The sequence below is a fragment of the Poromitra crassiceps genome (genome assembly GCF_964638095.1).
Source record: "Poromitra crassiceps genome assembly, chromosome: 17".
Taxonomy (NCBI): domain Eukaryota; kingdom Metazoa; phylum Chordata; class Actinopteri; order Beryciformes; family Melamphaidae; genus Poromitra; species Poromitra crassiceps.
Window position 1 is genome coordinate 4640723 of NC_139635.1, and position 72089 is coordinate 4712811.

The 72089-nt window shown below is 44.9% G+C and overlaps 1 protein-coding gene across 1 annotated transcript; it reads right to left on the reverse strand.

The window, feature by feature from the left end:
• Positions 1 to 34245: 34245 nt before the first annotated feature.
• Positions 34246 to 54913, reverse strand: LOC310792014 (uncharacterized protein; the record flags this gene model as incomplete). The annotated part of the gene is made up of 5 exons (XM_083653696.1): positions 34246 to 35335; positions 38023 to 38398; positions 38480 to 38539; positions 43746 to 44273; positions 54724 to 54913. 5 exons carry the CDS (start codon positions 54911 to 54913, stop codon positions 34246 to 34248), a joined length of 2244 nt encoding a protein of 747 aa, XP_083509822.1.
• Positions 54914 to 72089: the final 17176 nt, after the last annotated feature.

A 72089-nucleotide genomic window follows, 5' to 3' on the forward strand; every position in this document is an offset into this window, starting at 1 on the left:
GCGTAGTACCGTTAAGTTAACGATAACTCGCAACCTAGCGTGCTGGTCCACAGACGCTGATCTGATTGGCCGCTGGGAGCCTGGGGCGGGCTCTCCCTCAGCGGCCAATGGGAACTGTTAGTTCTGAATATATTATAGAAACAGGCCATTCTTGGGAAGCGACTAGATGAGGAAGTGAGAACTCCGTCACAACAAACGGGGTTGCTATATTTTCGACAGATTAATCCAGAATCATGTTTTATGGACCAGAGACACACGTTTTTAAGAGGTTACAGCTGCACGAATTGGGACCTTTAATAGACAAATTGATCAAATGCGTAATAGGGCAAATCAGGTTATCTCCATATCTTTTCAAAAAGCTACAGTCGAGACCATAGTCGTCTCTAGCTTTAGAGTTATTCAAGTTGCCAATAATTTTGGCTGTTTCAGCTTCAGTGATTTCTTTAAAGGAAAAAATAGGATGTGTATCATTTATCGGACAATAGGAGTCTTGAGTAGAGGGGGGGAAAAGCTGGGCTGTGCTAAGTCTTCTATTTCCGCTATCAGTGTTTTTTCTTTCTCTACACGATTTTTCATCCTTCTGGAGCTGTACTGAATGCAGTGCCCCCTCAGTGAGCATTTAAACGCATCCCATATAACCAAAGGATCTGCTGTATTATTGTTTATTATAAAGAAGTCTTCTATGAATCTGTTTGTTATGTCTATAAACTCCTTATCCTTTAGTAATTGTTGGTTTAGTTTCCAATAGCCTGGGCCCCTTTGTGTGGTACAAATGCTCAAAAATATGAGGTGATGATCTGACCTAAATCTCTCCTTAATCCCAACTTTAATTATCATTGTGGTCAAAGAGAAGGATGTTAAAAAAAAGTCTATTCTGCTTGCCTGATTTCCTCGTCTCCATGTAAACCTTGTTTGTTTCGGATTTTGCAGTCTCCATATATCAGTTAAGTCTAATGAAGTCATGATATTAGAGATGGCACTATATGCTTTAAAATGATAATTCTTAGTTTGTGTGCCTTTTCGGTCTAAATCAACATCCAATACAGTATTGTAGTCTCCTGTCATTATTAGGTTTCAGTATACATGCTACAGCATGCGCTGGGATGCGTCATCAGTGATGTTGACTGGGGTCGTGGGGTGTTTCGGGTCTGACAACATCATACACCCTCGCCCAGTAGACCCAGCCGAGGCCGATTACCACCCCGACACGCATCCCAGAAGCAGCCGCTCACGGATCAGCCTTCCTACTCTGTCTGCAACGTTGCCCACGGAAGGGTTGATCACGCCCAATCCGCTGCAATAGAGTTTAGTGCTACACCGCAGTATTGTAAGACGTTCGGTGCATGGAGGTCTAAGGCCCTGTGGGGTGATTCCAGGCCGGGCACCTCCTTCGTCTCACCAGAACCTCCTGCTGAGAAAGGCAATCCTACCATGCCGTACCATGGGCAGGGAGGATGCCTCAAGGAGGCCTGTGCGCTGCACGTCATTCACCTGCGCCGAGCACCTCGCTCTAGCCTGAAGGACCCCAGGCCGTGCCGATGTTTACGCAGATTTTCAGGAGGCTAATCCGTAGCGATTGTGGATTTCTCCCGCACGAGAGAGCCAGGCTGGGGTGCTAAAACCCATCCCGTACCGGGTGCCGTCTCTCCGACCGTCAACTGTCTCTCCAGCTTGTCACCAAACTATACTTGGTTGCCACCTAGTCTATTCCTAAGTGTCACTGGCCAGGGGGAGCCAGGATTGTAGGTTTCAGTATACATGCTACAGCATGTGCTGGGATGCGTCATCAGTGATGTTGACTGGGGTCGTGGGGTGTTTCGGGTCTGACAACATCATACACCCTCGCCCAGTAGACCCAGCCGAGGCCGATTACGACCCCGACCCGCATCCCAGAAGCAGCCGCTCACGGATCAGCCTTCCTACTCTGTCTGCAACGTTGCCCACGGAAGGGTTGATCACGCCCAATCCGCTGCAATAGAGTTTAGTGCTACACCGCAGTATTGTAAGACCTTCGGTGCATGGAGGTCTAAGGCCCTGTGGGGTGATTCCAGGCCGGGCACCTCCTTCGTCTCACCAGAACCTCCTGCTGAGAAAGGCAATCCTACCATGCCGTACCATGGGCAGGGAGGATGCCTCAAGGAGGCCTGTGCGCTGCACGTCATTCACCTGCACCGAGCACCTCGCTCTAGCCTGAAGGACCCCAGGCCGCGCCGATGTTTACGCAGATTTTCAGGAGGCTAATCCGTAGCGATTGTGGATTTCTCCCTCACGAGAGAGCCAGGCTGGGGTGCTAAAACCCATCCCGTACCGGGTGCCGTCTCTCCGACCGTCAACTGTCTCTCCAGCTTGTCACCAAACTATACTTGGTTGTCACCTAGTCCATTCCTAAGTGTCACTGACCAGGGGGAGCCAGGATTGTAGGTTTCAGTATACATGCTACAGCATGCGCTGGGATGCGTCATCAGTGATGTTGACTGGGGTCGTGGGGTGTTTCGGGTCTGACAACATCATACACCCTCGCCCAGTAGACCCAGCCGAGGCAGATTACGACCCCGACCCGCATCCCAGAAGCAGCCGCTCACGGATCAGCCTTCCTACTCTGTCTGCAACGTTGCCCACGGAAGGGTTGATCATGCCCAATCCGCTGCAATAGAGTTTAGTGCTACACCGCAGTATTGTAAGACCTTCGGTGTATGGAGGTCTAAGGCCCTGTGGGGTGATTCCAGGCCGGGCACCTCCTTCGTCTCACCAGAACCTCCTGCTGAGAAAGGCAATCCTACCATGCCGTACCATGGGCAGGGAGGATGCCTCAAGGAGGCCTGTGCGCTGCACGTCATTCACCTGCGCCGAGCACCTCGCTCTAGCCTGAAGGACCCCAGGCCGCGCCGATGTTTACGCAGATTTTCAGGAGGCTAATCCGTAGCGATTGTGGATTTCTCCCTCACGAGAGAGCCAGGCTGGGGTGCTAAAACCCATCCCGTACCGGGTGCCGTCTCTCCGACCGTCAACTGTCTCTCCAGCTTGTCACCAAACTATACTTGGTTGTCACCTAGTCTATTCCTAAGTGTCACTGGCCAGGGGGAGCCAGGATTGTAGGTTTCAGTATACATGCTACAGCATGCGCTGGGATGCGTCATCAGTGATGTTGACTGGGGTCGTGGGGTGTTTCGGGTCTGACAACATCATACACCCTCGCCCAGTAGACCCAGCCGAGGCCAATTACGACCCCGACCCGCATCCCAGAAGCAGCCGCTCACGGATCAGCCTTCCTACTCTGTCTGCAATGTTGCCCACGGAAGGGTTGATCACGCCCAATCCGCTGCAATAGAGTTTAGTGCTACACCGCAGTATTGTAAGACCTTCGGTGCATGGAGGTCTAAGGCCCTGTGGAGTGTGATTCCAGGCCGGGCACTCCTTCGTCTCACCAGAACCTCCTGCTGAGAAAGGCAAAATTCTTATCGTGAAGACTTTTTCCTTGCAGTGTATTGACAATGTCTTCAAAGAAAAGTGGATCGTCTGAGTTAGGCGCATACAGATTTATCAGTACAAATTCCAGGCTGTCCACAAAAATATGTTGTATAATGATTCTACCTGCAGGATGTGTTATCGTTTCTTTGATCACAATATCCACCTTCTTTTTATACATTATCATCACACCTTTAGAGTTTGAACATCCATGTGAAAAATAAATATCACCCCCCATTCTTTTCTCCACATAGTCTCATCCAATTGAGTAGAGTGAGTCTCTTGAAGACAAAATATATCAAAGTTTTTATCTGCAAGCCACGTGAAAACGTCTCTCCTTTTCTTCTTATCAGCTAATCCATTGCAATTAAAGCTTGATATCAATAGTTCAGGCATATTTTAGTCTTCCATATATTTGATGTGTGATTCCTGAAAACAGAACAGAACAAAACAAAAATAAGGGCAAAAACTCTGAGAGGGAATAAAGGAAATTTGGCTGAGGGAAGAGAGAGACAAAAACACTAGGAAATAAAACAAAAACAAAACAAATAAAACAAAAAAACAAAACACAAATAAACAAAACGTGTATTTTCATGAAACAAAACTAAACTAAACTAAAACAAAAGAGTGATTTGGCGAGTCTGACAGCATATAGCGCAGACTCCTTTTTCTCCTTATTTTTTTGGTGTTTTACTTATATTCATAGCTTTCAAGGGGCGTTACGTAAGTACAAGGAACGCCCCTTCTGGCGGTCAAAACTCAAAACAACAATGGCGCTGAACAGTGACCAGACGCAGCTGCAGCAAAAAGCGGTCTTTTTTCCTCCAGTTTCCAGTCAGGAATATTTAAACGCAGCACAGCTCTGTTTCATTAGTGACATACTGACACGGTGAATCGATTCACTTTGCACTGTGACTCCAGTGTCTGCTTCATATTGTAAACGCGCAGCACAGCTCTGCCAGTAAAAAGCAGTTCCCTCGTAAGGGGACTGGTGTGGGTGTGTGTGTGTGTGAGTTTTCTTTCTCCGACGGCATTCTGTAAAAGCACAAGCCAGGCGTGTCTCCTCGTCGGTTAGTGCAACCGATAGCACAACAGGTATCCGGCATTTTCGCCTGGCTTGTGCTTTTACAGAATGCCGTCGGAGAAAGAAAACTCAGACAGGAGGAGGTTGTGGATTTGTGCGATTAGACGTGGTTCAGTCGCTGGGGAGGGCAAATGGCTACCATCAAACTACACACGTCTTTGCGGCCAACATTTCCTCAAAGGTAAGCTCAAGTAACGTTAACGGGGTATTTTAATCATTATTGTAACGTTACTTGAGCTTACCTTTGAGGAAATGTTGGCCGCAAAGACGTGTGTACAAACGGCTGAACAAACACTGCGTGAGAAACTAGTCGACTTGGCTGGCAGCGAATGAACAAGTTTGTTTTTTGACCGCCAGGTGGGCGTTCCCGGCAGCACGTAACGCCCCTTGAAAGCTATGAATAGACAAACAAAATTGCCATCCAGGTTAGTCCAAAAATGTACTTTTAAAAAGAAAATAGATACAGCCTGGCCTTATACCAATTCATTCGCCAAAAAAGGCCACAGTGGGCTCAGTGTCGTATTTTAAGCCAGGGAGTGACATCTGGATCCATATATAGTTTATCGTTCACATATAGCCTATCGGCAACCAAAATTGCTTTTTTCCCCTTTCTTCTTTCTTGGTGATAAAGTGGAAGGAGCACCTTGCGCCTTTCCATTATCACTCTTGAATACTGCTCGGAGATACCGAAAGGCTTACCTTTTAGCCTTGGACCAAGAGTTTTAATCCGTTGGCGTTGTTTGGAATAGATAAATTTGACAATAATTGGCCTCGAAGATTTTGTTGTGGAAGCAGCCGCTTCCGCAAACGCTCTTTTTTTCCCCAGCCGATGTGCACGGGTGAAGGAGATATCTTTTACTTCTTCCTCTGAGAGTTGGAGCTCCTTTTGGAAGAATGATTTAACCTGCTTTTCCACATCTTCACCCAGGACTTCAGGTATGCCTGTGATAATTAAATTATCACTCATCGATCTGTACTGCAGATCCGTCACGGCTTCATTCAGAGTTTCCTTTTCTTTTTTCAATTCATACATTTCTCTTTCCATGCTCCGGTATCCGTTTCTCAGCTCTTCATTTTCACATCTCATAGCAGAGATTGTTTCTTTCAATTCTTTTATCTCTGTTTGCAGCGCGTCCAACATGTCCAGTTTGTTGAGTTTATCGAGTAGGCGCATTTTCTCTTCAATCAGCACGATGAGACTTTTTTAGTGTCTGTGAGCTCGGGCCTTTGTAGCAGTGTAGCTGGACAGCCTCTTTCTTTTCCGATTGCCTCGGTCTTCCCCACTTGCGAGTGCAACTAAGTTGTTTTGCTCTAGGCCGGTCTGCTCCACAGGTGTACTGGAGCCCGGGGGGGAATCCATGTTGTCTGTTGGCATGTTTGTTGGCAGATGAATAAACGAGCCGATAAATGAGTCAGCGTTGTAATCAGCTGAGCTTGAGTCTCTCGAATCCAGTATGCTTACTATTGCACACTTGATACATCGATCTTATCGTTCCTTTTAGCCTACCATATAAGGATTTTAGGTTTATGCTCCAGCACTGCACATACCGCCGCAGCTACCCCCGCGCCATCTTGGATCTTGAAGTTCACTCTTGAATATAGTGATTCCCACATTAGTTTTCTAGATGTCCTAATAACTAAGAAAGGAGGTTCCCTACAGACAGATTAATACCGGAAGCCCACTGACAGGAACACTTTACTCCATGGTGACAGCTTCCATCCTGGTCACCTCATTAGAAGCCTTCCCATCAGCCAGTTCCACAGGGCTAGAAGGATCTGTAGCACAGATGAAGGTTATCAGACACAAGCAACTGATTTAACAAACCGTTTTCTGTCACAAGGGTACAAATCTGAATGGGTTCACACTGCAGCTAAGCGTTTTGAATCTGTCACACAGGAAGAGTGTCTGCACCCAGTTAAACGTTCTAAACAAAAAAACATTTCTCCTCTGTGTATTACTAGATATTCTCCTATGGGTGCTGAATTTAGAAAGATCCTCCACAAACATTGGCACATTGTTGACACTGATCCTAAATTAAGAGTGGTCTTTAACACGTTCAGTGCCAGCGACGCCATATGGCGTCATTAGAAATTTACCGTACAGTGCCAGCGACGCCAAATGGCGTCATAACTCCAAATTGTTTTTTTGACGGGGGGGTGTCGATCTAAGCTTCTTACGTCGCCTCTAACAATATTGTAGCTATTGGAGGTCGATAACCTATTTTACAAACCCATTAGGTGGCGACAGCACTCTCCTGATCAGAGAAAAAGGAGCCAAACACACAGAAATAGTCACTGGGCAAAATGAGGAAATCGCATCGCATCCGTCCGTATGCATCGACGTGCCTCCATAAACGAGCACAACGCCAGCTGTGCCCCCAGCAGCAGCATCCGCTGTCACAACTGAGCACTTCCATGTACGCTGCAAACAGCACATTCACATAATCAGCATTATTATTCCGAACTGGAAGCATGCCAGCCCGTGACAAACACACGCGGAACCAAAAAGCTGAATGTCGCGCACCATTCACTGTGTGTGCGCAGCAAACTCAGCAGAGACTGAGAGCCACCAGACACATAAGACACACCCAGGAGGCGTGTGCAGTTGAGGGGGGGGGGGGGGGGGGGGAGCACGGAGAGCAGCAGAGCAGCACACTTCACCCAGACAGACCCAGACATCAGAAAATTCGCTTCAGAGTCAGAGATGTGCTTGAAATGTTTAATTTCACAAAAGGCTCATTATCTCAGCTCGTAGAAAAAAAGGTATGTTTTTCGTTCAATCAGGCTATCTTCTCCGGCTCATAACTAAAGAACGGAAAATGGGATCAATAAACTTTTTTTTGCAGGTGATAGAAGAGAGTCTCATCGTTATTTGTGCGTGTTCAGTGTTTACATAGTAATTATTAAAAAAATTATATGACTGTTTTAAAATGCATTGCGGCCTATGTGGCACAGCAAGCAACCTTTTGCCCAAGGGCCGTGGCACTGAAAGTGTTAAAGAGCCCCCGAAGTTGGTTTTCAAACGTTCCCCTAACTTAAGGGACCAACTCATACGCTCTTACACTCCCTCTACCACCCCCTCTACCTTTTTATCAAACATCTCTGCTGGTAACTATAAGTGTTCAAATTGTACTCAATGTAGCTATACCTCTAAATGTCAATCTTTTACTCACCCTCACAGTGGGAAGCAGCTGCCCATAAAAGGAGTGATCACATGTTCCACAACTGTTGTTGTTTACCTGATAAAATGTCCTTGTGGACTTGCATATGTGGGCAAAACCAGTAGAGCCCTACGTACCCGCATAAGTGAACACAGAAGTAACATTAGGTGTGGGGATGAACGAAACCCAGTAGCAGCTCATTTCAAGAAAATGGGACACAGTATTGCCTCTCTACGCTACTGGGGTATAGAGAAGGTAGATAGGCCACCTCGAGGGGGCGATCAGAATCGATTATTACTGCAACGAGAATCCTTCTATATATATACACTAAATACCATGGCCCCTCATGGGCTGAATGAGGAGTTTGACGTTAAACCTTTTCTGTAATAGCGTTTTGTCTTTTAACTTTTAATTTTTCTCTTTTTATTATACTGTCTTTTTGTCTATGCCTTCCCTATGGTACCATATTTGTGTACTTGTTCACTTATTTGATCTGTGCATCTAGGCCTTGAGTGATGTCTATTTGGAGCCTGTAAATTATTGCTCTATTCCTAATGTGTCTTTTTTGGGATCCCAAAAACACCCATGTACTGCCTATAATTAGTCCATTGGCTCTTTTGCCTCTTAAAACTGTATTGTGCTGCATTATGTACATTATGTCACTAAAATGAATGAATTTCTATTTTTCTACTGTTTGTAGCCTGTCCCCTTAAGATGGGGGGGGGGGGGGGGTGTGTCCATTATCCCCGACACAGCTGGGACATTAGTGTTTGCTCCCTATTTTAACCTGCCTATGTCTGCACTCTTCATACCTGATGAAGACCCGAAGGGGTTGAAACGTTGTGTGAGCCTTAAATAAAATTGTGGTTGCTGGAGCGTCAACAGTGTGCGGACTTCCTCTTCTTTCTATGGCAATTATTATTATTATCATTATTATTATTTTATTTGACCTTTGTTTATACAGGGGTGGCCCTTGAGAGCGAGCTCTCATTTGCAAGAGCGTCCTGTTACAGCAAAACATTTTTAAAAAGTGACAAAATTACAGACAGACAAGATACAGACAAAGGATAGAAACAGTGTGTGAGATCACACTCACCTGTGTCTTGTAGTAGCCAACATTTTGCTCCAGGATCTGCTCTTTAAGCCAATGGTTGCTGCCACGGTCAAAATCTCGGGTTCTCTCTTCAAGCAGCCTTGTTTTTAACCTAAAAGAGAGACGGCGTGCACTGTTTCTCAAACTGTGGCTCAGGCAATTTATAGAAGCAGCTTAACTCATTGAGTGCCAGCCACTTTTGGAGAACGGATGCTCCCAGTGCCAGAGTTTCAGAGCGTTTTCAGTGATATCTCGAGGCCCACAGAATATTGTGTGATATTACTATGTAAACACCGAACACGCACAAAGAACGATGAGACTCTATTGTATCAGCAGCAAAAAAAGAGTTTATTGATATCATTTTCCATTCTTGAGTTATCAGCCGGAGAAGATAGGTCAAAAACAGCAAATACAGGCGTTTCCATCTAGAAAGCTGAGATATTGAGCCTTTTGTGAAATATAGCATTTCAAGCAAATCACTGACTCTGAAGCTAATATTTTCTGACCTGAAACATCTGAACAGTAATTTCCTTCAATATAACAGCACCCCCACCCCTCTCCACTGCAAACTCCTCCTCCGTGGGTGTGTCTCTGGTGGCTCTGCTGAGTCTGCTCGCTCTGAGTGCTGCTTGTGTCAGGCGAGTCTCTGCTGCCTGGATGGCGGCCGCTCGTCGGGGCAGTCTGGATCAGGCTCGCTCGTTTCTGGGGTTTGGGTTGTGAGCTGGGATGAAGCTGCTTCCGATTCTGGGCTTTCTGCTGCGCGTTTTAAAGTGTGCTGCACCCAGAGTCTTTTTTCGGAGCCCCCCACCGTTGTGCGCCGGCTCCCAGCGCGACAGCGAAAAGCATGACATGAGAATGGTTTCATCACGGCTTTTTCTGCTGTTTTTACTCAACTTTCTCTAATCTGGAGAGCACTGTCGCCACCTAATGGGTCGGTAAAATAGGTTATACACATTCAACATGCCCCAAAATTTTACAGGAGATATATTAGGCTTTGATCCACGTCCCACCGTCAAAAAACGCAATTGACGACAATCGTCGTCATTGGCACTCTACGTCACTAAAGCAATTGACGACGATTGTCGTCATTGGCACTCAATGAGTTAATCAGAGGTCATGTAGCTTTTTCTGTCTGAGTCACAAATGTAGGGTGACCAGATCCCAGCAAACCAAATGTGGGACAAAGAGTATGTTTGTGTGGGACAATGTGGGACATGTTACCAATGCTGAGTAGGGCTGCAACTAACAAATATTTTCATTATTGATAAATCTGTTTATTATTTTTAGACTAATCGATTAATTGTTTGGTCTATAAAATGTCACCAAATGGTGATAATTTTTCCGCAAAGCCCAAGATGACATCCTCAAATGTCTTCTTTTGTCCTGACCAACTGTCCACAACCTAAAGACAATCTGTCATAGAAGACTAAAAACATCGGATAGCCGGAACGACAGAAAACTTTTTTAAATGAGTCTCTGTGTGTGTGTGTGTGTGTGTGTGTGTGTGTGTGTGTGTGTGTGTGTGTGTGTGTGTGTGTGTGTGTGTGTGTGTGTGTGTGTGTGTGTGTGTGTGTGTGTGTCTCTCTCATTGGGTTGGCTTTTGAAAAGTAGAGAGCCAATCAAAATGTGGGGCATCATATGTCAATATGTGAGACATGGGAAAAGGCTGAAAATGCTGTGCAGTCCCACACAAAGTGGGACATCTGGTCACTCTACCCAAATGAGAAATATTCTCGTTGTTCAACCAGCACCCATGAAAAAGAAAAGAAGAGAGATTGAGATTCACTTTAAGTGTTTTGAGTTATTAGGTGCTTACCTGCTGATCTGGGCAGTTTGGGTTTCCAGCTGCTTTGTCAATTCAGCCACTTCCTGCTCCATCCTCCAATCGCTGCAAGCATCATTCATGATGAGCAGGTCATGATGGAGATGAGACGTGCTACAGGAATGAAGGCAAATTAAAGTATTACTATGGCTGTCCAAAAGACTGTATTCACACCTATCTCGTTTGGAGCAGTTGTTCCAAAACAGAGAGCGTTTTCCCCCTTGGTGCGGTTCGTTTGGGGGAGTGTGAACACAGCAATCGCACTCGGATGCGGGACAAAACAAGCGGACGGAGATCGCAAAGAAAGGGTGGTCTCGGTTCACTTATTCTTTTTTATATATATATTTTTTATTTAGCAATTTAAATCTTTTAGAACACAGAAAAACTAAAAAACGAACAAACTCGGATAGCCTACAGGAAAATAAAATAAAATAAAAAACATACATACACTAGTGCCACCAGTTACATACAGCTTGTAAATATATATAAATTGTGCTTGTAAATATATATATACATATATAAATGAGTGGGATCCCACATGAGGGAGAAAGACCGGCCGGGCAAATCACCCATCACCCCTAACCTCGTCAAGGTAGGCAAGAAACGGGTCCCAAATAGTTTGAAATCTCCCAGGTGAGTTGGTCCTCAAGAACCTGAGTCTCTCCATTCGTATAACAGAGATCATGTCCGCCAACCACAACTGAAAACAGGGTGGAGAGGGGGACTTCCATTTCTGCAGAATGAGTTTCTTTGCAACAATTGTCCCCTGTGTCAGAGATTGCTGCACAGCTGTAGGGAAGTTCAGAGAGGATTCCGAGCAGCCGAAGATGGCTGAAGGGTTATTTTGTAGGCCTTAGAGTAGGCTACCAATCAAATATTTTGGCCCAAAATCCGGTCAGTAAAGGGCAGGACCAGAAGGCATGAAACAGAGTGCCCTCCGACGGTCTCGGTCCGCTTTAAACGAACTCTGGAGCGGTTCGTTTGTGGTGAGAACGTGATCCGACCTCGATCCGACACAACTGCAGGAAACCGTGCGCATTTTTGGATAAACCAGCTGCCCTAGTCAGCTGCGGTGTGCGTAATTTTTGCATCATCACATCAGAAGTTTGAACTCGATCAATTTATCTGGTCTCCATTAAATAAATGAAAACAAGTCGTGGTAATCAGAGCCAGCCTTCTTGTGATAAGATTGTCTGCTTCAATCAGACTGATTGCATGTCTTCCTCGAAATGTCTGTAGGCTATTATTCAATTATTGATTAATATTTTATTCCTGACAGGACAGGTGTTCATATGCGTAATCATCTGAAGTCTCCGTGATAGTAATCGCAAGTTATCGAAGTTGCAAGGGTCTTTCTTTCTATCTCCAAATTCGCCTAAATAAATACATACATAGCCTACATACATAGCCTACACACATAACGTTCTCCCTCTCTCTCTCGCTCTCCCGATCCCTCCCTCTTTCTTTCTCTCTCTCTCCTCGCACAATGTAGCCTACAATGTAGGTCGAACAAAACTCATTCTTATAATCATAGAGGAAAATCTTTCTGAATTATGTTTTCCATCCCGAGAGGCTATTAGCCTACCGGAATGTCTCCTGGCCAATCCAGGAGGCTTGGTAATACTATTTGGACCGTTTGATTTGTGGCTGTGTGAGCACAAACGAACCAAGGCACAAATGCAACAATTATATAAATTAAGAGCCTGAATCGGAACAAAGCAAACGACCTAGAGGTGTGAATACAGTTTAATTTACCTCTGGTTTTAAATGCTAGCCCTCCATTACGCCCTTTGAAGACATTTGATAAATCAGACAAGCTTTCAGATCAAGTCCAGAATGATACCTGGTTGGGGAAGAAGCCACCGTTTGGCGGAACAATGATGATGGCTGGAACATGTGGATGTCAAGTCAAGTCAACTTTATTTATATAGCACATTTACAAACAGCAGCAGCTGAACCAAAGTGCTTTACAGGCAGGGAGCAAATAGGGAGCACAAATATAAAACAAGTAAAGTGCAGAAATACTGAATAAAATGCATCACAATACATGATAGAAATTAAAAGGAGAGAAGATAAAAGGAATAAAAACAATAAAAGCCAGGGACCTAAAGATATCTAAGTGGAGGGGAAGGCCAGGGAAAACAGGTGGGTTTTCAGGAGGGATTTAAAAACCTCCAGGCTCTGAGCGGACCTGACGTGGAGGGGGATGCTGTTCCAGAGCTTGGGGGCAGCTGCCGCAATGGCTCTGTCTCCCCTGGTTTTGAGCCTTGTTCTGGGCACCACTAGCAGTGACTGATCTGCTGACCTAAGAGATCTGGAGGGGGTGTGGCGGTGCAGGAGCTCAGAGAGGTAGGGAGGGGCCAATCCGTTGAGGGCTTTAAAAACAGTCAGCGATCATTTAAAATCAATGCGGAAGTGAACAAGCAGCCAATGGAGTGAGGATAGGACTGGGCTTCTCCAGCTGCATGCGCTTAGTTACCTGTAAAAAGATTGTTTCACAAAGTCATGACATTTAGTCCAAAGACAGGTAGCTAACAGCTCATAAAATAACAGCTTAGTGATGTGAGTGACCCACTTACCCAGCTGTGAAGTGACTTGACTCCTAGGCACAGGTTTATGATGAGGGCCATTTTGACAAAGTGTTTGCAAACTGGCAGTGTAAAAAAACATACCGTGAAAATCAACTTTTATCAATCAGTTGATTGGTAACAGACACATAGTACATAGAAAACAAACAATTGAAACATGCAAAAGCACAGTGAAACTATAAAAGGCACTTGTACCAAAATGTCCACATATGTGAGTCACAGCACTAAAACAGGATTAGTCAGCAGCATGATAATGGCATTCTGAGAAACATTCAAACAACAAATAAACTACATCAGATTTCTCAAGAGAGCCAAATTTAGGAAATTTGTTCAAAAATAATACTTTCCCACTCTTTTTCTTCACAGCAGACATCAAAGCGTTGAGAGTAGAGACTGTTCGCAGGTTCATTCAGGTCAGAGAGGCTCTGCACCGGCCGCTGTTCCATGTTTTAAAGCAGACGTGACAGAAGCTTGAAGAGTGTGTTGAAAATTAAAAGAGCTGGAATCATTCCTAGAGCGTCATTTCTAGAAATCCACCACAACACTCAAATGTTGACTAGAAAATGTTATTTTTGCACAAGATAATAATTAAGCAAAAAAACTATAAATATAAATATATATATATATATATATATATATATATATATATATATATATATATATATAATAATGATACAATATTATGATTATGAACAATTGATTAACAATATATTATGAATAATAATGATTATGAACAATAGATTATGAACAATAATAATGATTATGAACAATATATTATGAACAATAATAATAATGATTATGAACAATATGAACAATAAACAATATATTATGAACAATAATAATAATGATTATGAACAATTGATGAACAATAGATTATGAACAATGAACAATAGATTATGAACAACAATAATAATAATGTTGACCAAAAACTTGCCGGAAAGCCCAAAGGCCCCAGCATACTGTATAAGGCGTGGACAGCCGCTGAGCCGTCTCTTTAAGGGTCCTTTTATTTGCGGTTGGCCTGGGCAGTGTTAATCACACAGTTGTTCACCTGCAAACAAATAAACACAAATTATTAGATAGCAAAGCATGAACACAAATTTAGCAATCCAACCTTGGATCCTCTTAACACCATAATATATCATCAACTGCTGATGTTCAATACATTCCAGCCTTATTTTGTGATCAAGTGTGTCAGCTATAGGCTACCCCATTTCCCTAAACCTGCCTAATCTACTCATACTTGTTAGTGATGGGGATGGCCAAGAGTACTCGTTCATAACGTTACTATTGGAGTAATCACTAATTTAGTGATGTCCTACATTTCCCAGAAAACCTTGCGACGAACCCCAGAGAGCAGGTGTGAACTTGTAATTTCAATCAAAAAGGTATACTCTCGATGTAGTCTCACAGTAGCCAGCTGCAGATATACATCTACGTCTGGTGCTCAACTCAAAGTGGTTATGGTGGTTAAGACCAAAACAAAATGTGTGACAGCCATGAATTTGACCACCTCATTTGCGAGTTGTGGGGCGGTACATTTTGAATAATGCACCAATGCACGCAGACAGCTGGACTTCCGTTAACAGCCCAGCCAATCGGAGGCTTGCCACAACTTTTCTTATGGCAAAACACAGAAATGCTGATTTAGGATTCTGACCATCCGTCGCTGAAGTGATGACCTAAGATGTTGGGTCTGACCACGTCAGATTATTCTCGATGTGATGTCACATAGGCGTCCACCCGCTATGCCGACCACCCGCAGTGCCGACAGATCGCAATGCCAACGTTAGGTTTAGGCGTGGGGGGTGGGAGAGGTTAGGTTTAGGGTTAGGCTCTGCGGGAGGTTAGGTTTAGGCATGGGGGGTGGGAGAGGTTGGGTTTAGGCGTGGGGGCTGGGAGAGGTTAGCTCCAGCCAGTCCCCCGACACGCTGCACACCACCTCGCTCAGCTGGTTCTGCTTGTAGGCTATCGGCATTGCGGACTGTCGGCACTGCAGTCTGTCGGCACCTAGACGCCGCACCGTCACATAATCTGCATTTGGCCAGTTATCCATCATCCATAGGAATGAGCAAAGAAAGGACAAATAAATGATCTAGGTAGGAGGCTACTGACCATAGAGGTGTTCAGACTTTCCCCAAGGCTGTCTGGCTCTGCAGCGACATTCACAAACATCAGGTAAAACTTGTCCATGACTTTAAGGATCCATTAATATAAATGTCCATGTAATGCGAGGCAGGGACTCCAGAACAATACCAGAAATGATTCCTACACTGGACAAATAGGACACACCTCTTTACATTGGATTTTAGTGCCGGAGTGTCACTGTGTGTCACATGATGATGGAAGCTATTGAAATCAAAACAAATTTCCATAGAAATCTTCACATAAAATACAAGCAGCACTAAAATCCACACATATTAGAGCTACATTACGTCAACAGCTACAGAAAATACAATTGCCGTTATGTTACATTACGTGGAAGGAAGGTTATCCATGGAAGATTACTGTAACAATTATTTTCATTACACACAACCAAATTATTATTATTATTTATTTTCTGAAACTTTCAAGGATTTACTAATTCCATGACTTAATGGCCTGGAAAAAGATGTTGAAATTCTAAGACTCGAGCTCGTCTGAGAGAAGTGTGTTGCTTGGCAACAAGCACATATTCACGTGAACACGCACGTCCGCAGCCTAAAGACCGGGCGCAGCTATGACCATGTTAAGTTAGTCTTCGTGCACTCGGTGTAAATTCAAATCACAACGTCGGGCGTAGCTAAGACCGGCGTAAGAGTTAAGACCTACTGTTTTACGCCCAGCTGGTGCACTCGGCTCCTGGTGTATGGAATTGGCCAGCAGTATGTTACTTGCCGATGCTGAACTCACGTTTTGCTGTTGCCTCCCACGGAGCTCTGCAGGAGGTTGGGAGGCACAGATTGCGCTCCGTTTATATGAGTGGATTCCCCCATTTTCCCTGAATCTAACATGAATTAATCCAGTTGGGAGAAGGCAAAAAGACCCATCTCCCCTTTGAATAAATGCTTTCAAAGCAGACGGCTGTTCGGATTTCAAAGTAATTGGTACTTTTAATGAATTTCAAACAGCCTCGATAGGAGCCTATCTTCGTCTCATTGGCTGTGGTTGTTATTACTCGTCTGGGGAGAGAGAGGCCGCATGCCAACTCTGTGAGCGAGGCCTGAGTTAATGGCCAGTCACACAGGGATGGGTATTCTGCTCGTACCAGTGAGAATGAAACGGGAGACTGATTTCACCACTGAAATCAATGAGGGAAGATGAAAGAACCCTGTAATTGAAGGACTTTTAAGTCCTCATATTTACATAATCAAATCCGAGACATTTGAAATACTTCCAGAACCTGCAGACACACCCTGGGAGTGACAGTTTAGTAGTTTTCATCTAGGTGCTGACCAGTGACGGCTGGTGGTGATATTGGGTGGAGGGGCTAAAAAATGATAACCATCAATAGCTCATGCTGCAGCAACAGCAGCATCCGACATACCAAATTACAGCACCGAACGACACCAAATACAAGAATTGCCTGATGCAAAACTTTCTGTATCACTCTCTCACTCACACACACACACACACACACACACACACACACACACACACACACACACGCACACACACACACCCACACCATTTGACTATTTTGCTCTGTACACATTAGCACATGACATTTTAACAAAAACAAGATACAGTATGCAAGAATGTTGTGATGTAGGCTACATGTTAGAACAGATACATGCAAAACCAACACATTCCCACAGATTTCAGTCTCAGTCTTAAGCAGACCACAATTGCTCTCCCTCTCTCTCTCTGACACACTCTCTCTCTCTCTCTCTCTCTTCCTGCTGCTCTCCGCTCTCCGCGGTGCTGCGTGGTCTATCTCTCTCTCCCTCCCCCTCCCTTTCTGCCACTCTCCACGGTGCTGAAATCTATCTGTCTCTCTCTCCCTCCCCCTCCCTTTCTGCCACTCTCCGTGGCAACCACAGCAAAAAAAACGGTCATCATTATAGAAGAGAGACAGACAGGCAATATATAGACAGGGAGGCTTTTTGGTCCTACCTTATTTGAAGAGAAGCTCACATCGACGTCCTTTCTGGGAGGCGAACAGGTTAATCACCATGTTGTGGTGATTTTTGGATTAAGTCCCGCTCAATAGACAGCATCGCCAGTGCGTTCAGTCTGTCTTGTCCTATAGTACTTCTGAGAAATGATTTGATCCTCTTAAGTGTACTGAAACACCTCTCCGACTCTGCTGATGTCATGGGAGTTGTGATGGCTATCTGTGTCAATTTCAATGTTTCAGAAAAAGTACTCTGAAGATTATTCTCAGTCAACATCCTCAAAAGTGACATTGCAGAGTTTATCTCCGCAAACTCAGCACTGCTGTACATCACCAGCTGCTCGCCTTTCAGTTTCTCTTTGCAGATCAATGGGAAGTGTTCACTTGCAATGTCCAGCTGCTTCTGGGGGAAAATGACCTTAAACTGCGTGAACAGTTCAGGATCAATAAGATCAAAAGACACTAAGTGTCGGGCTTTCTGAAAGCAAGCTTTTGACTGCTCTATCATTATGTCACAGCACTGTGTGGCGACTGAAACATTATTAATATCAGACGGCCGCGTCCTGCGGGCCGTTGCTGCAGCTCCAGCTGTGTCTGCAGCTGGCTGTGTCTGCTGGGCCTCATCTGTAGTCAGCTTATCCTTCAGTTCCATTATGGAGCAGGAAAAATTATCCAAGGCCTGTTTGGTTTTTATTGGATCCGTGGTTCGTTTTTGGAGAATGTTGTACAGAATATCTACATGCATGAGGGCAGAGTGAAAAAAAGATAAAAAGAAAATAAACTTCACGTCCCCCAGCAACGCGGACAGGCTGTGGGCTTGTTGGATTGATACACTGTGTTATGTGACCAGCCAGTCTCCTCCTCTTCTTGCTCTCTCTCCCCTCCCTCTGGAGTTCCTGCTCTATCTTAATTGCCTGAGCAGCAACACCTGGAGTCAATCAACCCAAGGGTTATTTAAATGGAGGTTGGAGTGGAGAACAAGAGAGCTGACACACACACACAGCAACAGCACCTGGAGAGGGTTCTCCTCTCCAGTGGGTAATATTACTTTGTACTTTCTATTTTAGTTGTACTTTGTTTTGGTTGTACTTTGTTTTGTTATTTTGTTTATTTGTTTAGGCTGAAGTCCCCGGTAGTTATATTTTCGAATGATCCTGTTTAACCCTTTGTTCTTTTTGTCTCTTAAGGACATTAGCTGGCTTCGACGGCCCAAAGGGGTTGGCCCAGGCCTTTTCCTCAGTTTGGCCGGATCTTCAGCCTCCTTTCTTTATATTGTTTGCTACTTTGATCGTTTTCTTCCTTTTTTGGTTACAATAAACATTTGGATTATTGTACAACTGCCTGGTGTCCTAAAATATGTTCTGGTCTTCTGTGGAGCCATCTTTCATGTGTTGAAGACCGTAACACACTGTCCCAAGCCGCCTCGTTTCTGATTTTGTCAAAACACTGTTTCAAAGCATCTTGATGGTCAAACACGGTGTGGACGGTGCGGCTTTTGAAGTTCCACCTTGTTTGTCCTGCCGCTGGAATCCTCTTGCCACACACTTAATCTAGGACTGCAGTTCTCTTGGGAGACTTGGAGAAAAATGTGCCAAAAGCTGTGATGTTGGCAAAAAATATTCTGACGGGTGTGAGAGATGAGCAGGCTTGTTGCATAATCAGATTTAGCTGGTGCGCATAGCAGTGAATGAAGTGCGCGTGAGGGAACGTTTCTTTTAACCTGGCCTGCAAGCCTGCTGATGCGCCACTCATCACAGCTGCCCCATCGTACGTCTGTGCGATCAAGGTTCAGGTTCAAGGTTCAAAAAACTTTAATGTCCCCGAGGGGCAATTCGCTTTGCAGACAGTAGACACGACACATAGGCAACAAATTAATACATCATACATACGTCGTACATACAGTAACACAGCACAGAATAGATCTAAATCACCTGCACTGTCGTCATAAATCATGGAAAGAAAAGTCTCTCTACCTGCAAGAGACACGATGACATCTACGACTATCGGTTGTTTAAAAACCTAATGGCAGAGGGAACGAAGGACAGCCTGAATCTGTTGGTCTTAGTCTTTGGGTGACTAAACCGCCGACCAGATGGAAGCATCTGGAACTCAGCATGTAAGGGGTGCTGAGGGTCCGAAACCACAAATTGTGCCTTTGATGTGACCCTCCTTTCATATAGGCACTGAATGTCATTGAGGGTGGCTCCGGAAATCTTACAGCAAAGTTTGACAATTTTTCCCAGTCTGTTCTTGTTTTTAAGACTGAGATTACCAAACCAGCAGATCATGCTAAAGGAAATGACAGATTCAATAAAGGCAGAGTAAAACATTTTCATCAGTGTCCTGTCCACATTAAAACTTCTCAACTTCCTTAAAAAGAACAGTCGTTGATTTGCCTTTTTGCAGATGGCATCTGTGTTTGCATCGAAATTGAGTTTGTCATCAAAGACAGTGCCCAAATATTTATATTGCTGCACTGCTGCTACTGGCTCACCCATGATCACACAGGGAGCAGGAGCATGATTAGGAACAATTCTCCGAAAATCAATGAACATTTCCTTGGTCTTAGCCACATTTATTTCAAGGAAGGACTGGTTGCACCATTCAACAAAGTCATCCAGGACTGGGCCATGATCTTGTTCTGCACCATGCAGCAGGCTCACGATCACAGAGTCGTCAGCATACTTAAGGACAAATCTAAGTGCATGAATGCTCTGGCACAGGTTTGTATACAAAATAAATAAAAGTGCTGAAAGCACGCAGCCCTGAGGGGATCCGGTGGAGGATGAAAGTTTACCGGACAGGGTTCCATTAACCCGGACCCTCTGAGATCTGTTGGTTAGAAAATCAACTAGCCAACATACTAGACTAAAATCCATATTAAACTGAGATAAAAGCCTGTGAGCAAGAACATGTGGCTGGATACAGTTAAAAGCAGAAGAAAAATCAATAAAAAGCAAACGTGCATGATTCTTATCTCCCTCCATGTGCTTCAGAAGGAGATTTGACAGGGTAATAGTGGCATCCTCCACTCCCCTCTTAGCCCTATAGGCAAACTGTAATGGGTCCAACAGGTCGTGCACATTGTGCAAAATTTCGAATTTGACGAATTTGATCAGTTTGTTTTCCAAACGATGTGGCTCGAGCTTCTCCTTCAGAAGTGTTTCGAGTCCCGCTGCAGTTCTGTCCACTAACGGGGAGAAACACAGAAATCTCTCCACAACGGTGTTCGCTCCTGTGATGTACCAAGTACAATTACGCACTGGCTTATGGATGCCACATCGGTTGTTTCATCAGCTTGCACAGCCACAAATGGTGCTTCTGATATTTCATCAGCCAGTTTTTCATCATAAACAGCTAACATACAATCCCCCCCTCCGCCCCTCCTCCTCTCCCCCCCCCCCACTGCCCTCCTCTCCCCGCCACCTCCCCCCCCCCCCCCTCAGCACCCCCCCCCATCCCCCCCCAACCACCAACCCCCCCCCCCCCCCCCCCCCACAGACCCAGACCGCCCTCTCACCATCACCGAGGAGGAGGTGCGCCGGTCGTTCCTGCGTATCAACCCTCGCAAGGCGGCCGGCCCGGACGGCATCCCCGGGCGGGTCCTCAAGGCCTGCGCCCACCAGCTGGCAGGCGTATACACAGACATTTTCAACCAGTCTCTCTCCCTCCGACGAGTTCCCTCCTGCTTCAAAGCAGCGACAATCATCCCCATTCCCAAGCAGCAGAAAGTGACCAGCCTCAACGACTGGCGCCCAATAGCCCTCACACCAATAGCCAGCAAGTGCTTTGAAAAGCTGGTCATATCAAAGATCCGCCCCACACTCCCCCCGGACCACGACCCGCTACAATTCGCATACCGCCCCAACAGGAGCACAGCGGATGCAGTAGCACACGTGCTCCACACCGCCCTGTCCCACCTGGAGGGGAAGGACACCTACGTAAGAATGCTGTTCGTGGACTACAGCTCAGCATTCAACACCATAGTACCCTCCAGGCTGGTATGCAAGCTCAAGGACCTGGGACTTAACACAGCAATGTGCGACTGGATCCTGGATTTCCTGACAGACCGCCGCCAGGTGGTGAGGGTGGGCAACCTCACCTCCTCCCCACTGACCATCAGCATAGGAGCGCCCCAGGGGTGCGTCTCCAGCCCCTTCTGGTACAACCTCTACACCCACGACTGCGTGGCGACTCAAACTTCGAACACCATCGTGAAGTTTGCAGATGACACAGCAGTCGTGGGGCTGATCTCGGGGAGCGATGAGACGGCCTACAGAGAGGAGGTGGGGGGCCTGGAACAATGGTGCCAGGACAACCACCTCTCTCTGAACGTCTCCAAGACCAAGGAGATCATTGTAGACTACAGGAGGGGGGGGGGGCGCACACCCCCCAATCACCATCAACGGCACAGTGGTGGAAAGGGTGGACAGCTTCAAGTACCTGGGAGTCAATATCCACCAGGACCTGACTTGGGCCGGCCACATCGCCACTGTCGTCAAAAAGGCCCAACAGCGAATACACGGACTCAAGCGCCTGAAGAAATTTGGGCTAAGGAAAGAAATCCTCAGGCACTTCTACAGAGGCACCATTGAAAGCCTGCTGACTGGCGGCTTCACCACCTGGTACGGGAACTGTACCACCATGGACCGCAGGGCGCTACGGAGAGTGAGACGCGCGGCACAGCACGTAACAGAATGTGAGTTGCCAGATCTGCATGAACTGTATAAACAGCGGTGCCTCAGGAGGTCCCTGAAGATCATCAAAGACACAAACCATCCCCACAACAGCCTGTTCTCCCTGCTACCCTCAGGGAGAAGATACAGGGTTCCGAAAGCACGCACAAATCGCTTGAGGAACAGTTTCTTCCCGCAGGCCACGAGACTCCTTAACTCATTGAGTGCCATGGACGTCTTTCGACGTCCAATTAAATAGTGACGTAGAGTGCCACGGACGTCTTTCGACGTCCAATGCGTTTTTTGACGGCGGGACGTCGATCAAAGCCTTCCGCATTTCCTGTACAACTATTGTAGCCATTGGAGGTCTATAACCTATTTTACAGAACCCTTAGGTGGCGACAGTGCTCTCCAGATTACAGAAATGTCAGGAATACACACCCTGAAATAGCCGTGATCAAAGTGAACCCGCTCATGCCGCAGCCCAGAGCCACGTAGATTGCTCTGGCTGCAACTGACGGGGGCTGCGAACACAGTCAATCCGCGCACACAACTGAGCCCCTCTGCCCCTGCCCGCCTGCCAGCACAGCTTCTCCACATGATTAGCCGCTAGAAAAGCAGCAGCCGACACTCAAAAGCCAAACCTTTCACTGCAGTCCGCGTGTGGCTTCTCCATGTTGCGCTGCCTGGGAGGCGGCGCACCAAAAGCACTCCGATAGACGCTTGGTGCGTGAGGCTGTGTGTTACTAGTGTGGGGAGGAGTTTTCAGCTGAGGGGGGGGGGGGGGGGGTGGGGCACGCAGGGCAGGACACAACTACACCACATCACTACATCAGAAAATATTATCTAGAGTCAGTGAATGTGCTTGAAATGCTGCATTTCACAAAAGGCTGAATATCTCAGCTTATAATTTGAAATGCCTGAAAACGCTGAAAACAACCTATCTTCTCCGGCTCATAACTAAAGAACGGAAAATGGTATCAATAAACTTTTTTTTGCTGATGATACAATAGAGTCTCCTTGTTCTTTTTGCGTGTTCGGTGTTTACATACTAATATCACACAATATTCTGTGGGCCTCGAGAAATCACTGAAAACGCTCTGAAAACTCTGGCACTGGGAGCGTCCGTTCTCCAAAAGTGGCTGGCACTCAATGAGTTAACATACACAAATAGTGTAGTAGCCGCACTGTACCGTACTGTAGCTGCTACCATTACGTATGTCTAACGTTTAATTGTATGTTTAATAAGGAATATGCTATTTGCACCTGTATGTCAAATACGCCGAATTTAAAATGCCGAGTTTAATTGTATGTTTAATAAGGAATATGTTATTTGCACCTGTATGTCAAATACGCATCATTTAAAATGTTTAAGCACGTCTAAAGTATGCACCTGACACGTGCACCTATGTGCAGTGAATATGCCACTGTCTCTGACTTGTCTTATCACTATACTGCCTTATTGCTCGTTGTGTCTCTTGTTGTTGCACCCATATGCCCTGTTATATTTGTACTATTTGCACTATGTTGTAAACGGAGTCCACAGCACAAGAATTTCACACGTGATACTTGTACCATGGAGTGACAATAAAAATCTTGAATCTTGAATCTTGAATCAAGCAACTCATTTTGACTAGTCTTAGACGTGTACTTGGCAACCTGTGTGTTTGACAGGTGATCGGCTAACTGGCTGTCCAAAAAAGAAAATTGATCAACTAGATCCAGAAACACTCCCCGCTGGAGTGAAGCCTCAGACTCATCTGACCCCCGCAGAGCTAGCTCGTGTGCACCGCAAAATTTAATACAGTCCACAATCCTTGATATTGCATGTCTGTTCTTTTTTACCAGCTCGTTGTGTCTTTGTATAGAGATGCGGTGGCCCTCGTCAAGTTGAGAGGCAATGTTAACTTTTCCCAACATTGAAAGATTGACACTATTTCCAATGTGACTAGTGCAGCATTCATGTTTCTTTATTTTGGCGGATAAATGTTTCAAATCCACGACTCCTTGTTGGGTCCAAGCCGTGTCTCCTCCAAAGTGCAGGCACGGAAAACAGAAAAGTGAACTCTTATACACTTGCCGTTAGCCAGTCCTTCCGTTCAAACCACGTAACACAAAATCTATGATTTTGTCGTTTGTCCCTTTGTGTTATGTTAATGTCCTTTGGGCGATGTGGCGCCAGTCTCTTTACTTCTAATTTTTCCCCCTCGGACATCAAGGAAAAGGGATGAGCAAGTAAATACTCCACCTCGTTCATCATGATGTTCACCGCGGCAGCCATTGTACTCTCAATTCTACTGTGTGGGTGCATGTCATATTCGAGCTGTCATTGGTTGTCAAGTCAGTGGCAGGTCGGCCCTGGTGGGCTGAACCATGGGCTGTCCGAGTTTAGCCCAAATAGGCCGTAGACGGCCGCAGCTCAAGGGGGACGTGCCAGACACTTGTCAATCATTATAACGAAGGTGATTGAAGGCTGAGGGGAGTGTGTTTGGGCTCACCAAAACTAGCCCATTGCAATGATTTTCTTGTGACTATAGATGGCGCTGTTGCTGCTCTAATAGGTTCCACCAACATAAAACAACCAATTCTAAGTTTGTTTAATGTAATTTAAGTAGAGAATAAATAATAATAATAATGTTCTCATTTTATTGGAAATGATAGGGGGGGCTTAGCCCCCCTAGCCCACTGATACCAGCCGTCCCTGGTGCTGACATACCTTGTTGCAGGGCGGTGATGACGGTGCTCAGGTGGGTGAGGGAGGTGTTGATGGTGTTCATCTCTTTCAAACGGTCGCCCTGCTGTGACTGACTCTTCTCCATGCGCTCGGTACCGGCCAGGTCCACCAGGCACAGAGTGGCTTGCACGCAAAAGCAGAAAACAAGAGACAAAGGGCCCTATCTTCAGACAGACGCTATCCCCTAATAGCCCTTGTGCACCTGTTTGCGCGTGCCTTAAGGCAGGGAAGATAGCAGTCCACCTGGCGCCGTCCGCCAGGTGTTATGCTGAGTTTTGCAACCCAGCGCCAGCAGCATCCCCACCTCACGGGAGCATATTGTAATGATTTATACAGAAATTTAACTGTTTAAAAGTGCTATAATTGTATGGTAGACGTGACCTCCCTGATTTCTAAGTTAAAACAGCCCCGAAATATGTTGGGGATGCAATTCACGGCCGGGATGCGGAAGTGTGCACGGCACATGTCGCAGACGCAAATTAGAGCCGTGCCAAAATTGTCTGCGCCCCAAAATGCCTGCGCAAACGGGATTTGGGCGGTCTTAACTACCAGAAGTATTCACAGGCGTGGCCCCCAATGCTGGGCATTACGTCAATCAAAACCAATCAGATTCCTGTCTCGCAATGGCTGTTTGCGCGAGGCATGCACTATGCTGTAATTCTCTCCATGCATAATAGAGTGTACTCACTCCTGCGAGGACAGAGAGAGGTTATTGACAGATCGTCTGTGGTGCCAACGACCCTCCTGGTTATGAAGGTACCAACAAGTTTTCTCAATTAATTTCCCTCTTTGCGATGTGATAAAAGTTTGTCAGTGAGTTATAGTTGATTGCCTCACTGAATTATCTGCTAATACCCAATTTTAGCAGCATAATTTGATGTCAAGGCTGTCCGTAATGACATCTCCAAAAGGAATTCTATTTTGCACTGTGCTGCACGAAGATTACGGGTGCACTCCCAGCGCAGCGAGATATTTGCGCTTAAGAGGTCCTTTCAAAGCTCTTAGCGCAAAGTAATTGCGCGCTGCTGACGATAGGGTAATGCCATCTATCCCACATTTTAGCACTGAAACACCTGCAGCCATGCGCTTGTGTCCGCCCCCAATTTGCATTGCGCGCGGCGTTAAACGAGCGCAAACGCTAATTTAGCTTTTGGGGAGATAGGGCCCAAGGGGCTCTATCAATTGTCCAATCATCAATTGCAGAACCTAAAACATGACATAGGTTAAAATAGTCAGTGGAGGTTATTAACACGTTCACTGCCAATGACGTGTTAATACGTCAAAAAAAATCCAACGGTTGACTGCCAATGACGTGTTAACACATTCACTGCCAGCCGTTTTTCAATACTGTAGTTAGCTTCTGCCAAGGTTTTTTTTTGAGGATTCTGGCTCATCTTTCAAGAGCCGAGAATTATTTTCTGTTAGGATTTTGTGAACACACAATATCTCAAAAGAACTAATAGAATGTGTGCTTTCTCTGTCTAAAAGAGTTAGTTTGTAGAGTTAGTAGTTATGTAAGCATTAGCAGTTGAATACAGCATGGTTTCAGCGTCTGAAAATTTATTCTGAGATAAATGGCTTTTGGTGAAATTCGATAGAACAGTCACTTTAACCATTCATTTTTGGCATCAGTAAGACGTCAGACATCTAAACAATAGTTTTGAACAGTAATTTCCTCCATAACAGCAGGAAACACCCCTCTCCTTCAAACTCCTCCCTCCGTGTGTGTCTTCTTGGCTGCAGCGGGCGTGTCACAAGCTCGTTTCTGCTGCTGTAACCTCGCGTCACCAGGCTCACTGCTTTGCTGCTGCTCCTGTCTGCTGGCGGCCGCTGGGCAAGTCTGGATGGGCTTGCTCGTTTCTTGCGGTTTCGGTTGAGAGCTTTGATGAAGCTTTTGCGATTCTGGTCTTATTTATGCTGCGTGTTTCAAAGTGTGTTCCACCCGTAATCTATTATGCAAATTTGCAATCCCTCACCGCCAGCAATCAGCGCGAAAGCGAAAGCGTTTTCGCCAATCCATTCTACAGTATGAGAATGGTTTCATCGCGCGTTCCCCTGCAGTTTTGGCTCTGCTTTTTCTAGTTTGGAGGGCACTGTCGCCACTTAGTGGGTCGGTGGAATGGGTTGTACACGTTCGGTGGCTCCAATAATTTTATAGGAGACGTGGTGTTGATCCACGTCCCACCGTCAATTTTTTTTTTTTTTAAGACGAGATATCTCGTCATTGGCAGTCAACCGTTGGATTTTGTAAGACGAGATATCTCGTCATTGGCAGTGAACGTGTTAACACATTGACTGCCAGCCCTTTTTTCAATGCTGTAGGTAGGTTCTGCCAGGTTTTTTTTTGAGGATTCTGGCTCATTTTACAAGAGCCGAGGATTCTTTTCTGTTAAGACTTCGTGAACACCAATCATCTAAAAATAACTAATAGAATGTGTGCTTTCTCTGTCTAAAAGAGTTAGTTTGTAGAGTTAGTAGTTATGTAGATATTAGCCGTTGAGTACAGCATGGTTTCAGAGATGTTCAGAGAGTTTTGAGATAAATGGATTTTTAGAACCACCTCACGTGCCTGTGATTATGGGTGCCCTTGGGCAAGTCTGTATACTGTATTGTGTGTGTGTGTGTGTGTGTGTGTGTGTGTGTGTGTGTGTGTGTGTGTGTGTGTGTGTGTGTGTGTCTCCAAACTCCTCCCTCCGTCTGTGCTGCTGCTGCTGGCTCCTGCTGGCTCCGCGGCCGCTCTCGGGCAGTCTGGATTACTGTAAAACGGGCTCGTTCGTTTCTTGAGGTGTCGGCTGAGAGCTTTGAAGAAGCTTTTGCGATTCTGGTCTTATTTATGCTCAAAGGTACTCGAGTGTGTGTGTGTGCGTGCGCGTGTGTGTGTGTGTGTGTGTGTGTGTGTGTGAAATCGAAAGCGTTTTCGCCCAGCTATTTCCTTGAGAATGGCTTTCTCCCGCGGGACCGTGGGATTTGCATCTAACCCTTTTACATCTCTTATATAAATATTGGAGCCACCGAACGTGTACAACCCATTCCACCAACCCACTAAGTGGCGACAGTGCTCTCCCAGACTAGAAAAAGCAGAGCCAAAACTGCAGGGGAACGCGCGATGAAACCATTCTCATACTGTAGAATGGATTGGCGAAAACGCTTTCGTTTTCGCGCTGATTGCTGGCAGTGAGGGATTGCAAATTTGCATAATAGATTACGGGTGGAACACACTTTGAAACACGCAGCATAAATAAGACCAGAATCGCAAAAGCTTCATCAAAGCTCTCAACCGAAACTCCAAGAAACGAGCGAGCCCATCCAGACTTGCCCAGCGGCCGCCAGCAGACAGGCACAACAGCAGCAGCAACAGAAACGAGCTTGTGACACGCCCGCTGCAGCCAAGAAGAACACACACGGAGGGAGGAGTTTGAAGGAGAGGGGTGTTTCCTGCTGTTATGGAGGAAATTACTGTTCAAAACTATTGTTTAGATGTCTGACGTCTTACTGATGCCAAAAATGAATGGTTAAAGTGACTGTTCTATCGAATTTCACAAAAAGCTATTTATCTCAGCTTAAATTTTCAGACGCTGAAACCATGCTGTATTCAAGTGCTAATGCCTACATAACTACTAACTCTACAAACTAACTCTTTTAGACAGAGAAAGCACACATTCTATTAGTTCTTTTTAGATATTTTGTGTTCACAAAATCTTAGCAGAAAAGAATCCTCAGGTCTTGAAAGATGAGCCAGAATCCTCAAAAAATCCCTCTGGCAGAAGCTACCTACAGTAAAAAAAAAACAGCTGGCAGTGAATGTGTTAATGTATGCAAGGGAGGATGAGCGTCCCTCATTTTTTAGAAGAGATGGGGGATTTTATATAATTTTTTTAAAATAAAATATCAATCAAATGTGTTTTTTCTTAATACAATTCATGGTATTCATGATATTCTTTAAATGCTCAACAGTGACACCTGTAGGGCACTGATGGAAAGGAGAACAGCATGCAGACAGAGGGCTCTATCTTCCCCCTGGCCTTAGGTGCTAAACTGGCGTTAAACGCAAAAAAAAACACGCTTTGCGCCTGCCTACCCGTGACTCTGGAAGATAGCATCATGTTTTTATGCCTCGAAATGCTCTTTACACTGAAGAGGCGTGGCGCAGTGCCAGAATAGGCCAGAATGGGCGTTTTGGCCTTAAATACCAGCCTAAAGCCAACGGGCCTTAATTTTGCGGTTAGCGCTTTTCAAAACAAGGCCTTATTCAGTGCGCCGGGGACAGGCTAGTGAATGGAGAATAGAATATAGAATAAAATAGTTTAGAATACAATAGAATAGAAGAGATTGGGAGATTACAGCATGCAGTGGCAACCCTTCTCAGGCTTTGGGTGAAGCTCAAAATATGAGGTATGAACTTGAACTTGTTAATTTTAATCTGTGTGAGCTGAACTTTGAGCTAGCTCTAGTGAAGTGTGAGCTTGCACAACACTGTTTATATTATTGCATGTTTTTGTAGATTGTTGGGACTTCACTGGCCTGGAACAAATGGCTGGACTGGGGGGAATTAATCTGTGCCAAAAAAAAGAAGCTAGGCCTATGTGCTGTAGCCTATTGTATTTTTAATTTTATATTTTTCATTTGCAAGTTAAAGAGCTGGGCTCCTTTATTGACGCTTTAACTAAAGCCCTGAATTTTACAATGATGATTTGAAATAAATATGCTTAAAAATAGATTGTTTTTCTGGTTGTAATTTGGTTAATAAAATCGCTGGGCTGGGCGCAGTGTTTGTGGTGTGGAAAATGTGTTAAAAGCTTGTATTACGTTTTCATTAGCGTTAATACACTATGGAAGGTATGTGACCATAATTAATTTCAATGTCCGCTCTCAAGAGCAATTCAGTTGGTTCATGAAATCGCTGGGCTGCGTGCTGTGCAGTGTTTGTGGTGTGGGAGATTCGAGCTGTCAAAAGAAGACAAAAGACTTGCTCCTGACCAATCCCGGCGCTTGACTGCTGCGTAGGTGGGCACAGGGCGTGGTTTTGGCGTAACCTAGGTGGGTTTCGAAATAACGCGGTCCTGTGCGGTATGTTCATGCCTTGCTCCTTAAGTTGGTTGCAAGCTCTAATCTCATTTTCTTTACCATAGTTGGTGGCATAGTTGCCAGGAAAGGTGGGTACATAATGTTCACAGAGAACTGTATCACTGCTGGTGGCTGCATGCACTGGAACCTTTTTTGCAGAACTTGCTGTAATTCTGATTTTTCTTGCACTTTGCCGCACATCAGATGTACTTTGCTCTCTTGTCTCCAACTCTAGTTGAGCTGCTTGTGCATCATTAAGCTCAACATTATGTCTGATAGAATGCCTTGCATGTTTCACAACTTAAATTACAGTCATGACTCTGGTGTGGCTGAAACAACTTTTCATCAACTGTGCTGGTTTTCCTGCAAGGTTGTTCTGTTGGAGTGGCATTGTAACATTTCTCCAGCATGGTATTTTTCAAGAGAAAGAGTGGTTTGCTGGGAGCTTTGCCTACACTTTCTCTAAAGTCTTTGTGCGACAGATGATGCGGTGTGTTTGGTAGTGAGTGTGACTGAGTGCTTACAGCCCTACAGCTGTTGCGGTCATATTCATCCTCTGCCTTATGGTGTCTGAAGTTGATCTGGCTCAGTTGTTTAGGCTCAAGGTTCTTCAACGTGCCTACATTCCACCTGCGCTGTTCATCTGCACATGCAAGCCCCGTCTTTCCACTGACTGCTGCATTCTGCACCTACAATGCTAACATAACACTACATTTTGCATAATCTGCAATGTGTCACAACATGAACCTAAACAACATACACTTATAAATAAAATAATATTCAACAACTGACAGTGTCATTGAGAATATAGTTTATTCTTTTTAATGGGTCACAGTAAACAGGAGATAGACTTATTCCTACCTTCCATAAGATAGCTGCTGTGTGGCTACAGGACCTCTCTAACCCTGCAATGTATGAGCAGCCGACTGTCTGGACAACTCCACTTTCGTTCAGCATTACCCAAGCAGTATGTTTACCTTTGTGGACGGTCTGACTGGGCTGTACTTCTGCTTTCAAAAAAATAAATCTATATAATACTTTGCCTATTTTATTGCTGTGGAGGTAATTGTAATTGTTCTTCTTTATGCTGATGACATCATTATGATGGCAGAAACAGAAGTCGATCTACAAAAGATGTTGATATGTGCAGATAACTGGTGTAGGAAATGGAGAATGTCCATAAATGAAAAGAAAACTGAAATTATGCATTTTAAAAACTCAACCAAGCGTACAAGTGTTTTTCCATTTCGATTTTGGGGATAAGGTGTTGAATTATACAAAGAATTATAAATATCTTGGACTTGTCCTTGATAAACACGCATTTCCTAAAAGGCACTACCTTGTTGGCTGAATCAGCAAACAGAGCGCTTGGGGGTGTTATAGGTAAAACAAAGGCTCTGAAGGATATTGGTTTCTCTACCTACTCCAAACTATATCAAGCCTGTGTTTGCCCAGTGTTGGACTATGTAGCAGGGGTGTGGGGATTTAAACAGTACCCCAAAAGTGAGGCTGTTCACAACAGAGCCATACAATACTTTTTGGGCGTACATAAGTTTGTACCAATCCTGGCTGTCATGGGTGATATGGGGTGGGAGCCTAATGAGGTACGTTGGAGTATGTGTATGATGCGACTTTGGAATAGGTTACTGGGACTGAATACCAACAGAATCTCTAGAAAGGTCTTTGAGTGGGATATGATGGTAAACGGAGCATGGGCTAGGGACATGCATGATGTCCTTCTAAGAGCTGGGTTGGAAGATGTTTTCCACAGAAAACAACTCATAGTTATTAGTGTAGTGAAAGACATTATTTTTCAGAAAGTAAAGGATAAATGGGCATCAGATAATGTATATGTTACAAACCAAAACTTTGCACCTTCTGTGAAATAAAGCATGTGTACGGCACAGAGAATTATGTTTTGTATAATCTGTCTAAGAAAAAGCGGTCTCTATGTGCTCAAATCAGAGCTGGCATACTTGGCCTTCATATTGAGACAGGCCGATTTGTGGGCACTGCTGAGGATAGACTGTGCAGTCTGTGTGAACTTAAAGGAAGTTGAAAACGAAACGCACTTTGTATTCTATTGTCCCTTCTATAATACTATCAGGCAGAGTTTTTTTAATAAGGTAGACAAAGAAAATGAATTTGTGTGGTTGGAAGACTGAAAAATTCATACGGCTCTTCCAATATGAAACTTTTGCATTTGCCACTTTCTTAGAAAAGGCTTGGTTGATGAGGAGGAATTAAATGTATAGATAAAATAAGAAAAAGAAAATGTATATATTTTGTGTAACTGTGTCATATAATCCCATGTGGTATGGGCCACAATGTGGCATGACACGCAAATAAAATAATTATTCATTTATTCATTCATTCATAAGCCTCTGTACTTTTGTAGTTCCGTAGCTCTTCGCTATCAACACCTTCAGAAAAGATGAAATAATTAACATCTATGTAGCTAAGCTCTGGCCATAGCTTCATGTTATCTACCCACTCTGTAAGCTTCAACGGGTGAGGCATGGTCACAAGACAACCACACAACGTTACTATGTTTAGCCATTTCGGTTATACCTTCGTTCTTTGACAGTAACCTCGCTTCACCAGGCTCTTCTCGGCTTTGAGAGCGGCGCGCACCTCCTTGCTAGTGAAAAAAATGTAAACAGGAAGTCGACAACCGGCAACTGCTGAGAATCATGGGAAACGTGCGTCCAGGAATAAGGTGAATAGGGACAAGGTGAGAAGCCCGGACTCAGAGTAGAGCCGCTGGTCCTTGTCTCCTGGTCGCTTCCCCATGGAAGTTTAGCAGGCACGTCCAGCTGGGAGGAGGCCACGGGGCAGACCGAGCACCAGGTGGAGTGATTACATCTCCACACTGGCCTGAGAATGCCTTGGGATCTCCTAGTCAGAGCTGGTTAATGTGACCAGGGAAAGGGAAGTTTGGGGTCCCCTGCTGGAACTACTACCTCCATGACCCGACTGCGGAGAAGCGGTTGATCATGGATGATGGATGTACATGTACTGTAGGCCTACATGTCGTAGTGGTGGTGTTCAGGATGTTTCCATGCGGGGTGTACATGTGGAAATGGTAGTGATGGTAGCATGACATAATTTCCCCCCGGGGATCAATAAAGTTATTCCGATTCTGATTATGCTTGTAGGTGATGGTAATACAGGTACTATAAGTATTGTAGTACATATTTGCAGGTATTCGTGCAAGAACTCAGTGTACATGTACAGTGTTCAGTAGATTTCTTTCCCTCCCTCCTTCCTGTTTTAGAAGACAAATATACAGATTACCAAAATAGTTCCATCAGTACGATTATGTCCCAGATAATCATACCGCGATATAAATTCAGCTATGTATATTAAAATTAAAGATAGCCAGTAGCCACCCATACATATGTCATTGACCATCTGCAAATAGCACCATTGAATTCCTCACCCCTAAAAATGTAGGTGTGGCCAGTGGAATCTTGATTCTAGGTTATCTAGAAGGCGAGATATTGAGAAACTAGTGTTTGAAGGTCGCAATTTAAAAAATCTGACATCTGAGAAAATGGAATCATATATTTTCTGACATGTTATGCTCTAAGGGTTTCAAAAATATATAGTTTTCATAATCATATTCACAATCATTTCATAATTGAACGAAATTACACAAGGAACCGCACTAACTCTACCTCCTGAGCCATAGCCACCCCGACTAATCTCCTGATTTCATAGTGAGACAACCACACAAATTGGTGTTTCACAGTTTCTGTAATATGTAGACTCTAGACTTTAGGATGTGTTGTGGTACCTGGTACCAACCCAGCGCAAGCTGGTGAGGACCGCATGTATACAGTCAATGGGCTCGGCTCGCTTTGCCACTGGAAATGCATGGAACCCAAGAAGACATACGTGCCCAAATTTCAGTCCATTTGGTGCAAGACCTTCCAGTTTCTAACCGCTAGCCACATCAGTCAACCGTTGCAAGCTTTGACATTTGCCTCCTGTCTCACTCATATTTTTTGTGATGTAAATTTTAGATGTTGACTTTTGGTCACATCTTTTGTATATTTTGTATGTTCATTTTATTTTATTAGTATTTATTTTACTGTGAGATGAATGTAAGACTAATTAAAAGTAATTTAGCCTACTTTACCTCCTTGTATTTATTCTATTAATTTGGGGTTATGGGGCGGGGAGACCTTGAGGGGTATGCCATTCACCGATAGCTACCCCAGAAAATGTCCTTTTTCACAGCCCAATGTTGGCAGGTATGCATGAGACACATGAGGCAACACTCGAAAGCTGAAATTTCTGCTTTATAGGAGTTTTTAGATCATATTGATAGGATTAGTGCTTCAAAAGTAAATAGCTATTTTTTGCAGCAGGTGTGCATATAATTGTATTCTTTGCTCTCGCGGGCCACATAAAATGAGGTGCTGAGCCACATCGGGTCTTGAGTTTGACACGTGTCTTAGTGTACTTCAGTGGACGCCACGGGGTCAAACCCAGTGGCAGGTTCAGAGTCCAGAGACCCCAGGCTGTCTTCCTGTCTGTGGGACAGAGCGGACACACACATCGGTCCGTCCTCCTCTTCGCCAAACAGACTGGGCGGGGTCTCTTCGGCGGGCTCCGCCCCCACGGCGTGCACGCGCTTCAGGTGCTGCTGCAGGTTCCCGCGGCGGTTAAAGGCGGCGGGGCAGAGCTGGCAGGCGTGCGGCTTCTCCCCCGTGTGGATGATGGAGTGTCTCTCCAGGTTCGACTTGCACTTCTTGTCTTGTCCGCAGACCTGGCAGACGAAGCTCTCGGCCATCTTGGCTCCATTGGCGTGCACCACCTCTCTGTGTCTCTTCAGGTGGCTGAGGCGCCTGAAGCGGCGCTCGCAGAACTGGCACGCGTGAGGCCTAGCGCCCGTGTGGGTCAACGCGTGACTGTCCAGCAGAGACTTGAACTTAAATGCCTGGCCGCAATCCTTGCACACAAACACTTTCGGCGTGGCCTGGTCCTTCCTGTGGAAGACCGTCTGTGGCGCCTCCTCTCTTTTCAGCTTGAAGTGCACGAGTATCTGGTGCTGCTTGAGGCGCGCGGCGCGCTGGAAGCCGCGCGGACACATGCCGCAGCGGTGAGGCTGGTCTCCGGTGTGCGTGCGGGAATGGGCCGCCAGGAGAACGTCAGACTTCAGCCGTTTCCCGCACACGGTGCATACGAAGGGCTTGTCCTCCTGGGGCGTGTTTCCACCCTTTGCCCCGGGGACATGCACCAGGAGCCGGTGGCGTTTGAGCTGGTACGGACGGGCAAACTTGCGGCCGCAGAGGTCGCAGAGGTGCGGCCGTTCTCCGGTGTGCGTTTGGAAGTGAGTGGCAAGCTGAGACCTGCATCTAAACTCTCTCCCACACAGATCACACAGCAGAGAGCTGGGCTCAGGCAGCCCCTCAGCCCCCTCCATGTGGATGATCTGCCTGTGGCGCTCCAGGTCATTGGTCCTCATGTAGGCCTTGGGGCAGAGATCACAGGGGTGGGGCTTCACTCCTGTGTGGATGACTTCATGCGTTTTAAGTCTGGACCTGCAGGGAGATAGGATTTGTAAGAACTGGTTCAATTTCAGATCATGCATCGCTGGGGCGTCTGGGTAGTGTAGCGGTACCACCACAGAGACCCGGGTTCACCTCCCGGCAGTGGTACCTCCAGCTTGGTCAGACACTCCTACAGACACAATTGGCTGGGTGGGAAGCAAGTCTACAACTCTTCCCACATCAGCAGAGGGGGTGGAGCAACAACTGGGGCAGCAGGGGGAATTGCACAAGGAAAATGTGAGAAAAATCCTTGAAAAAAGGTTGTGTGTGTGTTTATATATATACACACACACAACCTTTACATGTACTGTATATATATATATATATATATATATATAGGGCTTGCTTGAAATTAACTTTTTTTTATCAATATGGCTCCTAGATTTTAAAGTTACCAGCCAATCCACTAGCCTTTTTTTCCTTGAAATAAACCAGTGCCACTAGCTTAATTTAAGCATAAGTATCCGTAAAAAAAGATAAATGTTCTGGCATAATACATCTATAAATTACAGTATTTCACTGATATTCTTAAATTGAATATATATATATATATATATATATATATATATATATATATATATATATATAGTGGGGCGGCATAGCTCAATATATGAGACTAATCGTTAATTTTCATTTTGTGATAAAAACACCAAATTTTGCAGATATGTTAAGATATATTCTGAACAAAACTGGATATTGGGGCATCGCAAATTTGCCCTGGTGGCCGTGGCAGACATTTCTCAAAATGGCCACCATCAATTTGTTAACATTTCCTATCCCATTGGACCACATGCAATACCAGACATAATATAGATCCTAGTAAGCCTGAGAACCTAATAAAAATACGAATTCAAAATGATATGGACTTTTACAAAGTAAACGCTTTTTATGGTTAAATAAAGGATATTGATTGACAACTCCGGGGTATAAAATGAGGCCTACACAATACCAGCCATTAGCTAATAGCTAGAGTTAGCCTGTCGCAAATAGACACTGGAGGTTTTATTTGGGGTAAAGCACGAGGAGAGTATTTATATGGATATCTCTGGGAAGTGCTTTGACGATGGGGATGTTCCCAAGCTCCTCTCCTCGTAGCTGTTGTATAAGGATATACAGAAGAGACAGGCAGCTGGATAATGTTAGTTAGAAAAACGACCCGACTGAGAGACAGCAAAACTGGGCTGCCCAGTTAGTGAATGCAAGTTGACACGTAGCCAAAGCTTCAGTTAGATTTCATCTGTTAAACCAACATTTGTTCCAAAATGAATTAAATTATAATGTAACCGAGCGTTTTGACTTCTTTATATATTGTTGTTATGAATGAAAGACACAGAGACCGCTTCGAGTTGGGAGCTGCTGCCATTCATTTACTTGGTCAGGGGCGAGAGAGATACACAGAGCAAGAGTGAACCACACTCACTTCCCTTTCTGGACATCAAAATAAGAGTACACATTAACAGAATATTATTATTATTATTATTATTATTTGGATAATAATTTCCCCCTGTATGATGGTTTGTTGCCCAGATCACCCCGGAGTCTGGCTGCTAGGAGCAATCTCCGATGATGAAATTCAGATTTCCGTACAGGCGTCATTTTGATAAACTGACCTCGTAGTGGGAATCTACATGGCGAGACAAAAATTATTAGAACTTAAAGTGCCATATTTACAGAGCTAGAGAGGATTGACTACACAACAAACTGTTGCACCATAAGTTATAAATCAGAAAGACTACATACACTATTGCCTAAGTGACGTCACCACGAGCTTCCACGAGTTATGTAGTTTTTATACGAAACTAACCCCTACGTTTCAGGTTGACGACAAACTACGACTTCCTTTACATGCAAAGTTATGTTTTAAATTGACAAAATGTACGTTGGCACCCCGTGGCACAATTCAAACGGGATCAAAAAAGTAACGTTATTCTCCGTTCACCGCCATTCAGATTTTTTTCAGCGCTGGTACAGGGAGAAAGCAGGAAGTGACTTTGGCTCTCTATTGTCTTGTCTGTGTGTTCTGTGTATTTATGGAAAATAAGGAAAGAGAAAGGGTATTTATGATCACACACAAAAACATTGCAACGTGGATCTATTACTTTATTTCATTGCCATTATTGTGAAGGTTCTAACCAGAAGTTTGTTTTATTCTGGCTCACTTGACACTGCTCAGAGTTGCGGTGCTGACATTTGCGGCTTCAGTCTGCACGTGAATTGTTATTACAAACGGTGTGCATAAATGTAGAATCAAAGGCCAGAACGCAACAACAGCTTGCAGTCATAAACACACAGGTGTCATGTCATGGTTGTGTCAGTCTAACCCTAACCCCTTCAAATAAAGTGTTAGTTAGACGGTAACCAAGGCAAATGATTGATTTTTGTTTCTACTTTTTGATTGTTGTTCTTTTTTCTTTTCTTTTTTATTGTTGATTTTCTCTTCTTTGTCTATTTTGTGGTTCTTCTTTCCTTCTTGTTTCTGTTGTATTGTCTGCTTTGTACGGATTATTGTTATTTGGCTTTCTGAGATAGAGGCCCTGAATAAGCCCTTTCAGGGTTTCTCGTCTCTCTAACTGCACTTTACTTTCTTGTTTGCATTTTTTATCCGTTTTATACTTATATGATGAGTTGGGGGGTTTATGTTTAAGAAAGAAACAGTTAATGAGAAAAGAAGCGTGGACCTGCAGCTGAAGGTCTTTCCACACACGTGGCACAGCCAGGCGCGGTCGTGGGTGCGCCGCCTCTCGAGCCGGTCCACGCCGTGCGGGTGGAGTCGGTCCAGGTGGTGCTGCAGGTTGTCGCGGCGGTTGAAGCGTAGGGAGCAGAGGGGACAGTTGTACGGTTTCTGCCCCGTGTGGGTGAAGGAGTGGCGGGCCAGGCTCGATCTGCACTTCATGACCTTCCCACAGACGTCACAGAAGGAGCTCTCGGTGGTCTCGGGCTGCGGTTCACAGGGAGCGCCCGGACACTCGGGCGGAGCGGGAGTTGGGGGCGCTCTGGCTGCGGCGCTATGGGCGACGTCAGGATGGACAGAATGAGACTGGAGAGAGTCGGGATCTGGAGGGAGAGAAGAGAGTCTGTATGTGGGTTTCCAGTTTTTACGCTTGGGGGAGGTGGAAAAATTGGTGTATTGCGTACTGCAGTACTCTATACTGCAGTACTCTATACTGCAGTACTCTGTACCTGCAGTATAGAGTACTGCAGGGATGACGCATTTTTGTAGTCTGAAGGCGGAAGTCCCGGACATGTTGGACCCAACTTTTGAAACGGTTTCTGAAAATCGCGTAAAAAACACATTTACTTTTCAAAAGTCATAAAACTTATTCACGTTTGTGAAGATTATCCTACTGAACACAAATTACCACCCCCATAAACGTTTGTTAACCACAGACCTTATTTTAAGTGAACTTCCCATTCTAAAACCCCATTCACTTTTCCCCTGAAGATCCAACATGCTACTTCCGGACTCATTCCTGCAGTGCTCTTTTAAGTAACCGGGATACTGGTATTCATCATGTATACAGGGATATGAATAAGCAGATTTCTCTGTGTTCCATGTAAACACGGTATTCCAAATAAAACCAGGATAACCTCATAACCGGGATACTCAAGTCAATGTAAATGCAGTCAATGATTTAAATGGTAAATAGACTTCATTTCTATAGCGCTTTTATCCAAAATGCCTTACAAATATGCCCACATTCACACACACATTCATACGCCAATGGTGGCAAGCTACCCCGGAGGGTGCTGGTGGCAAGTGTGCAACCATCAAGGAGCGATTCGAGGAGCCAGGGATCAAACTTCTTTTATTCCAAAGCATTTGGTGGATGACTCACTCTACCTCCTCAGCCACAGCCTTTCATCTATGTTTTCTTCTTCTGAGCCAAACTGCACTAGTTGTAGATGCTTAGTCTCACCCCTTGTCCCGATTGGTTTAAAATTTAAATGTCAAGGCTTACGTTTGCCCATGGATATCTTCTACTCCACCAATCAACATAGGTTTCAGTCTTTTGAACCACCAATCAACATGTATTTTTTTTTATGTGAAGAAATACAGAGGGAAACCAAAATGAAGCAGCAACACAAAGTATAACCAAGACAGGGAAAAATCTCATTCTAAATAAAAACGCACCCTGAAAAAAATATATTTTCTTGGCCGATTCCGATTTCCGATTTTTGAATAGTCTGACTTGCCGATACCGATTTTTGCCGATTACGATTTTCTTTCTAAGAACAAGAATTGACAGCTTACACAAACGTTTTTGTAACTTTGTTTGAAAATTAAGATTCATATAACAATTCTTATCATTTGCATGAAGTAGGACCATCTCACTCAAACACATCTCAAAATAAAATTGTTCCAGGTTACTGGACAGAGCTTTTTTGTGCAAATACAATGAATACAAAAATTAAATAAAATCCAATAGCCTATATCCCACAGCTAGCATGCATTTACTTTTCCCAAAAAAAACAGGTGCAACAGAACATCAAAATGATCCATGGACAAGGAGTTTATAGCCTGGCTCCAGACCAGTCCTCTTGAGTAGAGGGGAAATGAGTTTATGAGTTACAGTAACGATCTTCAGTCAGGCGGAGTTTACACACAATTTCGTATGCGTTTTTTTTTATCTGCCATCCGAAAAAGATCGTCACGCACAGAAAACCTTGCACACTTGTGAGTCCAATGTATTTTTATTATGTCCGTCGTTCTATTTGCAATACGAAACATAAGCTACTTTCACACATGAACTCCGGATCAGGTGAGGGTTGCTCCCCACTGAGCTTGCCCCGGATGATACGTGAAGTGTACCCTTTCACACATGAGGCATGTTGCATTCTCACGAGTAGCACCTCCGCAGAGTTTGTGAAGTAGAGAGGGGGCGGGGGTGGGGGAATTTGGGCATGACCACACAATGGGCAGTTGTGAAAACTAAAAATACATAATGGGCGATAACTGCCTAACGTTCACGGTAGGGGTGCACCGATCGATCGGCACGCAATCTGTATCGGCCGATTTGGACCTCAAATATGTGATCTGCTGTTTCCGATATTCCTTTAATGTTGCCGATCGCATAGCCGATCATGCTGCACGTGAGAAACATGAGGCAGCCCATTTTCATGTCTTCAATGTCTATCGTTTAACTTTCATATTGTGCTCTAACGTTTATATCATTGTGTTGCAAAGCACACGCTTTGATTTCGTCAGTGTACTCACCTCCATGCACACACCGCACCAGACTGTCAACACACCCCTTGCGTCTTTGAATCACACAAATCAGCTGGTGATTAGAGCAGACTCAGCAGAGAGAAGTTACCTCCAGTCCTCCCGCCTACCGAGGCATTTGCATGCTGTTAAGTCCGTGTGTATTAAAGTCCCAGATTGACACGGTGGTACTGTGGTAGTCGGGGTAGTGCACGCGCACACACACAGACAATTTCCACGCAAGCATTGATGTTCCCGCGGGCACTTTGAAGGAAGCGAAAGTGTGCGGCTGAGTATGTGGATGTGCGCTCCGTTCAGACGGACTTTCTTCCTTTCTCAGTTGAACATGTTCTAATCCCTTTCTTCCATCCATGTGTGCGTATATGACCAACCAGTAAGTCATTATTATGTTAATATTCCTGTATTGCATTCCCTTTTGGTTTTAGATCGATCTACCTGCAATCATTGCAATAACGTTTGTTTAGGCGTGCACTTGCGGTTTGATTGTCTGTTGCGCTAATTAATGCCACTACTCAGATGGAGTTTAGCTCGTGTGTAGCTTGTGATTCTGTTGTTTCTCCCGTCATGTAACCCTGTCACCATTATGTAGATCGCACTCATAGTGCTGCTAATTATAACACTGTAACTCGGCCTCGATGGGCGGGTCGTTTTGATGTTCGTTCGATGCGGATCCCAATGTATGACGGTTATTGTGCATAACCCCGGTTCTATGAGTGGGAGCTCTTTGGCTTTAGTCATGGTTCAAGACTGGTGTTTAAGAGTAACTGACTTACAGTTTAGCTAATTATCATTTATATATTATTAGTTGTTAATTATCACTATAATTGGCCTATATAACAGCAAGCTTGGTTACTGACCTGTTTGTATATTTTATTGCCTCCTTTTTCCAGACCACACACAATCCTACTATTCCTGTCATAATGCTGTAAAGAGCCTATACTGCTGTACTGTACTGAAGAGAACTGACAACTAAACGGTTGAACTCCCATCTGTCTCCTGCCTCGTGTTTTTACGGACACCCCAGGGCGTATATATATATATATCGGTGATCGGTAATCGGTAATCGGTGATCGGTCGATGATCGGTTGGGCAGATATTTCTCATAGGTGATCGGCAATCGGTGATCGGTGGCAAAAAACGTGATCGGTGCACCCCTAGTTCACGGCATATAATCGTTTGCGCATAACGTTAGTAATTAATTAAACAACCCTACAACTCATGCCCAGATGCATCGATTTCCTCGAGTCGCAAGCACTACAAACAAAACAGGTCTTTGCTATGTTCAGTCCTAAAATGCATCAAACCTACTAGAATTATACAGAATACAGGAAGCTAGACGTTTTTACCTTCAAAATAAAATAAATGTTGTATTACTTAGTAACAAAAAAACAGAATGGTCGACTCACTACTGGTTAAAATTGACTTTTCGAAGGGAGCAGATATTCTTCCAGTTTATCTCCGTTCTGTATCTTTCAAAACACACACAAAAAAAGATTACACGTGCATTTACTTTATTTAATTGCCATTATTGCGAAGGTTATACCCGGAAGTTTTCGTTTTATAATGCCTGACTTGACGCTACTTGGAATTTGCAGTTCTGCCTTGAATCTTCACAAACGCTGTGTACACGTTAAATCAAAGGTATGAACGCAACCAGATCCAGATACCCTACCTAGCGATGTCCAATACAGGGAAGCGGGACGACCCTTGCGTCCAAAAATACTTATTAAATGTGTGTGCTGTGCGAAGCTAGGCAGACATTAAATCAGATCAGAGCCATGAGCCTTTCAATCCAGCAACATGTTGGCTGACGCACACGGAGCAGGTTTGAGCTTTGGAAACACTGAAACGGCTATTTATATAATAATAATCTGTCACGCTGGCTTTCTGTCCCTGTCCTCATGCACTCACTGAGCAGCTACTTCACGGACCTCTGGAGGGGGGGACACAATCCGCTCCCGGCACTACGGCTGGGGGTACACTTCCCTACGGCTAGGAGGAGGAGGACCAAAATCTGTTCACACATAGACCGCCATACGGATGCCCTCTAGATAACTCCTGAATTCCAGACATGTGTGAAAGCAGCTAAATAGTCTCTCCTGTATCCACGTTACAACATGACTGACAGGCTGAGGCAGCAGCGCTGATGTGGAATGGAGAAGGCAGGTCGGGGAATGGTTATACTGGACACAATGCTCACGTTCACCTCGCCAAGCCAGCTGTGCGCTGTGGCCGGGTGCAGCAGCGCTGCTTCCCGGTTAGAGAGAGCAGAGAGAGGGGGGGCCAGTGAGGTGAAGCGAGCCGCTCAGACTGGACTCCAGCCGAGCGGGACTCGGCCGCACCTCTGTCTCCACGGCTTATTTTCGACTTGCATGTGTGACGAACTGCGAGCTTTGTCTACTTCACTGATGGGGAAAAAATTCCACAACGAGGAAGGTATACTGGTGTGTGTGGTGTGGTGGCTGGGTGCCTGTCTCGGTGCTTTGGGGTGCGCGCACGTCACGTGAAAATCGGCTCACAGAATCAGCTATTTAGAGTGACCGGCGCAGATCACTGATCGAGGCAGATCACATGAAAATCGGCCATTTCCGGTCACGTGCCGATCGATCGGTGCATCCCTATTAAAAATGTTTAAAAATAAATAGACCAGGTCAGGGTACTCAAGTATAACCCATTTTCAATGGTTTTAAATTGAAAAAACAAAATGGGGGAATCAGTTTTTTTGTTTTTGTTTTTCCGTTTGTTTTTCTTAATTTTTTCCTTTTTCCAGTTTTCGTTTTTTCGTTTTCAATTTCCGTTTTAAACTTTAAAACGGAAAAACGTTTTTAGCAAAAAAAAATTGTTTTTTTTGGTGCCAAATTCATGGCGGGCCACTTAAAAATGGGCAGCGGGCCGCAGTTGGCCCGCGGGCCGTAGTTTGGCCACCCCTGCTCTAGAGGGTGCATCACAGGGCACAAAGACCAGCCAATAGCAGAAGGTCAGTTCAGTACCCTACTTTTCACCACTAGGTGTCAGGCTTAACCACAGATTTAGGTGGGGTGAAGTGACTCTTTACACAGCGGGCAATGTCAGACTACAAGATGGAAATAAATGTAACGAGTTGTCTGATATCAGGCTAGCAAATGCATCCATTCTAAGACAAAGCAATGGCCGGGCCTGATCATCATCTACACTCACCTCCATCTGGTGGAGTCCAGGTTGGATCACTCCCCTCCTCCTCCTCCTCCTCCTCCCCCCCTTCCTCCTCTGGAGTGGGGGATGATCGGCCGAGCGGGAGGTATGGAGGACAGACGGAGAGCCTGTGGAGGGGGATGTGCGGCAGGCGGGCGGTGCGGAGCGGAGTGTGGGACACAGGCGGGGGCGGAGAGGCACCAGGGGGCGCGCTGGATTCGCCCGTCCCACTCTCCCGCTGTGTCTTGGGGCGGGAACCCGACCGTGCAGGGCGGGGGCGAGATCGGGTGCATTTGGTGGAGGAGCGGAGCGTGGACGGGGTGCGTCTGGTGGAGGAGCGTAGTGCGGTCGGGGTGAGTCTGTTGGAGGAGCGTAGTGCGGTCGGGGTGCGTCTGTTGGAGGAGCGGAGCACGGCCCGGGTGCGTTTGGCGGCGGGTTGGGACGTGCCGTCAGTCCTGTGGGTGGTGCAGTGCTGAAGCAGAGCACCTCCCTCCTGTCCGTCCGCTCTGACGGTGAAACACTGCAGCAACAAACCTGGAGGGACAGACAGAGAGAGAGACAGACAGAGAGAGAGAGTGACAGAGAGAGACAGATAGAGACAGACGGTTGCATTGGATGGAAAGGGGCGGAACTGTAGTCAACCAAAAAAAATCCTGGTCAACAGAAATTCTTGATTGGGGGGGGGGGTCTCTATAAGTTTAGACATTTATCATTTCAAAACAGTTTCACATATCCAAAATCCTATTGATAACTTTAGGTCGCGGTAGTCCATAGATGACCCAGAAAGTTTTTCATGTGGTTTGGCCAAACGGTCTAGGAGGAGATAGCAAAAGTAGGTTTTTGATCAAATTCAAAATGGCGGAAAATCTAGGCACACGCAAATGGGTGGGGCCTATATGGATAGATGCGTATTGATCCAAAGAATCCCTGAGAAGTGAAATTTTGAGTATCGGACTCACGGTTCAGAAGATATGGACCATAACGCAAAATGGTCTGTTATAGCGCCACCATCTGGCCGATATGGGTCATTTTTTGTTTCTGAGTAGTGAGTCACATTTCCAATCTATCTGCCCAGTCTGGCTACGCTGAGCATTACAGTTTCTGCTGTACATACAGTTTTAGCAGAGAATAATAAAAAAAAAAAAAAATCAGAACAGTTACAAGTCTCGCAGTGCCAGCCGCCCCCCAAGCCATCACTGATGATGTCAGATTTATGACTGACATCACTGATGTCATCAGTGGGATTTATGACATCACTGGGATTTATGACATCTCTGTTTCCCTCGGTCTGTTATGTCACCTGAAGCAGACTTTAGGGGTGCGGTCTTGGTGAGGCTGGTACATGGCACGCATGTTGCCATAATCAGCAGAGTTGGAGGAGTTAGCAGTGGTGTTTTTAGATCCTTTTTAGGGGTGCTTGAGGACTCCTAAATTTCATCTGAGCACCCCTACAAAATACTAGACATCCAGTCGATTCTGTAGGTACCAGCCATGTTATGCTAGCTTGCTGGGAAGCGGGTGTAACATAGCTCCAAAGTGGGCAAAGTTTTTGACAAGGGTAAATGGGCATCACTACTCAAATGGGTCCCTTGACCTCTCATATCAAGATATCTGAATGAAATTGGGCTAATTAGAATCACATGATTCTTAGCCTTACAGAGATGTCTTGACATGCCAGCTACATAGGGTATATGAGCTCCTAGGGCTACGTTCACACACAGCACCCAAGCCTTGCCTACGCCATGCCTTTACCCACGCTTTTAAATAGGCATCCTTTTAGTCAATGAGGCTGTGTACACAGGGCACCTCAACGTGAACCTTGCGTGTACCCACGCCTCGCCTGAGCTGCGCCGATTTTATCGTTTAGGCATGAGTTCTATTTTCAAGCCGACTAGGCGCGTGAAGGCAGACTTCTTCTGTCAAGCCATGAAGGAAAAACGCGATTGACGAGTGGTTGAAGAGTTGAAGAGTGATTGACGGGTGGCTATCACGTGGGGCTTTCTCCCCGTCAAACAAATCTTCACCCTGACCGAAGAAGCAAGATGGACAATGAAAAGTTAATCCACTTAGTACAACAGCATCCAGTTCTCTATGACAACAGTGACCCAAGAAGGAGACCTGGTTATACATATCCAGCATCAATAGCACATTAAATATATCCGATTTATTTTACCTACCCATGATAATTCGGGACCACACGTGACAAAAAAAAACACTCGGGAGAGAGGAGAGGCGCTTGTAACTCGGCTCAGGTTCAGCGTGGAATAGGCGTGCAGTGTGATCGCAAAAGCGTGTGACACACACACTCAGACCAGTGAAATAAGCCAATAAAGGGGGCATGGTGATGCAGTGGTAAGCACTGTCGCCTCACAGCTAGAAGGTCCTGGGTTCGATTCCCGGGACGCTGTGAGCGCTGAAGGAGTGCGTGCCCCTCCGCATGCCCTCGAATGCCCACCGCCTGGGTGAGGTCGTCAAAAAGGCCTTTCTGTGTGGAGTTAGCATGTTCTCCCCGTGCCCCCTGGGGGTTTCCTTCATATACCCCACACCAAAACATGCAATATCCTGGTCGCTGAAGTGGTGCCTCCTCTGGTCGTTAGGGGCGCCTGTTCGGAAGGAGGGGAACTCGTTGGAATAGCGTGATCCTCCCACGTGCTATGTCCTACCGGTGAAGCTTCCCCTGTCAGGTGAAAAGAAGCGGCTGGCTAACTGCCCATGTCTCGGAGGAAGCATGGAGCCAGTTTCGGCTCTCCCCAGATCGGCAGAGGGTGGAGCAGCAACCAGGATAAATAAATAAAAAATTTGCACTAATGGGCGATAAAAATGGGATAAAAAAAAACATATATATATATATATATATATATATATATATACATACATATATATATATATATATACATACATACATATATATATATATATATATATATATATATATATATATATATATATATATATACATACAGTACATATATAGCGTTAGCCTAGTATACTACATGGGCAAGTGCTGTACTGGATTATAATACAGCATGGAAGTTTATTTGGAGTCAACTGCAGCGGTCGCACCGACGGCAGCAGAAACAGTAAGTTCATCTACCCAAATCGCTCATTTATAGCGTTGTGAAATGTCAGGCAGGGAGTTCCCCAAGCCCCCGTGGCTGGTGATTTCTCCGCCTACTGGCCTCTGGCCTACCGGTTACTTTATAGATTAAAAAATAAAAAATAAATTACAGTGCACCTGAACGCAACATACAAGATACCCGCTGAATAAGTGTCCAAATGTTCATGTCATTCTGCCCAATACTCTCTGGCCAGTAATCTCATGTGTAAGAAATGACTGTTCTACATTGAAGTAAAAATGAAAATAATTAACTTGGTTAACTGGTTTTGGATTTATTTAGCTTCAAGAGTGCATTTTTGTTCATGTGACCCCCAACACAGACTTTGAGAATCCCGGGCCACTTACTGATACTTATGCTTAAATTAACCCACTGATATTCTGGTTTATTTCTAGAAAAACATTTTGGCTAGTGAAAATTCTTAATTGGCTGGTAACTTCTAGCAGCCATATTGGCAGGTGGTCAAAAAGGTTAATTTCAAGCAATGCAGGGAGAGCAAGTGGTGACATAGGAGTGAGTGAGAAAAGGATCAAATATTGGTGTTTAAGACTGAATAATGACATCACAACTGTTAATTTAAAATTAGTTATTCCTCTAAACCTGACTTCAAATGCCCCACGTTTTTTCACGATGGCGCCGTTCGGCCCCCAACCCTCAGCAAAATCTGGCCCTCTGGTAGCGAGGAAATTTTTTTGTGGTCCTCTATCATCAAAGTTCCTGGGTTACGGCATGACAATATTTGTTCGGCCCCCGACAACAATCTGGGTTTCTCATGTGGCCCCCCATGAAAAATAATTGCCCACGTTCTGCCTGAGGAAATCAAGTCAGCTGACGCAGTGACGTCTTTAACGGCCTTCTTAAAACATACTTTTATCAGAGAGCCTTTCCTGATTTTAAATTCCTTTGAACTCTTTTATTTTTACCGGACCAACCGCACCTACGCCCACCTGGACAAACCGGCTAGCACTGTGAGAGTCATGTTCTTTGACTTCTCCAGTGCCTTCAACACCATCAGGCCGGCTGTACTGGGTGAGAAGCTGACTGCGATGCAGGTGGATGCCTTCCTTGTATCCTGGATTGTTGACTACCTGTGGCAGACCACAGTATGTACGCTTGCAAAACTGTGTGTCGGACAGGGTGGTCAGCAACACTGGGGCACCACAGGGGACAGTCTTCTCTCCCTTCTTCTTCACCAACTACACCACGGACTTCACCTATACCAGACAGAGTCTTGCCACCTTCAGAAGTTCTCTGATGACTCTGCTCTAGTTGGATGTATCAACAATGGTGATGAGGACGAGTATCAGGCTGTGGTGGGTAACTGTCACATGGTGCAGCTCAACGTGACAAAGACAAAGGAACTGGTGGTGAACCTGAGGAGGGCCAAGTCACCGGTGACCCCCGTTTCCATCCATGGGGTCAGTGTGGACATCGTGGAGGACTACAAGTACCTTGGAGTGTACATAGACAATAAACTGGACTGGGCTAAGAACACAGAGGCCCTCTACAAGAAAGAGCAAAGCCGTCTCTACTTTCTGAGACTGCTGAGGTCCTTCAACATCTGCCGGACCATGCTGAGGATGTTCTATGAGTCAGTGGTGGCCAGTGCCTTCCTGTACGCTGTAGTGTGCTGGGGCAGCAGGCTGAGGGCAGCGGACGCAAATAGACTCAACAAACTGATCCGCAAGGCAAGGGAGTCGGACATCATGGGGCTGGAGCTGAGCTCTCTGACAGCAGTGTCGGAGAGGAGAATGTTATCCAGGCTACGTTCCATCATGGACAACGCCTCCCATCCACTCCATGACGTGCTGGTCGAACACAGGAGCACGTTCAGTGCAAGACTGATTCCACCCAGATGCACCCCAGAGCGACACAGGAAGTCATTCCTGCCTGTGGCCATCAAACTCATTGGCCCAATTCCAATCCACCCCCTAAAGACTCAAGCCCTGAACCCTCAGTCCCTCTAATGGCCGCCATCTGAAAGTGGTTGAGTCATCAAGTGTGGAAGGGATCCACATTGGATAAATAGGAGGATTGGGACAGCAGAGCCCTTTGCACTTGACAAGATGATGTTGACTCTGGCAGGTTTGGGGTTCGCTATATATTGTTTATTGTCAAGACGCTTTGAGGGATATAATCCCTGATGAGTCTGTTCTCATCCAGGCTCTGGCTCTACAGAGTGGACAACAGGTCATTTAAAAATAAATGTAGCCTACTGCAAAATCTGCAATCTGCAACATGTGTAATTATAATTAAAATAAGCATAATAATGACATGTCACCCAACATTATACACAATGTCATTACTGTACAATACAGATTCGGTAAAACTATTTCTCATTCATCAAAAAAGTTGTGGATTGCAATTGTAATAGAAATGATCGATGATTATTCTAGGATTGTGTAAAATAACTACTTGCATTCCTCTGATATAATATTTTTGTCTAATCTGAAATCCCTATTAATGTTTACAGCAGGGAACAGCTGATGGCGCTACGCTCGCCGGCCGGCGAGGTGGTATCGGCAGTGTTGGGAACGTTACTTTAAAAAAGTAATTAGTTATAGTTACTCACTACTTGTTCCAAAAAGTAACTGAGTTAGTAACTGAATTACTCTATAATAAAACTAACTAGTTACCAGGGAAAGTAACTATTTGCGTTATCTCCACCTTGAAAATGCCAAATTTTCATGGATTGCTGCAAACCTGAGGGTACCCTCACGGGCCCCTCGGCCGAAGCCGGGCTTGTTTTTTATTTATTTTTAATTAATAGGTCCGGGGTCGGGCCGTTTCAATAATTCAATTAAATAATGTTGTATTAGCGTGCTCGCTTGATTTTACACAGCGGAGCAGTCAGACAAAGAGGAGGAGTGCACAGACACTCCCCCAAGCCACACACAGACGTAGCTGTAGACAGCTCCCAAACAGAGAGAGAGAGATAGAGAGAGTCAAATAGACAGAGAGAGAGGCTGCGCAGGACGGCCGCGCGGCGACGCAGCACGCGGAACAGAGAGGGAGAGAGATGTGTCATTATATCGTAATATTGGCTTCGGGCCTCGCAACGGGCTGGATCGGGCACGGGTCTGCATGTCACGGGCCGGGGAGGGCTCGGGCCGAAATTTCAGGCCCCCGCAGCTCTCTACTCCGGACTCGCCATTTCTGCAGCTTCCTCGAATCTGTTTGGTTTGTCTGTGTGTGTGTGTGTGTGTCGCCCGTGTCCTGACTCCTGGCTCGTGTGTAACACTGGCTCCGATTGGCTACCATGAAACACATGACTCAGCCTTAGCCAATCATAATCGTTTATCTCGTTATGTTAACCCACCCGGTCTCCTCACTTCACAACACTAGTGTAGGCTACGGGTAGTTTACTCAATCATTTCATAGTAATGCACCGCATTTAGCGTTCAGTAACGATAACGGCGTTGTAACGACGGAAACAGTAATTAGTTAGATTACCCCGTTACTGAAAAAATAACGGCGTTACCTAACGCCGTTCTTTTAAACGGCGTTATTCCAAACACTGGGTATCGGTGCGGCTGATTCTGGAGGAATTAACAAGAAACGCACGGCGTGGAAGGAGGGGAAGAGGCAGAAGAGCGAGGCAGAGAAAAAACGAAGCAAGGAGGGAACGTAGGAGATTCAAGCCAAGTCTCCCCTCTCTGATTATGGGCAACGTAAGATCGTTAGCGAATAAGATGGAGGAACTAACAGGTCTGGCGAGGACACAGAGAGAATTTCGGGAGTGCAGCTTAATGTGCTTCACGGAATCCTGGCTAAACAAAGATATCCCGGACTTTAATGCATCAATTGACGGATTCCAAACGATACGAGCAGATCGGGACAGCACCCTGTGCGGTAAGAAGAAAGGAGGTGGGCTTGCCATTCTCGTAAACAACAGATGGTGCAACCCGGCTCATATCAGCATTAAAGAACGCTTGTGCTCACCGGACACTGAGCTTTTAGCTGTAGGACTACGGCCATATTATTTGCCAAGAGAGTATTCTCATGTGATTGTTGTGGCAATCTATATCCCCCCTTCCGCTAATCCGACAGCAGCGTGTGACACTATCCACAACGCCATTGCTGGTCTACAGACTAAGCATCCGAGTGCATTGATACTGATATCAGGGGATTTTAATCACGTGACTATGGCAAAGACACTGCCTAACTTTAGACAGTACGTGAGCTGTAGCACTAGGGGCGACAGAACAATTGACTTGATGTATGCAAACGTGAAGGATGCTTACTCCTAGTCACCCCTCCCCCCGCTTGGCCGCTCCGACCACAATCTAGTCTCCCTCAGATCCAGATATACCCCGAGGGTGAAAACACTGCCTGTGACCTCTAGGACAGTGAGGGTATGGTCTGAGGAAGGAATGGAGGCTCTTAGAGCCTGTTTTGAGATAACAGACTGGCAGGCACTCTGTGACCCACATGGTGAGGATATCGATGGGATCACTGAGTGCATTACGGACTACATTAACTTTTGTGTGGATTGCAACATACCCACAAAGGAAATAAAATGTTTCCCGAACAATAAACCTTGGGTAACTAAAGACATCAAGGCCATTCTGAACGCCAAGAAAAGAGCGTTTAGGTCGGGGGACAAGATAGGATCCGAGCCATCCAGGGGGAACTGAAAGCGAGCATTAAAGTGGCTAAAGAATGCTACAGGTCGAAGCTTGAGGCAAAGCTCCAGCAAAACAGCATGAGGGAGGTGTGGAGAGGTGTGAAAGCCATTACTGGCTTTAACCAAGCGGGGGGTGGGGGGGTGGAGGGGGGGGTTGATCGGGCCAACGAATTGAATCTGTTTTTCAATAGATTTGACACGGCTGGCCCGGGGGCCCCCTCCCCCGACTCCCCCGACTGCAGTATACAAACAGCAGCCCCCGCCATACGGCTCTCCCCCCCCCTCTCTCTCCCTCTGGCCCCGGCTGATGGCCCACCTCCCCCCCCCCTCATCCTCCAGGCCATACCCCCCACCCCCCGTCTCCCAGTGACGAGGTCACACACCCCCCTCCCCCCCCGATGGGCCTCAGAGCTGATGATGCCACTCCCCCCCCCCCACCCACGCTGACCATCACAGCTGACCAGGTGAAGAATCAGCTGTTGAGACTACACACAAGGAAAGCAGCCGGCCCGGATGGCGTCAGTCCCATGGTGCTCAAAGCCTGTGCCCCCCAGCTGTGTGATGTACTACAGCTGATCTTCAACAAGAGCCTGAGTCTCCAAAAGGTCCCCGTGATGTGGAAAATGTCCTGTATCGTTCCTGTAGCGAAAAAGCCAAGACCCAGTGGCTCCAATGACTACAGGCCGGTAGCTTTGACGTCCCACATCATGAAGACCCTGGAGAAACTCGTCCTGGAGCAGCTCAGGCCTATGGTCAAACCATCCCTTGACCCCCTCCAGTTCGCCTACCAGCCCCGACTGGGAGTGGAGGACGCGGTCATCTACCTTACCAACCGCGCCTACGCCCACCTTGACAACCCGGCCAGCACTGTGAGAGTCATGTTCTTTGACTTCTCCAGTGCTTTCAACACCATCAGGCCGGCTCTACTGGGTGAGAAGCTGACAGCGATGCGAGTGGATGCCCCCCTGGTGGCCTGGATTGTGGACTACCTGTCTGGCAGACCACAGTATGTGCGCCTGAAGAACTGTGTGTCAGACAGAGTCTTGCCACCTTCAGAAGTTCTCTGACGACTCTACGATAGTGGGATGTATCAAAGATGGTGACGATGATGAGTATCGGGATGTGGTGGCCAACTTTGTCACATGGTGTGAGCTGAACCACCTGCAGCTCAACGTGTCAAAGACAAAGGAGCTAGTGGTGGACCTGAGGAGGGTCAAGGCTCCGGTGACCCCTGTCTCAATCCACGGGGTCAGTGTTGACATAGTGGAGGATTACAAGTACCTTGGAGTGTACATTGACAATAAACTAGACTGGGCTAAGAACTCTGATGCACTCTACAAGAAGGGGCAAAGCCGTCTCTACTTTCTGAGACGGCTGAGGTCCTTCAACGTCTGCCGGACCATGCTGAGGATGTTCTACGAGTCGGTAGTGGCTAGTGCCTTCCTGTATGCTATTGTGTGCTGGGGCAGCAGGCTGAAGGCAGCGGATGCCAACAGACTCAACAAACTGATCCGTAAGGCCAGGGACATTGTGGGGCTGGATCTGGGCTCTCTGACTGCGGTGTCAGAGAAGAGAACGTTGTCCAGGCTACGCTCCATCATGAACAATGACTCGCACCCACTCCATGACGTGCTAGTCAAACACAGGAGTACGTTCAGTGAGAGACTGATTCCACCTAGATGCAATACGGAGAGGCACAGGAAATCATTCCTGCCTGTGGCCATTGGTCTATTTAATGCCTCTCTTAAAAGAGCACCTCGGAGACGCTCAGTCTCCCTGAGACTGAGCCAGCCGATAGGTTAACTGTGCCTGGCTGAGCCACGTGTAACGTATAGGGCAAGCCGACTTAATATAAATCACGTGCAATATGTGCAATATGTGCAATATGTGCAATATGTCACGTGCAATAATGATAATTGACACGGAATGTATACTATACTTACTCTACGTATTTGTATTTTGCTACTTAGACATTCTACTTATTTTTGCTTTTTGCTTCTATCGCATTTACTAGTTATTCTATGCTATGTTGTGTTTTTTCTGCTTATTTGCTTAATATTGCATTTACTATGGTTTATTTTATTTTATTTTATGCTATGTGTGTCCTGTGAGCGAGCTACTGTAACTTGTCCCAATTTCCCCCCGGGGATCATTAAAGTCTTTCTGATTCTGATTCTGATTCTGATGTAATGTTTCATTGTCAATTAAGGCATTCCAGCGCACTCGCAAACACTGCGTTCGTTTCGTGCGTTCTTTTATTTTTTTGACAGATATTTGCAGCCTTCCCCGTTTTATACATCACAACGCTATGCATTGTGGGCAATTCCCTTTCCGTAAGTGGCCACAGCTGCTCCCTTACAGTAAGGGGGCAGAAAGGGCTCACTCCAAGCCCTCATTTACTTTGTGATTTCACCGTGGGACATCCCTAAGCCCTCACTCCCTTCACGTGGGCAAGACACTTAACCCTCCTTGCTCCCGATGGTGTGTAGGCACCCTGCGTGGCAGCCTGCCGCCATCGGTGTATGAATGGGTGAATGTAGACTATCTACTGATTGTAAAGCGCTTTGGATAAAAGCGCTATATAAATGCAGGCCATTTACTATTTAGGCCATTTACCATTTAGGCCATTTACGTGAACGCGCCTCTAAGGGGGTGAGTCAGTAAGGGGGCGGATTGGAATTGGGCCATTAACTCCTCACTCAGAACACCCGTCACTCTGAGTCAGCCAATCGGATAGCCGTGGCTCACTCACCCCACCCGTCAAAACCCAACCAACTTAGAGAATGTAAACCTGATGTGCAATGGAACTATGTGCAATTACTGCAATTTGACACGTACGGTACTTAACCGTTGTAACTTATATTGGATGCTATTTTATTGATTCTCACTGTACAGAACAGTCCTATGTCTCTGAGAATGTAGATGTTGCTGCTTATGTAGATATGGTGGTCTGTTGATATTTTCATGTCTGAGTATGAGCAACTGTAGCATGTCACAATTTCCCCTCAGGGATCATTAAAGTTTTTCTGATTCTGATTCTTTAAAAAAGTTTACCTTGGGTTTTATAGACCAAATGTTTTGTCAGTTTTATTTTACAACCTGATTATTTTAAGACTTGTCGGTTTTATTTCGCTGCCTTTGTAAAATGGATTTTGAAAAGTGCTCTATAAATATTATGATGATTATTTTGAGGAAACTGTGGAGACAGATGTGTGAGACAGCAGCTCTCTCTCTCTCTCACCTGGTTGGTTGAGCAGGTCCACCTGGACAGCAGCATCTCTCCTCTCTGCTGCCTCGCTCTGACAGCCCACCTCTCTTCTCTCCTCTGGGCTCTCCCACTGACAGCCCACCTCTCTGCTCCTCTCCTCCTCCTCTCTCAGGAAGAAGCTGCATAGTTCACCTCCAGGGGGCGCCAGCAGTACAGATGCCATCTTTCACCGGGCCCTGCCACACAGAGAGAGGATCAGTTGAGTTTCAGTCAGGTTTTTCTGTCGCAATTCAGATCAGGACATATGAGGATTATTTTCTATATTCTCCCTGACATAACAGAACAGAATGAGATGTTTGATACAACTACCAGCCTGGTCTTGGCCACATCACTGTCATAACCATAATCACAGTCAAAAACATTCTAAAAAAGGGAATTACTGCAGAAACATCTGACAGACAGGCAGACATTCTACGGTATTATAGATTTTGATTTTTTTTTATTGATCGATCAGTCTATAAAATGTCAAAGTTAATGACAAATCTCCATCACAGTTCACCGAGCCCCAAATGATTCTTCAGATTGCCAGAGCCAAAAAGCTCAGATGATGATAATAAATTAATACCCTTTATTTGTATGGAACCTTTCATTTACAACATGCAGCTCAACGTCAATAAAGGACAGATAAAAAGATACAATCAAAAATCAAATCAGGTATAAAATGAAACAGAAAAGGAGCAAATCTTAGAATTTGAGAAGCTGCTGTAACAGAACATGTTTCGTAATTTTACTTCTCACTACCGACACTGATACTCCACTACCATTCAAAGGTTTTAGAACCCATTTTTATTGAAATTGAAGCAGTTCAAGTCCAGTGAATAACCTGAAATGGTGCAAAGGGCAACAAACCCTCTGTATTAAAGCAGTAATGGATGCCCCCCCCCCCCCCCCACACACACACACACACACACTTGTAACATTACTCACATTGAGTTGAAAACGGGAAAGAATTTGAAGTTTCTTCTTTCTCTTAACATTCACAAAACAACTGACTTCTGCTCCCTTCTCCCCTCTTCCTGGTTCTCTGAACTGGACATGGGTGTACGCTTGTTTAATACCGCCTGAAACGTTACTCGAGTACTGACGTTACAAACGGGTACCGGAGTAACCGAGTACTCCCGCCCATCCCTAGTGATTGACAGGTCGCCTGTCCGATCACGGACCAATAGCAGGCGGCGCCGCGGCTCTACTCGTCCAAGATGGCGACGGTCAAAATGCCAAACTCGAGGCTTCAATACGGGAGTCCACAAACCAATGGGTGAGGTCATGGAGGCTACGTCCATATTTGTACATAGGCGATGGTTTCTACCAGTCATTCTACAGGACAATTGTTTCAATGACTACTTCTTCTATGGTTTCTACCAGTCATTTTACAGGACAACGGTTTCAATTACTTCTTCTATGGTTTCTACCAGTCATTCTACAGGACAACGGTTTCAGTGACTTCTTCTTCGACCTTCATGCAGCTCTGTCAGTGTAGTCCCTCCTGTCTCTCATTGACATGGCCAGGGTTAGAGGTTTTGGGTGTGTCTCTGCGTGTTTTCTCTTGCCCCGGCAGCGTGCGTGTGGCTGGGTGTGTGGCAGCAGCCTGGGCCCTTCAGGAGACCCATGGAGACGTTCTCTGAAGGTGCGGGTCAGAGCCTGTATCCTGGCTGTCAGGGCGTCCAGCGCGGGGCCGTCTGTACAGCCAGACGTCAGCGCTCGCTGGCTCTCCAGAGCCTTCTGTGTCTTCTGCAAACTGCTGCTGGCTGCTGGGTCAGAGGGGCTGTGTCCCTGTAACACATGGGAATGTAATGTCAGCGTTGGAATACTGATCAAGTCTACCAAGTATCCATACTGTACAAACAGCTTAGCTCAACTTCATGAGAAAATACATGTTCTTTATTTTAGCCCTCTATCGCAGTGGTTCCCAAAGTGGTGGTCGGGACCCCCAGGGGGCAGCGTGACACCACTGGGTGGGTCGCGAGATGATTTCCAGAATGTGTGAAATTGGCCTAAAGAATATGTGGACTACAAAATGTGTGAAATACAATTTAAAAACTATTAAAAAGAGCGCATTTTAACCATAATTGTTTGTTTTGTTTATGAAACGTTAGTAGTATGCTTCAACCACCTCCGGGTATAGTGGGGGTCGCAAGCCTCTGGCACCGTTATTTTGGGGGTCGCGGGCTGAAAAGTTTAGGAACCCTTGGTCTATCGCATGGAGTTGCTATATGGAAACGTCATGCAAATTTGTTGCATACTGACTTTCTATTGATATGCTGTATTAGGGGTGTGCCATATCATATTGTTATCGATATATCGTTACAATTCATATTCATATAATCAAAAATTCATATTGTGATCATGGCAATATTCCGACTTGTTGATGTAATGTCACACCGTTACGCAGCGTGATGGTGTGACGTACGCATAGCAACAAGTATGGCTTAAAGCGGCTCCAAGCAGGAGGAGTTAATTCCAAAAAGGGGAGTGACTTCAGTAGTGTAGAACAGAGTCCTGCACGGGGTCTAATTTTGCAAACCCGTGCCCGCCCAGACCCGTCAATATAAGAACCATGCCCGCCCCGTTACCCGTGATGATCTCAAAATCAAAACCAGGCCCCGCCCAGACCCATCAATATAAGACCCGTGGCTCGACCCGTTACCCGTGATCAATGAATCACACAGGCTAGAAACACAGTCGCTCAGTTTGAACCAAACCAAACTGCCACCGTTTCACACAGGGTGCTAATCATTAGCTCATTGAGTGCCATTGACGTCTAAAGACGTCAATTCAAATAGTAACGTAGAGTGCCATTGACGTCTAAAGACGTCAATTGCGTTTTTTGACGGTGGGATGTGAATCAAAGCCTGATGCATCTCCTGTAAAAATATGGGGGATTTTGAAGGTGTATAGCTATTTTACGGGCCCATTAGGTGGCAACAGTGCTCTCCGGATTAGAGAAAGGTGAGAAAAAAGAGTAGAAGAAGCCATGGGGAAACGGAAACCGATGCATGCTGGAGCTAACGTTAGCTGTGCCTGTGAACAGCAGCCAATCTGCTCCCACAATTGAGCCTTTCTGTCTCTGTTGCGATAGTTTCTCCATATGATTAGTTGCCAGAAAAGGAGCACCCGACACCAGCGTCTTTCTGAAAAGTTAAATTATTCTCAGCTGGGAGCGCTGGGAGCCGGCGCACAAAAACGGCGGAGCGCTTTGAAAATAGAACGGGTGCAGCGCACTTTGAACACTCCCACGGAGGAGGAGTTTGCAGTTGAGGGGGGTGGGGCACGCAGGGCACCATACAACACCGACCCAGACAGCAGGCTCGATGGACAGATTGGCAAACACAAGCTGGAATACCTGATGCCCACCAGCAGTAAATCAAGACCAGCAAGAAGGTGTAGGGTCTGCGCACGCAGGGGCCAGCGCTGCTGGTTGCAGCTAAAAAATATTATTTTGGCATCAAAATTCCTTTGTTTTTGCTGTTTTATTGAAGGAAATTACCGTTCAGATATTTGAGGTGTCACTATATCAGAAAATATTAGCTTCAGAGTCAGTGATGTGCTTGAAATGCTTCATTTCACAAAAGGCTCATTATCTCAGGTTCTAGTTTGAAACATCTGTTTTTGGTGAAACCAACCTATCTTCTACTGCTGATAACTAAAGAACGGAAAATGATATAAATAAACTTTTTTTTGCTGATGATACAAGAGTCTCATCGTTCTTTGGGCGTGTTCGGTGTTTACATAGTAATATCACACAATATTCTGTGGGTCTTGAGAAATCACTGAAAACGCTCTGAAAGGGCTGGCACTGGGAGCGTCCGTTTTCCAGAAATGGCTGGTAGCCAATGAGTTAGCAGTCTCTAGCCTGAGACTCATCACCTGTAACATTAGCAGTAGCGCTTAGCAGCAGCAGCAGCTAACGTTAGTTCAGTAACCAGCTGGTCAGCACTATCAGACTATATTTGGTTTATATCAGAAATATTTCCATCCAAAACATGTCCGGTATAATCCACGCTGCCTTTACTGCCTCCAGACTGAACAATATTTAGTTTTGTTTGCATCAGTCTTTTGCAATCCTTACAATTGCAGTCCATGTAGGTTGTGAATGTGCCCCAGACTCCCAAACACTGGCACAATAATTTGGTAGGGTCATAATACGTTCAACAAAGGCCTGATACTGTATTTCATATTTTGATATTTGGACTTTGGCTGTGAAAAAAGTGTCCGCAGCCACTTTTTATTTCTCTGTTCTGTTTTATTTTTGCCTTGGTTATTTTGTTTTCTAGTCTGTTTTTGTGATTGTGTATTATGTATTATGATTACTATTATACTTGGATTAATGTTCCAGTTTCAATAAAACTTCCAATATTTACACCTTGTTATTTCTATGTTTTATGGTAAATGGCCTGCATTTATATAGCGCTTTTATTTAAAGCGCTTTACAATCAGTAGGTACATTCACCCACTCGTACACCGATGGCAGCAGGTTACCACGCAGGGTGCTGGCCCACCATCAGGAGCAATTTTGGGGATCAGTATCTTGACCAAGGACACTTCAACATGCAGACTGGAGGAGGTGGGAATCGAACCTCGACCTCTTTTATCCAAAGCGATTAGTGGACGACCCACTCTACCTCCTGAGCTACAGCCGTTCCAGGCGGTTTGTAATTTAGATAAACTTTATTTTATTGGGTTACTCACATTCTGATGATGTAGTTCAGCCCCCTGGTATTTCCCTCTCCAAATATGATGACCATCAGAGTGAGCATTCTTAACTTATAGGCTATTATTATCCCCCATTCGGAATGACCTAATTTGACTGTTTCAGAGAAGAGGTAGTAGGCCTATGTCTAAAGAAATCTCGTTTGCAATAGAACTGTACCAGATATCTCCATACAACTACTGGGCAGTGTTCAATAGCACCCTAGACAACTCAGTAATGGTATATTTTTCAGGGATTTCAGTTTTTCTGATAAATGAGAGAAAAGTGATGGAGTCCTATGTAGGGATGCAACGATTATAAATTTTGATGTACGATTATAGTCTGAGAAAAAACCACGATTATCACGGTTTCACGATTATTGTTATGGACTAGGGCTGCAACAACTAATCGATTAAATCGATTAAAATCGATGATTAAATTCGTTGGCAACGAATTTGATTATCGATTCGTTGCCTCGCGATTAGTTGGACCGCAGAGCCATCTGTTTTGTTGATATTAACAACAGCTGACCGCAGCTGCTGCGGCGCAGTGCTGGCTACGTCACTCCCTGGCCCCGCTGTCGCGGAGCCGACTACGTCACTCGCCTTGCGCACGCGCAGTAAACGACAAACAAGTTGAGAACGAGAAAGCAGCTCGACCCAAAACTTGCCAAGTTTGGGATTACTTCATATTAACTGGAAATAAAAAGTCTGTTACGTGCAAAATGTGCAAAGCCGATCTTGCATGGCATGGAAGCACAACGGCCCTGCGTGAACACCTTAAACACAAACATGTTGGATCATTGGATGATGGTGAAGGGAGCTCAGGAGCCGGGTAAGTTAACTTAACTTAGCGTTATACTACTACAAACTCGATATGCATGTAAACTAATGTTACATTATTAGACCCATGTGTATTGTCTCACAGCAGATAGTTTGTTTTGTTTATCTAACGTTAACAGGCGATGCGCCCGCACCCAGGTCGACAACGTTAACGTTATAGCCGACCGGCTCGTTAACGTTACGTTAGCTTGCTAACGTAGTGGTAGAGCAGACGTGGTATGTAAACTCAGATAGTTTGTTTCGTTTATCTAACGTTAACAGCTGATGCGCCCGCACCCAGGTCGACAAGCATGGTGTGTTAAGCCGACCGGCTAGTTAACGTTACGTTAGCTTGCTAACGTTAATGGTAGAGCAGACTTGGTATGTAAACTAAAAGAGGGGTTGTTGTCCCTTGTTCATTGGTGTGTGTGCTACACTACAGCTGCTACAGTCTGTCTGCTTGTGTCTACTATAGCTGCTACAGTCTGTTTGTGTCTACTATAGCTGCTACATTATGTCTGTTTGTGTCTACTATAGCTGCTACAGTCTGTTTGTGTCTACAGGGCTGGGTTGTCTCTGTATTTAGCAGACTCACATTGTACTCATCATGTGGGCTAGTCTGTGTTGCGTATAGGTTCTGTTGTGGAGAGGATCTCTCGACTTGGCCTGCTCTTTCTGTGTTGATTGGGGCATGCAGGCAAACTCCCTGACCACCATGCCTCTGCACGAGAGACATACAGCTCCCAACATCGCAGAGTGGTTGGAGGAGGTTGTAGCTAGATTTGAAATTCCTCCTAGCACTTTATTTAAGAAGATATGAAGATATCTTTTGCACTTACACCATACATTTGTATGTATTTTGTATTCGTTCATGCCGTGTCAAAGCTATTTGATGTAGCAAAGCCCGGTGGGTTTTTGTTTAACAAAAAAAAAGTTGTTTTTCAATAAACGGATGGAAACAATATCAGTGCATTTTTTTATCCGATTAATCGATTAATCGACAACTAACCCTACTGATTAATCGATTATCAAAATAATCGTTAGTTGCAGCCCTATTATGGACGTATAAAAATCACATGAGCATTCTCTAAATAGAGGTTTTATTGTATTTCCCCCACAATCTTAACAGTTGCTGCCTTCCGGAATACTAATGCACGATATGGATTTTTACAGCCGATAGTATAGGCCTATGCTAACCGATAAATATTCTCCTGGCCAATAACCGATACGATAAACATACTATGTTACTTTTTTCACATTTTTGTATTTAAAAAAATAAGTTCTTAACCTGTATTTTATGCACACCTGGGATTAAAAAAAGAAGAAAGGGCAGATGTAGTGAGCAAAGATGGATGATTTAATATTCCATGGCTCTGACCTAATCAAATCTAACTGACATCACTATTGTGAACATAAAACAAACAACATTTCTGATATAATATGATTGTATTAGTAAAGTGTATCACCAATAGTCAATACAAAAAATATTTTATTATTATTTTATAGAAGCGAAAGCCTATAGCTGCTTAGTCTGCAGAAAAAAACACAAAAGGCATAGTAACTTAGACTCTTATTGGCATGTTACTGGCAACTAAATGTGCCGTCTGAATGTTGCATTGGGGTCAGTTCTATTGAAGTGATGATGGGGCAGGCATGGAAAGCCTCACTATAAGCCATCATGTGTCGTTTCACTTTTTACTGGAAAATGCTCCTCTAGATTAAAGAAAGGACACTCTGTGGTGTTGACTGGTGTTTGTTATGTAAATGTGCGCATTTGTTTTCCTTGTCTCAGTCAGATCAGGACTGCCAGCTAGCTACGTTAGCTTCACGTTATTAGGCCTACATGTAACGTTAGCGGGTTGCTTTTGGAGTTGACACAAACCCTTGATGTTTGTTTTCGTGTAAAGCATGAGGTTCTCTATGGTTTAGGCCAGCGCTGGGAGCATGAAGTGCTTTAAATGCGGGGATGTTTGGTCACAACGAGCTTGAGGAACTATGTACGCTAGGCCATGGCCAGCTAGCTAACATTAGCCACAACAGCTAACGTTAACGTCAATGACTGTATGTTAACGCTAAACAAATCCGCTGCCTCCTCTCCACGTTTGGTTTAACGTAACACCAGCTCAGACTTTCCCCTCATCTCAGAAACCTTGCGGGACATGTATTGCAACATTTATTTTGGTGCTGGCGTCCATGGCTAGGCTACAGACTGGCTACTACTGTGAGACATGGCAGCTGAGCTGCCTGTGTTTGGTGCCTCCGCTAAATAGTCCGTGCGGAAACGAAGCGAGAGAGACAGGTTCCTCTCCTTCCAGCGCCGTCTGCGCCGCATGGGAGTTTAAACTGACGGACTGTTGTGAAACAAAACACTCGGTGTAGCGGAGCCTCTGCGGTTATATAACCGTGACGTTTTAAATCGCGGTTAATAGTCAAACCGGTTAACCCCTGCATCCCTAGTCCTATGTTCCTATCACCACAAAGTACAATTTCTGCCTAAACTAAAGCTATATTTACAGGACTATAATTCATTATCTTTTTAGGTAAATAATTTTCTGACTATTTGGTGATGTAGGGCAGCCACCTGGTTCATACCTCAGCAAATCTGATGAGGAAAAGAGTGAGCATTCTCAAGTGATGGGCTTTTATGCCACTTATTCCCCATTCAGAATGATATAGAATAATTTGACTGTTTCAGTGAAGTAGGCCTATGTCTAAAGAAATCTCATTTGCAATAGAACTGTACCAGATATCTCCATACAACTACTGGTCAGTTTTCAATAGCACCCTAGACAATTCAGTAATGGTATATTTTTCAGGGATTTCAGTTTTTCTGATAAATGAGAGAAAAGTGATGGAGTCCTATGTTCCTATCACCACAAAGTACAATTTCCGCCTAAACTAAAGCTATATTTACAGGACTATAATTCATTATATTTTTAGGTCAATCATTTTCTGACTATTTGGTTATGTAGGGCAGCCACCTGGTTCATACCTCAGCAAATCTGATGAGGAAAAGAGTGAGCATTCTCAAGTTATTGGCTTTTTTGTCACCTTTCCCCTATTCGGACTGGCCTAATTTGGCTCTTTTTCAGGGATTGGGGTAGTTCTAAAGAACAGCCAAAAAACATTTTTTCCCCCAATTTCTTTTTTTGACAAGAATCAATTTCATTAATGGGAGACCCTAAAGATAAGAAAAATCATTGTTGTCATTTGTTCTACCTCGGGTAGGGGTATCTCAAAAACTAAAGCCTTTTTTGAGGACTTGCTGCTAGACTACTAAACGTGGTTGTTGTTACTCGTTTGTGCAGCTCGAGCACAGTGTAAACACTGGCCTCACTGCCGACATAGCCATATATGTACTTTCCATCCACGTGATATTCCTTTATGAGTTTTTTCCATTCAATAGCATTGATACTGTCCTCTGATTCCTCCATGCTGCAAAGAAACAGAGCTGTTGTTAATACTGTACTGTACAACGTAATAATGACCTACAGTCATTTCTCTGAGAGCTCAGAGCTGTGCGTTGTCCGGACAGTCCTGATGACGCGTCCGTCTGTGCCAGATTTCCCCTGTTTTAACTGACAGAAAGTTCAACCCAGTTGAACTTTTTCTGGACGGACGGATTCTTCACCATCCGTTTAGCGAATCGGAGTTGAGGAAGCATTGTGTTATTGATGCCAGAACGTTGACGTTCAAAAAACAAAGCAACGGACTATCCGTAATTCTGTACGTTTTCCAACAGATCGGTGTGGCCGCAAACTAATACACGAACGTGTAGAATGGGAGACAGCAGGCTCTTACCCAGTTGTTGGGTTGATGCTTGGGTCAAAGCTGTCCTTGACTTTACAACGCCAGTGTCCTGCAGAGACAAAACAAAGACCATGTTTATGAAACACGATCAGAAACAATAACTAGAAATATAATCATAATGAAAAGCGTGAATTATCTGGGAAAGTGGCAATATATCTGGACATGATGACTTTTCAGTGGCTGCTTCTTGATTCGTGTTCACTCTCTGGACTTGTACAGTGGCAGCCGGCTGGCAGCTGAAAGGCTAAGCTCTGTTACACCATAAGGGACATTGCTAAACTATCTATACTGTTCATTAAGAGGCTGAATTGGGTTAGGTTAAGTTAAGGTTAAGCATATGTTATGTTAAGTATATTAAAGGAGAATTCAGCTTATTTTCAGCTTAGCTTATGTTATCCTACATAATTTTCTGACAAGGACTCTGTATAAAGATATTACGTGTCACGAAACGGCCTGGAACAGAGGAAATAGGGGCATGTGTAATGCATGTTTTTACTTACTGTAAATAGCTTATTTTCTGACACGCACCGGCTCATATCCTTATTATATCATAGAGACATTGAGAAAATGAACACTGTATTTACCTTGGTGCAGCCAGCATATTTGTTCACCCTGTCTCTCTGCTATCCATCAAAGAAGCGCTCCTCAGTTTGTAATAGGGATGCACCGATATGAAAATTTTGGCTGATGCCGATATCCGATATTAACATTGCTGTTATGGCTGATAACCGATATTTACCGATGTCGATATGATCTGTATGGTTGACACGGTTATTGACTCTGGAACGGACTTGACTATGAGTAGGGAAAACATGTCAGTGGAAGCCACTAGTTCAGATGTAGATGGAAAGAAGCGTCAGGTTTGCTTGTGTGGCTGGCAGAAGGTAACAACTTTGAGGGGCCTTAGAATCCATCAAGGCAGGAAGAGGTGCTTGGTAGAGGGAACACAGGTACCCCGCATTGATAATTATTTCTTAAGAAGTTTATCAAGTCAGTCGGGTGAAGTCCAGCGACAGGAAGTAACCCACAGCTCGCAGGACATCAGCACCCCTGATGTTGAGGCAGGTCCTAGCACCGAGGAAAGCAGAGAGGCCAGCCAGCCAAAAAGGGAGAAGATTAGCGGTCAGAAGCCTAGAGTTAAGTGGCCAGGTGCAGCGGAAAGTAGGAAGTGGGAAGATATCAATAGTGATTTGGTTAGGATGTTAGAGAAGCTTAAAGGAACTGCTGAGAGTAAGTTGGAGAAAATGGGAGATTGTATTTATGATTATGGTAAGGAAAGGTTTGGCGTCTTTGAGAAAAGGAAGAAACTAGAGGGTGAGGTAGTTAAATCTAGGCGCCAACAAGAGATAGATAGACTTATCCAGGAGAGAAGACAGCTTAAGAGGCAGTGGAGGAAAGCTACAGAGGTTGAGAAGGAAGGCATTGATTGCTTGCAGTCAAATGTGAGGGAGCGGTTGGCAGTTTTAAGAAGAGCAGAGAGCATTAGGAAAAATAGGAAAAAGAAAGAGAGAGCTAGAATAGCATTCTATAAGGATTCATTTAGATTTGTGAAGTCATTGTTTAGTAAGGAAAAGAATGGTAGCCTTATGGTACCTAAGCAGAAGCTTGAGGAATATTTGGAGGAGGTTCACAAAGATAGGGAAAGGTTTAGAGAGATGACAGTCCCAGCTGATATTCCACCTATCGGTGAAATAGAGAGCCAGTGTGATGATAGCCCACCAAGGTGGAAAGAAGTTCAAGAAGTAGTGAGACGTGCAAGGGCCTCTTCAGCCCCGGGTCCTAATGGAGTCCCCTACCGGCTGTATAAGAGTGCTCCAGATGTGTTGCAGTTTCTATGGAAGCTGATGAAGGTAGTCTGGAAGAAGCAGGTTATTCCTAAGGCGTGGCGTAGAGCAGGGGGAATCTTCATTCCTAAAGAAAGGGACTCGTTAGAGATAAGTCAGTTTAGACCTATCAGTCTACTTAATGTTGAAGGGAAGGTTTTCTTTAGTGTTGTGGCACAGAGGATGTCTAGTTATCTAGAAAAGAATAGGCTAATAGATACTTCGGTGCAAAAGGCTGGAATTCGCGGGTTCTCCGGGTGCTTAGAGCACACCAGCATGATCTGGCACCAAATCCAGTCAGCTAGGCGTGAGAAGAGAGACCTGCATGTAGTATTCTTGGACCTGGCTAATGCTTTCGGGTCAGTGCCGCATAGTCTGTTATGGGAGGCCTTTGATTTCTTTAGAGTGCCAGGTAGTATAAAGAGCTTAGTTAAAGCCTACTTCTTAGATATTCAACTCTGCTTTACCACAGCAGAGTACACTACAGCTTGGCAGCAGCTGGAGATAGGCATTATGGCAGGGTGTACAATTTCCCCATTAGCTTTTACCATGGCAATGGAGATCATTATTAGGGCGTCAAAATGGGTAGTGGGTGGAGAAAGGCTGCAGGGAGGGCTGCGGCTCCCTCCAATTAGGGCATACATGGATGACATGACGACTATGACGTCAACCGCTCCATGTACTAGCAGATTGTTGGATAAGTTAAATAGTAATCTGCAGTGGGCTAGAATGAAAGTAAAGCCAAGTAAGTCCAGGAGTATTTCAATCATTAAAGGGAGGGTAGTAGGTAAGAAGTTTGTTATAAATGATGAGGTGGTGCCTACAGTGTTAGAGAAACCAGTCAAGAGTTTGGGAAGATGGTATGATGCAAGTCTCAGTGATAAGGGACAGTTTGAGGAGGTGAGGCAGGAAATCATTCAAGGTATTTCAAGTATAGACAAGTCAGGGCTCCCAGGAAAGTTAAAGTTGTGGTGTTTGCAGTTTGGATTGTTGCCTCGGTTGATGTGGCCACTGACAGTGTATGAGGTTCCCCTTTCAAAGGTAGAAAAGCTAGAAAGGATGATTAACTCATTCATTAGAAAATGGCTCGGAGTCCCACGCTGCCTAAGCAGTGTAGCCTTATATGGGAAAGGCATATTGGAATTGCCATTATCTAGCCTGACAGAGGAGTTCAAGTGTGCTAAGGTTAGACTGGAAATGACTCTGACTCAGTCAAAGGATCCAGTGGTTAGGAGTGTAGCGCCCACAGTTAAAACAGGGAGGAAGTGGAACCCAAAGGAGGCAGTACAGCAAGCACAGTCAGCTCTTAGACACAGGGATATCATAGGTCAGGTGCAGCATGGGCGTGGAGGCTTAGGGTTGTGCATAGGGAAACCTGTGTGGAACAAGGCATCAGTAATAGAAAAGAGGAAGATGGTAGTTGAAGAAGTACATAGGCAAGAGGAGGCAGTAAGATGTACTAAGGCAGTGTCGCAGGCAAAGCAAGGACAGTGGGTGAACTGGTAGAGTGTAGAGAAGAGAAAGTTGAAGTGGAGAGAGTTGTGGAGCATGGAGGCCAGCAGAATTAGATTTATTCTAGGGGCTACTTATGATGTGCTGCCATCTCCCCAGAACTTAAATCAGTGGTTGGGCGAGGATGGTGCCTGCCCGTTGTGTTCTAGTGTATGTACACTGAGGCATATACTGTCAGGGTGTAAGGTCAGTCTCTCCCAGGGGCGATACACCTGGCGTCACAACCAGGTGTTGAAATGTTTGGCAGCTGCAGTTGAGGAAAAGCGGCTAGAAGTAAATTCTCTAGTTGCTAGCAAAGAGACTAGACAGATCAAATGTGTACGTGAGGGAGAAAAGATTAGACCAATTAAGGTCAGGCACAAGTTAGGGCAGCTAAGTGTAGGTGGAGCCTGGGAAATGAGGGTTGACTTGAATGAACAGCTAGTCATCCCAGCATATATAGTTAGCACCCGGCTACGTCCGGACTTGTTACTGTGGTCTGAGGTAGAGAAGAGAGTTTATTTTATCGAACTCACAGTCCCGTGGGAAGATCGAGTTGAGGAGGCTTATGAGCGCAAGAAAGCTAGGTATGCTGAAATGGCAGCAGAGGCAGAGCAGCGAGGTTGGAGGGCTCGAGTGCGGCCTGTAGAGGTGGGCTGCCGTGGTTTTGTGGCAAAGTCCGTTATTGCCTTACTAACTGAGTTGGGCATTCGGGGACGGAGCCTGAAACTTGCGGTTAGCAACATGTCTCAGGCAGCAGAACGAGCAAGTGAATGGCTGTGGATAAGGAGGAAACATGCTAGCTGGGGAGCTCGCTAAGGTCAGATTGATTGTTTGTTGTTGGTCATGATTAACGGTCCGCATCAACAGGGCTGAATCATTGACAGTGGTGGTGTAGTTAGGGATTGTTTGTTGTTGGTCATGATTGACGGTCCGCATCAACAGGGCTGAATCATTGACAGTGGTGGTGTAGTCAGGAATGTCATACCGAACCGACCTGGATAGCTAGGCTTAGATAGTGAGGTAATATGCAGTTGTGCGGTGGTAGCATGGAGGGGGGTGTTTCCAGGACGCTGGATTACACCGTTAAGCCTTCTTGAGGTGTCGTGGGCCTAACTTAACGAAACGTCGGTGAAGGAAGGTGCCCACTTGAAAACCCCAATGACATGCTTCATACTGCTGTTGGCTAGGGTAGGTAACTGGTGATTTGTGTCTTGTTTATTAGTTTGTTAGCCTGTTAAGCTTGTTTTATTCTGGATTGGGCTTCTAAATGTGTTTTTCCTCAGATTTTGGCACAAGGGATAGTAACATCTTGTCCTGTGTATTAATTAATGTATAAAAACACATTTCTATGATAATACAATTTTGTAGATACTGAAAAACACATGTAAACACTGAATTTGAAAAAGTAATGCATTTCTTTATTTCAAAAACATTTGTAAAAGCCCATAAATCATAGATTTACTGCATTATTTCATCTCAATGTGAAGAATTTGGCTGATACCGATAACCGATATTAACATTGCAACATCGGACCGATACCGATATGTTAAAAAATGACTAACATCGGCCGATACCGATATGATTGCCGATATATCGTGCATCCCTAGTTTGTAATAACGTTATTCCAGCTCAAATAAATACGGGCTGCCATCAAATTCAAATGCATCGTCCATATTCTGGAAATCAGATAAATATCAGCGGTGTTTACCAAAGCTGCCATGGCGGCTTGATCAACTGCTCTGAGCTCTCAACTCGCCCTGTTGTGAGACACATCTCTGTGAAACTAGGGATGCACGATATGGATTTTTACAGCAGATACGATAACCGATAAATATATGCTTCTCCTGGCCGATAACCGATACTAGGGCTGCAACTAACGATTATTTTGATAATCGATTAATCTGACAATTATTTTCTCGATTAATCGATTAGTTGTTTGGTCTATAAAATGTCAGAAAATGGTAGCAAATGATGATCAGTGTTTCCCAAAGTCCAAGATGACGCCCTCAAATGTCTTGTTTTGTCCACGACTCAAAGATAATATACGTTTATTGTCATACAGGAGTAAAGAAACCAGAAAATATTCACATTTAAGAAGCTGGAATCAGAGAATTTAGACATTTTCTCTTACAATTTTACTCAAAATGATTAATCGATTATCAAAATAGTTGTCGATTAATTTTCTGTCGATCGACTAATCGATTAATCGATTAATCGTTGCAGCTCTAACCGATACGATAAACCGATAATTATTTCACATTTTTGTATTTAAAAAAATGTGTTCTTAACCTGTATTTTATGCACACCTGGGGTAGAAAGAAAAAAGAAAGAAAGAAAGAAAGAAAGAAAGGGCGGATGTAGTGAGGAAAGATGGATGATTTAATATTCCATAGCTCTGACCTAACCAAATCTGACATCAATATTGTGAACACAAAACAAACAACACTTCTGATATAATATGATTGTTTTATCAAAGTGTATCACATCAATACAAAAAAATAAAGGCTTTTATAGAACTGAAAGCCTATAGCTGCTTAGTCTGCAGATAAAACACAAAAGGCATAGTAATTTAGGGTGCTTTCTCACTGGTGCTGCGGTACCGTTCCCGAGCACACTTGTCCCCAAATTGACCCCAGTTTCGGAACATTTGACGAGTGTGTGAACGTTCCGCGGCCGGGCGCGCAACAGGGAACCGTTGCGTTATTTTTTTCCAAAACGTTTCCATGACCTGGAAATTGAATTAAAATGTCCATGATTTTTCCATGATCGTACTGTGATTAAGCCATTTCTACCACTTGGTTGAGGTATGCTATGCTAAAGGAAATCCACTAGAGGGCACTCTTACAGGGTATATGCAGCAATCCTGAAGTTAAATTCAATACTTTTCAAGACTTTTTTCAAGACCCCATCGCCACTTCAAGCTGTAACCGGTTACACCAGCGACACACCTTTAATTAACACTTACTATACATTTTGAGTTTGAGATTGCAAAACTAAACGGTCTTAGTTTTCCGTAACTTCTATGCACTGTATCAATACAACATAATTCAGATAAGCCAGGAAGTAGGGATGTCAATTTTCGGTTAATTTCACTTTCGATTAACCGACGCTAATAATCGATTAACCTATCGGTTAATTCATAATTTTTTAATATAAAAAAAAAAAAAAAAAAAAATTTTTTTTTTTTTTTTGTGTCTATTTACTCAATGAACTCATGCCCAAACAAGGCGTGTCTATTTATATGCTGAAATGTTAATGCTTTTTGTGTTAGAATTTCTAACACAAAAAGCATTAACAAGCATTAACAAAAAGCATCAACATTTCAACACAAATTCTTTTTGTGTTAGAATTTCTAACACAAAAAGCATTAACATTTCAGCATCTAAATAGACACGCCTTGTTTGGGCATGAGCTCATTGAGTAAATAGACCAAAAAAAACAATAACATACTCACTCACTCACACGTCACATGCACACAAGTGTTTCCCTGAGGATTTGGAGAGATCATGGTGGATAGACCCTGGACCCTCTTGAAAGAAAATGTACATTTTAAAGTAAGATGCATCAATCTGGTGCACTGTGAGAGCAAAATGAAGAGGTTAAATTGAAATTAATACATGTGGCGGTCAAAATCTATTTGTGGTGTGAGAAACACTGCACAGTTATTGTAAAATATGGCAACAAAAAAATAGGCCTAGGCTACATACTTTTTTTTGCCATTGAACAAAATGTATTTAATTTTATTTACCGTAAATTCCGGACTATAAGCCGCGGCTTTTTTCCCGTTTTTTGGCCTTTTTTGCCCCCTGCGGCTTATATAACGGTGCGTCTTATCTATGGATTTTTTCCAAAAAAAAAAAAAAAATCTCTCTTTTTTAGCACTCTTTCTAACTATAAATCCACTTCTGTTTTAATTTCCTCTCTTGCCCTCTTTTAACAACATAACATAACATAACATAACACAACACAGGTAAGCAGAAAGAAAAAGACGAAGCAATCACGCCATGAATGAGGAAATGACTCACCTGCTGGAGGCTGGAGATACACGGCTTGGGGTAAACTTTTACTCCGTGAAACACTATCGATTAAGTCCGACATCGCTCAGAGGTTTTGAGCAGCTTGAAAACAAGTTTGAAAACGTGCAGAAGTCCATCCACTCACTCACTAAAGAAACTAAGGCAACCGTGAACAGAGTTTATAATGCGGAAAAGCGCATCCGCGCACTGGAGGACAAAAACAACACAGTGAGTCCGAAAATGGATAAAATGCAAAATCGAAACCCTGCACACGCAGGTTGATGACTTAATCAGCAGGAGTAAAAGAAATAACATTCGCCTGATCAATGTAAAAGAGGGAGCTGAGATTGGTGACATGGACGCTTTCGTGGCAAAATCCTGTGTTACATCCTGGACCTGAAGGAAGGCGAGAAACCACCAGAGGTGGACAGGGCACACCGGGCGCCTCGGCCACGTCCAGACCCCGGCCTGCCACCGAGGGCCATCTTCATCTGCCTACTCCGCTGGCCCGACCGTCAACTCATCCTCCAGGCTGCGGGGAAGAAGCCCCTCACCTGGGAGGGTACGCGCTTTTTCGTCCGGCAGGACCTCTCCGCGTTGGTGCAACAGAAACGCGCAACATACAACAGCATCATCGAAAAGGTTAAAGTCAATGGATATCGCTTTGGCGTACTGTACCCAGCGA